The sequence below is a fragment of the Ranitomeya imitator genome, chromosome 1 (genome assembly GCF_032444005.1).
Source record: "Ranitomeya imitator isolate aRanImi1 chromosome 1, aRanImi1.pri, whole genome shotgun sequence".
In the NCBI taxonomy this organism is placed as follows: Eukaryota; Metazoa; Chordata; class Amphibia; order Anura; family Dendrobatidae; genus Ranitomeya; species Ranitomeya imitator.
The window spans coordinates 85,506,267-85,578,355 of NC_091282.1; the positions used below are offsets into that span (position 1 = coordinate 85,506,267).

Below are 72,089 nucleotides of genomic sequence, written 5' to 3' on the forward strand. Positions count from 1 at the left end.
GCATAGGGTATGATGGATTCAACATTATCAATCCTTTGTTTTCCTAAGATTTAAGCAGCTCTTCCCATTGAAAACACTTGTACCTCTAAGGTCCCCATACACATCACAACAAAGTCGGCCAGACCCACTGATAACAGCAGGCTTGGTGGACAGCAATCTAATGTCTATGGTGGCCTCCAGACTTTGACAGCTGATCCTTTCATTCCCTGGCAGATAAACCTTGGGCAGAGCTGTCCGACAGCGGCTCTCTCATTGAGAATACAATAGAGTTTGGCCGAGCCAAGAGTTACTGTGTGTGGAGAAGTCGGGAGAGAACAAAAGCTGTATAGCATAAGTATAGCATAATATATCACAAGACAAAGTCTACCAAAGTTTTTGTAAGTTTCCAGTTCTCAGTTGTGTTAAACGTTCGGCTTAGGCCTAGAACAAGGGTAATTCCATGTGAGAATCTCTCATAGATGAATTATCAGGATTATTTCAACTGATGGATTGTGTATACCTCACATGTAAAGCGCCATGGAATAAATGGCGCTATAACAATAAATAATAATAATAATAATAATAATAAAACTAAGGCAATAAATACATCACCCTCGCTCAGACCTCAGGATGAGATCAACTAATATTGGTAGGTTGTCACCGCTTTGCTTGCAAGAACAAAACCCAATGTTTAGCCGTGTTCTCCCGGAAAATGAGATACCGTAGTGTAAAGCGAGAGAGAATGACTGATGGAAAAATGAGAGACACAGAGGGGGCAGGGGGTTTCCAAAGACAGAGCGAGCGGACAGTGATATGTGTAAATGTGTGCACACAGCAAGAGTGAAACTACAGCCATATCGATGGGAATCAGCGGCAGAGGGGGCTGCTCCTATATGATATATGCAGCAATGTATGGAGCCGAGCAGTGCAGCCTCCTCCTGTAATATAATATGTCATTGTATAGCACATGTGATATACCGTAACACAGTGGGATACAACTGCATAAAACAACACATACATCATAACATAGTTCAGTACAGTAGCATAATACAGTATAAGAAAGTTTAGGATAAATAGAAACTATAAAAAGACAGAAAATACTGTACTGTAGTAATGTGCTATAGAAGTACAATAATACACTGTAATAATAATAATATTAATATTATATAATAATTTTAAAGTATATAACATAATAATGTAATATAATAATAATATAAGAGTATACAATATAGTGTGATGTTACAGAAAATACAAAAGTGAAGCATAATATAATAATAAAGTAAAATGTAGTCAAAAGTATAATAGTGTATGTAGTAAGTCAGGGTATAATACAATGTAATAAATTCTAGCATTTTAGCTGGGTGCTGTGGCGCACACCTGTAACCCTAGCTACTATGGGAGGCTTGGGCTGTGGGATCACTGGAGCCTGTAAGTTCTGGTCTATTCTGTCCTATGTGGATCAGGGGTCTTCTCTGAGCCAGCTGCTTGGCGACACTACGCTGGTGGAGGATGGGGATGTCCTTGGTCAAAAAAAATAAATAAAAAATTCCCATAATGGATGATAAAAGCACTTTATTTATTTTTTTATCTTTATTTTTTTTTTTATATAGCGCTAACATATTCCGCAGCACTTTACAGTTTGCACACATTATCATCTTAATAGAAATATAGTTTAGATATAGGGCACTGTTCCAAAACAGTGTTATATACCAAATTGTATAATAAGGCTACGCTCACACGCCACGTTACTGCAATGTGTTATTATGCAAACAAAAATGTGGATTTTAAAGTACCAGCAAAAGCTATGGGATATCAAAACGATCACACACACGTTTGTTTGTTTTTTCCTGAGTTTGAAATCTGCAGCATGTTAATTGTTTCAGCGTTTTTACAGCTTTTTTTGCAGCTTTTTTTTCTCCCGATAAGAAAGTTTTGATAAATTTAAGAACTAATGGGTTAAGGAGTAAAATAATAATAATAATAATAATAATAAAAAATAATAAGTGATTATAATAATTAAAAGAAAGGATGTAGTAATTAATGATTAATAGAATAAAATCTGTGATAAGGTGTATTATAGTATAGTATTATAGTTAAATAGGACAGTTTTCTACTATTTTCTTAGACTAACCACCAAGAAGCTCCAGGATATAACTGGCTGCAATCAGCTCTTTTTGCCTGACAGTGTTTTGTTACATGAACCCCTAAGTGTTAAGTAGACCTGAACGCATCTATACAGAACAGTAGAGAATGATGTAGCATAAAACAAGATAAAATGGCAGAATATAATACCGTATAGACTTGACCTTATGTGACCGTATAGGACAGTTTAGTATATTACAGAATAAAGGTTGTGATCGTACAGAAACACCACGAATTATAAAATACGATATAAATGTGAGAGATTTGTTTTATTTGCTCAGTCACGTATGGCAGGACATAAACGGTTCACCTTGTGCGAGTTCAGCTCTCTTTGGTGTGAAGGCTATGATGGCACTACAAATCCCAGCCAGATGAGACTGACAGCAGGAGCAGTGTAGACGCCGAAGAAGTGAGGGCTGATGAACACAATTTTTTTTTTACGTGTTTCCAAAATGTTATTATAAATTTTAAAAATGTTCTAAATTAATAACAGATCCAAAAACACCTACGCGTTTGTAGCCTTCACCCGCTTACCTGGATTGATCGTCTCCACCGAAGCCGATCAGGGTGCAAACATTTTAGCTTGAAGACGACTGAAGATAAAGAGTAGGATAAAACAAAGGCATATTTTTTTTATTTTTCAATTTTTTTATGTCTGTTTATTTTTTTTTTTTGTTTCCGTAGATTCAAAATGCACTGTCATCAAGAACTGGAAAGCGAGGAGGAAAGACACACAGGAGAGAGAAGTACAAACTGTTAAGGTCATTGAGAAGCCTGTCTAGTAATTCCAGGAATAAAAAAATCTAAAAGCAAATATAAAGTTGGCATTATCTTTGTGAGCTAGACCCAGTGTCACAATTTTTTTATGGAATTTTATAGTATTTTTATTATTATTATTATTATTATTATTATTATTATATCACAAATGTTCTATTTTCAGACCCTTTTTAACTAGAGTCTGGTTTATGGGCTTGTTAGATTTTTTTTTTCACTTTGTTATGTCGTGATGCTTTAGGTTAATATAGTGTAAAACTGTGAAAGCGGAAAATCGAATGACAATTAAAAAATATTATAATATATAATATATATATAACAACATATATAATATGTTCTATTTTATTTAAAGTGCTTCTAAAAGTTTGTGGCAACGTCTTAGATGCACATTGGCAAAAAGTTTTTTTTCTCTAATTATTAGCAGTATATCAACCATTTTTGCTTCACTTTCATTTAAGCGCTTCTGCTATGATTTTGTTATGGTATTAGTCAAAAATGTTTTGATTTATTTGTAAAATGTCATACTGTAGACAGTTCAATATGATGGTGCGATGCTTCAGATGTACATCTATTCAGAATGGAAACATACATAGATTCTGAGATTTTATGCTACAATAAGAGTAAATCTGTTCTTTGTAATCTCCTTCCCTAATTTCTGATCTAATGTCCTGTGTGTCTGAGTATACAGTATACAACATTCCCAGCAGTGACTTCCAGTGAGAACTACCTGGAAGTATTAGGTGACAGAGAGTATGCTCTCTCCGTCGGGAGGGTAGGGCTGTTACTGAGGAAGGGACAATGTTTCTTTATATGCCAGGCCCATGCGTACAGCGTTGAAAAAATGACATTTACAGTTTGTAAAGCACCGTGGAAACCTTTTCTTTTTTTAACTTGAAAGCGAATATAAATAGCACATGCACACGTCGCATATATACACCAAACATGCACACCAGAAATATATGTCACACATATACACATACCACGTAAGCATTATATTAAGAGCATTCATGTATGCACCATACATACACAAAATACACTATATACGCCAAACATGGACACAACAGACATGCATTACACAAACACACACACAAATGCACCATACATGCTCACTACACATGCACACATTACACATATGTACACACAAACGCACCACACATATTTGCAAAAAAAGCACACATTACACATACATATACACAAATGCAACATACCGTACATATATTACCCACATGTACACATTACACAGACATTTTCACAAATGCATTACACACATGTACAACAAATGCACACATTACACATACATATATACACATGCATCATACATATACACTACAAATGAACCCATTGCACTCACATATACAGAAATCTAATATATAAAGCTGAGTGTGTGTGTGTGTGTGTGTGTGTGTGTGTGTGTGTGTGTGTGTGTGTGTGTGTGTGTGTGTGTGTGTGTGTGTGTGTGTGTGTATGTCCGGGATTGGCATCTGCACCGTCGCAGCTACAGCCAAAAAATTTTGCACAGTCACACGTCTGGACCCCGAGAGCGTCATAGGCTATGTTGTGAGGCGAAATTTTAACCCCGCACGTTCCAATTCACCAAACAATTTTGCCCCTATCTACATAATGGGAAAAAAGTGAAAGGAAAAGTGTTGGAGGCGTCGCAGCTACAGCCACAAAATTTTGCACAGTCACATGTCTGGACCCGAGAGCGTCATAGGCTATGTTGTGAGGTGAAATTTTAACCCCGCGCTTTCCAATTCACCAAACAATTTTGCCCCTATCTACATAATGGGGAAAAAAGTGAAAGGAAAAGTGTTGGAGGCGTCGCAGCTACAGCCACAAAATTTTGCAGTCACACGTCTGGACCCTGAGAGTGTCATAGGCTATGTTGTGAGGTGAAATTTTAATCCCGAGCTTTCCAATTCACCAAACAATTTTGCCCCTATCTACATAATGGGGAAAAGTGAAAGGAAAAGTGTTGGAGGCAAATTGACAGCTGCCAGATGTGAACAAGGGGGACTTAAAGAATGAGAGCGATGGCGCCAAAGAGCATATACCGTACAGTTGCTAAGGTGGGGCCCCGACATGGGATACTCACCACACATGGGGATATGAACACACACAAAATGCGCCACACACTACCACGTGCTTGAACACATATCACCCTCAGCACACATTTCACCACACATGCACCAACCTCGCCACATAAAAGTCGAAACACAAAAGTCGTCACTCAAAACTCGCCATGCGCAAAACTCGCCACATGCAAAAACTAGGCTCACGCAAAACTCGCCACAAGTGCAAAACTCACCTCATGGAAAACTCGCCACACGCAAAACTTGCACACGTGCAAAAATTGCCACATGCACAAAAGTTGCAACACATGCAAAAGTTGCCTCACACAAAACTTGCACATACTCAAAAGGCACCACACATAAAACTCGCCACGCGCAAAACTCGCCATGCGCAAAACTTGCTGCACACAACTTGCTACACTAACCTGTCACATGCAACTCGACACAGAAAAAGTTGCTACACGCATGTCGCCATACAAAACTCATCTCACAAAAGTCGCTACATGCATGTCGCCACACGCAACTCAACACACACAACTTGACAAACGAAACTCGCCCTAAAACACAAACAAGTCTGGTATTATCCTTCAAAAATAAAAATCTGATTAATAAGCAGACAAACTACAAGAGCAACAAATGTACCATATAGGAAATATGGCAGCTGTCAGTCACATGACCTGTCTATTATGTGTATGTGTGAGCTAATATATACTGCCAGGGGGGAGGGCTTCCTGTTGGCTGGGGATTTATCAGGCTGCCAATTTAGCTTACAAATACTGAGGTAAAAATACTGAGCAAATAACGTGTGAACGAGGTCTAACACAGGAGGAGATGACACACAGGTATATACTATATACAGGGGAGATGACACACAGGTATATACTATATAGAGGAGGAGATGACATACAGGTACATACTAAATATAGGAGGATATGACATATAGGTATATACTATATACAGGAGGAGATGACACACAGGTATATACTATATACAGGAGCAGATGACTTACAGCTATATACTATATACAGGAGGAGATGACATACAGGTATATGCTATATATAGATGACATACAGGTATATACTATATACAGGAGATTACACACAGATATATACTATATACAGGGGAGATGACACACAGGTATATACTATATACAGGAGGAGATGACATACAGGTATATACTATATATAGAAGGAGATGACATACAGGTATATACTATATATAGGAGGAGATGACATACAGGTATATACTATATAAAGGAGATGACATACAGGTGTATACTATATATAAGGGAGATGACAAACATGTATATACTGAGGTGAAAATGAGAGGTGTGAGGTGAAAATGAAAAGGTGTGAGTGCAAAATGAGAGGAGTGAGGGAAAATAGTGGAGTGATCGGAAAATGACAGATGTGAGGTCGAAATGACAAGTTTTAGGGGGGAATGAGAGGAGTGAGGGAGAAAATGAGAGGTGTGAGGGAGAAAATGAGAGATGTGAGGGGGAAAATGAAAGATGTGATTGGGAAAATGAGAGGCGTGATGGGAAAATAAGAGAAGTGAGGTGCTATAACTAACCACAGATATTTACTATGCCCAGGCAACGCCAGGCTCTTCAGCTAGTTCATTATAAATGTACAGTATACATTGCATGCATTAGACATACATATACACAAGTGCACCACACATTGCACCGCAAATGCTCTCATTACACATAGATATGAACAAATGAACCATACATACACTACACATGCACACATTACACACACATACAAATGCACCATACATAAACACCACACATTATACATACTTATGCACAAATGTGCAATACATACACTCTACAGATACACACATTAATCATATACACAAATGCACCATACCTATACACTATACATGCACACATTACACATACATATAAATAAATGAACCATACATATATACCACATATGCATACATTACACATACATATACACAAATGTACCACACATGCACATTGCAGATACCGACATTACATATATGCACATATGCACATGCACATATTACACATGCATATACACCACACATTCAAACTATCACATAATTTACATGCATACACAACATACAGTTAGGTCCATATATACTGTATTTGGACAGAGACAACATTTTTCTAATTTTGGTTATAGACATTACCACAATAAATTTTAAACAAAACAATTCAGATGCAGTTGAAGTTCAGACATTCAGCTTTCATTTGAGGGTATCCACATTAAAATTGGATAAAGGGTTTAGGAGTTTCAGCTCCTTAACATGTGCCACCCTGTTTTTAAAGGGACCAAAAGTAATTGGACATATTCAATAATTTTAAATAAAATGTTCATTTTTAGTACTTGGTTGAAAACCCTTTGTTGGCAATGACTGCCTGAAGTCTTGAACTCATGGACATCACCAGACGCTGTGTTTCCTCCTTTTTGGTGCTCTGCCAGGCCTTCACTGCGGTGGTTTTCAGTTGCTGTTTGTTTGTGGGCCTTTCTGTCTGAAGTTTAGTCTTTAACAAGTGAAATGCTGCTCAATTGGGTTGAGATCAGGTGACTGACTTGGTCATTCAAGAATATTCCACTTCTTTGCTTTAATAATCTCTTGGGTTGCTTTGGCTTTATGTTTTGGGTCATTGGTCGTCGTTTCATACTACAGATGGACAATTAGTTTGGCTGCATTTGGCTGGATCTGAGCACACAGTATGGCTCTGAATACCTCAGAATTCATTCGGCTGCTTCTGTCCTGTGTCACATCATCAATAAACACTAGTGACCCAGTGCCACTGGCAGCCATGCATGCCCAAGCCATCACACTGCCTCTGCCGTGTTTTACAGATGATGTGGTATGCTTTGGATCATGAGCTGTACCACGCCTTCGCCATACTTTCCTCTTTCCATCATTCTGGTAGAGGTTGACCTTGGTTTCATCTGTCCAAAGAATGTTCTTCCAGAACTGTGCTGGCTTTTTTAGATGTTTTTTAGCAAAGTCCAGTCTAGCCTTTTTATTCTTGATGCTTATGAGTGGCTTGCACCGTGCAGTGAACCCTCTGTATTTACTTTCATGCAGTCTTCTCTTTATGGTAGATTTGGATATTGATACGCCGACCTCCTGGAGAGTGTTGTTCACTTGGTTGGCTGTTGTGAAGGGGTTTCTCTTCACCATGGAGATTATTCTCCGATCATCCATCACTGTTGTCTTCCGTGGGCGCCCAGGTCTTTTTGCATTGATGAGTTCACCAGTGCTTTCTTTTTTTCTCAGGATGTACCAAACTATAGATTTTGCCACTCCTAATATTGTAGCAATTTCTCGGATGGGTTTTTTTTGTTTTCGCAGCTTAAAGGGAACCTGTCACCCCGAAAATCGCGGGTAAGGTAAGCCCACCGGCATCAGGGGCTTATCTGCAGCATTCTGTAATGCTGTAGATAAGCCCACGATGTTACCTGAAAAAGGAGAAAAAGACGTTATATTATACTCACCCAGGGGCGGTCCCGCTGCTGGTCAGGTCAGATGGGCGTCTCCGGTCCGCTCCGGCACCTCCTATCTTCTTTCCATGACGTCGTCTTCTGATCTTCAGCCACGGCTCCGGCGCAGGCGTACTTTGCTCTGCCCTGTTGAGGGCAGACAAAGTACTGCAGTGCGCAGGCGCCGGGCCTCTGACCTTTCCGGCGCCTGCGCACTGCAGTACTATCTTCTGCCCTCAAGAGGGCAGAGCAAAGTACGCCTGCGCCGGAGCCGTGGCTGAAGATCAGAAGAGGACATCATGGAAAGAAGATAGGAGGCGCCGCAGCGGACCAGAGACGCCCATCCGACCTGACCAGCAGCGGGACCGCCCCTGGGTGAGTATAATCTAACGTCTTTTTCTCCTTTTTCAGGTAACATCGGGGGCTTATCTACAGCATTACAGAATGCTGCCGATAAGCCCCTGATGCCGGTGGGATTACCTCACCCGTGATTTTCGGGGTGACAGGTTCCCTTTAAGGATGGCTTGTTTCACCTACATGGAGAGCTCCTTTGACCGCATGTTTACTTCACAGCAAAACCTTCCAAATGCAAGCACCACACCTCAAATCAACTCCAGGCCTTTTATCTGCTGAATTGAGAATGACATAACGAAGGGATTGCCCACACCTGTCCATGAAATAGTCTTGGAGTCAATTGCCCAATTAGTTTTGGTCCCTTTAAAAACAGGGTGGCACATGTAAAGGAGCTGAAACTCCCAAACCCTTCATCCAATTTTAATGAGGATACCCTCAAATGAAAGCTGAAAGTCTGAACTTCAACTGCATCTGAATTGTTTTGTTTAAAATTCATTGTGGTAATGTCTATAAGCAAAATTAGAAAAATGTTGTCTCTGTCCAAATATATATGGACCTAACTGTATATCCACATCATACATATATTCCAAAATGATATATAGCAACTGTACACAGCACACATATATGTACACCTAGGCATCATATATATACCACATATAATTACACTATACATATATATTCCTCATACTTACTGCACCCAGCACACATACATGTACACATAGGCATCATACATATGCCACATATAAGTACACTATACATACATACTCACCATACTTATTGCACAGAGGCATAAATATAAACAGACCATACATATACACTACACATACACAAACCTTCCACACATGCACACTGTCATGCACAGACATACAGACTATGCATACACACTACACATGCACATCTACAAATACCCAATGGAAACCCAATATAAACACTTTCATAAACACCAACTTCTTATTCAAACGCTACACATACAACAACCACCGCACACAGACAGTTATCAGAACCTGCCCAGTTATGGAGGTAAGGACAGACATGAAGACTTTTATACAATCACAATGATTTATTCACAACAAAACTTTATGTAACATATTTATGAAACAATTTTTATTTGAGATTTTCTCTTGTGTCCATTTTCACCTTTCCATCCACAGCTGTGAAGACACCATCCAGCATCAGTAGAATGATCTTTGCATCTGGAATCACTAAAACGAAACAAGGATGTAATTTCCCACTAAAAGCAACATATCCATAGTACGTCCTCAATCTACTCGTGTGTTATTACAAATTCTGCACAGCCCTTCTAAAAAACCAATATGGTTGTCACTGTATCTCCAACAGGGACGGGCACTCTGCTTTCTCATGATATTTAAAGGGATTGTGCCTTCAGGAAATGACCTGCTGTTTCACTCCATTTTTTTCTGTTATTCCTTTTTTTTAAGAATGCTTGGTATTTTTTACATTTTTTTAACTTGATATTTTGAAGTTTTCACATCGATTACTGAAACTTATAATAACCTGACGCTTCCTATTCTGTACAGGTCACTTTTCAGTAGTCACCTCAATATCATAGGCAGCATTAAATTGGTCGCATCTAAGTATAGGATCCACAATATGGTATAACCACAGCTCGCCTCCTCCACCTCCCTGCACAGTAACCTCTGTACAGATCATAGAGCATGCCCACAACACTCACTCGTAGAAATCAATGAGTCCTTGAAGTCTACAGGTTTCTTTAGACCATGGGGCTGCTGAAAACCATCTCTTTAAATGCCAAGGCAGTCAGCTGATTGTCAGGGGTCTTGCATCTGCTATTCCATTCACCTTCAGGCAACCATGCAATTGGAGGAGCTGCTCGTACTCTAACTCAAAGAAGAGGTGCTCAGTGTCAGACTCCGCCCTAGGACAACTATATAAAGTGGGGAAAATAAGTATTTGTTACACTGCTGGTTTTGCAAGTTTTCCCACCTACAAAGAATGGAGAGGTCTGTAATTTTTATCGTAGTTACACTTCGCCTGTGAGAGACAAAATCTACAAAAAAATCCAGAAAATCACATTGTATGATTTTTACATAATTAATTTGCATTTATTGCATGAAATATGTATTTGATACAATAGAAAAATAGAACTTAATAATTGGTGCAGAAACCTTTGTTTGCAGTTACAGAGGTCAGACGTTTCCTGTAGTTCTTGACCAAGTTTGCACACACTGCAGCAGGGATTTTGGCACACTCCTCCATACAGATCTTCTCCAGATCTTTCAGGCTTCGGGGCTGTCGCTAGGCAACACTGAGTTTCAGCTCCCCCCAAAGATTTTCTATTGGGTTCAGATCTGGAGACTGGCTAGGCGAGTCCAGGACCTTGAAATGCTTCTTACAGAGCTACTCCTTAGTTGCCTGGCTGTGTTTCAGGTCACTGTCATTCTGGAAGACCCAGCCACGACCCATCTTCAATTCTCTAACTGAGGGAAAGAGGTTGTTGGCCAAAATATTGCGATACATGACTCCCTTCATCCTCCCTTCAATACGATGCAGTTGTCCTGCCCCCTATGCAGAAAAGCAGCCCCAAAGTATGATATTTCCCCCACCATGCTTAACGGTTGAGATGGTGTCCTTGGGGTTGTACTCATCCTTCTTCTTCCCCCAAAGATGATGAGTTTTGTTGATTCCAAAAAGTTTAATTTTGGTCTCATCTGACTACATGGCCTTCTTCCATGCCTCATTTGGATCATTCAGATGGTCATTGGCAAATGTCAAAACGGCTTGGACATGTGCGCGCGTGAGCAGGGGCACCTTGCATGCCATGCAGAAATTTAATGCATGACCATGTAGTGTGTTACTAAAAGTAATGTTTGAGATTGTGGTCACAGCTCTCTTCAGGTCATTGAACAAGTCCTCCTGTGTAGTTCTGGGCTGATTCCTGACCTTTCTCTGAATCATCCATACCCCACGGGGCGAGATCCCGCATGGAGCCCCAGATGGAGGAAGATTGACAGTCATCTTATGTTTCTCCATTTTCTAATAATTGTGCCAACAGTTGTTGCCTTCTCATGAAGATGCTTGCTTATTGTCCTGTAGCCCATCCTAGTCTTGTGCAGGTCTACAATTTTGTCCCTGGTGTCCTTAGACAGATCTTTGGTCTTGGCTATGGTGGAGAGGTTGGAGTGTGATTGGTTGAGTGTGTGAACATGTGTCTTTTATACAGGTTATGATTTCAAACAGGTGCAATTAATACAAAAAAGAAAAACTAACATGTCTGTGAGAGACAGAATTCTTGCTGGTCGGTAGGTGATCAAATACTTATTTAATGCAATAAAATGCAGTTTAATTATTTAAAAGTCATACAATATGATCTTCTACCTTTTTATTTTTAGATTCTGTCCCTCAGAGTTGAAGTTTACCTACAATAAAAATTACAGACCAATCCGTTCTTTGTAGGTGGTAAAACTTACAAAATTGGTGCTGTCATACTGATTAAAATGATACGTTAAGTTTCCTTGTATTCATATCTGTATGCATTAGGGCAGACCTGTGGGCAGGATGGTTGGCATGCCTGTTCAGACCTGTGGGCAGGATGGTGGGCAGGCCTGTGGGCAGGATGGTGGGCAGGCCTGTGGGCAGGATGGGGGGCAGGCCTGTGAGCAGGAAGGTGGGCAGGCCTGTGGGTGGGATGGTGGGCAGGCCTGTGGGTAGTGTCTTCAGCTTTGTTCCTTCCCCTCTGCTGTATCTGGATGTTTTATCTTCTTTAATAAAAATTTGGTGCCAACGTCATCCCACCCATTGGGTGGCGCTTGTGCAGATTAAGCTCTTGGAAGTCTTCAGGAAAATAGAGGCGGCGGCTGCGCATGTGTAAATTGCTCAGTGCCACCATTCGCCATTTTACTGAATCCCACCATTAGATCAATCTGTGCAAGCCACCCATGGCTAGAACTAATGGAGGGTTTCAGTAAAATGACGACAGTTGCACTGAACAATCTACACATGCGCAACCTCCAGCGCCATTTTCCTGAAGACCTCCACGAGCTCAATCTGTGCAAACGCTGCCTGCGGCTAGGACAGCGCCAGTGCAAAATGTTAAATAGAGAAGAAAAGACACCTAGACACAGCGGAGGGGACTGAGCAAAGCTAAAGACCCTTTACACTGTCCCGCCCACGGGTGATCCCTAGTGTCATGTGCAACGTAAGGAGCTGGGTGAGCACCTAAGAGCAGTCTGTTATTATTTTAACCTCTCTGTAAAAATGGTGGCCAGCTAGACACTATTTTGATGGGTTTATGCAATTTGAATACTGGGCATTTTTGCATTCACCAGAATGCAACATTTTTGGAAAATTTGTAACGAATTTAATTTGTTTTGAATCACTTTGTTCATCTCTTCTTCTTATTGCTTCATGACCAGAGGTCGAATGGGTAACATCTTTCTTTGTGGAGAGTGACATGCCAGTGTAAGGAGACTTATAGGCCATGCATTTCTCCTCTGGAAAAATAAATATGCAAATTGCCTTTTCAGAGATGAAGAGGACTAGAACTTCAGTGCCTAGGCACGTAAAAGGGTCAATATTGACTTTAAATTACCATTAGGGAGCACAAGAATTCTAGTCCTTTTCCTCTCTGCAGTGGCAATTTGCATACTCATAAGTAGACAAACGGACCATTCAAGCCTTCTAGTGAAGTTTTTGGTGACGATGGGGTGTCGTCTTCCCCCCCCCCCCGCCATGATAGGTGTCTCCCAATTTAAAGCAACATATCACCCAAAATGATATAATTTATATGTGAAATGCCCACTTAAAGGGAAGGTGCCGCAATTTTGTTTTTGTATTAAAAATAATTGTTTATATAAACAATTATTTTTAATACAAAATTATTTTTTTTAACTTTAATATATTTTTTATTATTAATTATTTTTGCAGCCACTGGGCGCCGCCATTTTGCTTTGCAGCAGTGTAAGAGTCCCAGCACGACACTTACACTGTGCAAAATACGGCAGCCCTGGACATAGGAGGCTGCGGTCGGGAGGCGACCCAGCAGCTATAAGCTTCTCTCTGCTCTGATGTGGCCACGCTCCCTGGGCTGTCTCCACATCACAGCAGAGGCAGGAGGTCGGCGCCATCTTGCTTCAGCCTACAGTGGAGTGTACCTGTGAGCTCCACTGTGACTGAGCTGTGCTGTTAGAGGGGCAGCTCCATCTGTCTCCCCTCACTCAGCGGCGTTCCCTGTCCTCTGGTGTGTGGCTGTAATCCCTAGAGAGGGTGAAGGAATGCTGCCGTCTGATGTCCTCTATCTGGAGCTGCAGAGAGGTAACAGACGGGGATGGGGAGGCTCTGTGCTGCTCCGACCTCACTGCAGCTCCTCACAGGACATCAGACCGTGCATCTCTCACTATACTGTGCTGAGCCATGTATCTAATCCTCTCCTGTGTAATACTGTCTGCTGGCCCCTGTATCTAATCCTCTCCTGTATGATACTGTCTGCTGGCCCCTGTATCTAATCATCTCCTGTGTGATACTATGCTGAGCCGTGTATCTAATCCTATACTGTGTGATATTATACTGAGCCGTGTATCTAATCCTCTCCTGTGTGATACTATGCTGAGACATGCATCTAATCCTCTCCTGTGTGATACTGTCTGCTGAGCCATGCATCTAATCCTCTCCTGTGTGATACTATGCTGAGCCATGTATCTAATCCTATACTGTGTGATATTATACTGAGCCGTGTATCTAATCCTCTCCTGTGTGATACTATGCTGAGCCATGCATCTAATCCTCTCCTGTGTAATACTGTCTGCTGAGCCATGCATCTAATCCTCTCCTGTGTGATACTATGCTGAGCCATGCATCTAATCCTATACTGTGTGATATTATACTGAGCCATATATCTAATCCTCTCCTGTGTGATACTATGCTGAGCCATGCATCTAATCCTCTCCTGTGTGATACTGTCTGCTGAGCCATGCATCTAATCCTATACTGTGTGATATTATGCTGAGCCATGCATCTAATCCTCTCCTGTGTGATACTATGCTGAGCCATGCATCTAATCCTATACTGTGTGATATTATACTGAGCCGTGTATCTAATCCTCTCTGTGTGATACTATGCTGAGCCATGCATCTAATCCTCTCCTGTGTGATACTGTCTGCTGAGCCATGCATCTAATCCTATACTGTGTGATATTATACTGAGCCGTGTATCTAATCCTCTCCTGTGTGATACTATGCTGAGCCATGCATCTAATCCTCTCCTGTGTGATACTGTCTGCTGAGCCATGCATCTAATCCTCTCCTGTGTGATACTATGCTGAGCCATGCATCTAATCCTATACTGTGTGATATTATACTGAGCCGTGTATCTAATCCTCTCCTGTGTGATACTATGCTGAGCCATGCATCTAATCCTCTCCTGTGTGATACTGTCTGCTGAGCCATGCATCTAATCCTCTCCTGTGTGATACTATGCTGAGCCGTGTATCTAATCCTATACTGTGTGATATTATACAGAGCCGTGTATCTAATCCTCTCCTGTGTGATACTATGCTGAGCCATGCATCTAATCCTCTCCTGTGTGATACTGTCTGCTGAGCCATGCATCTAATCCTCTCCTGTGTGATACTATGCTGAGCCATGCATCTAATCCTATACTGTGTGATATTATACTGAGCCATGTGTTGTGAATTCTGTGGCAGAGCTCCCTCCTGTGGTCACAAGTGGTACTTCGGCTGATTCTCTCTGTGAGCTTCCGTTGGTGGAGGAAAGTGGTACTGCGGCTTCTGAGTTTCCTTCCTCAGGTGATGTGGTGAAGTCGTTAGGTGCTGCTCTATTTAACTCCACCTAGTGCTTTGATCCTGGCCTCCAGTCAATGTTCTAGTATTGGACCTGTTTCCTCCTGGATCGTTCCTGTGGCCTGCTGCTCTACATAGCTAAGTTCTGCTTTGCTATTTTGTTTGCTGTATTTTTCTGTCCAGCTTGTCTATTTGTTTTTTTCCTGCTTGCTGGAAGCTCTGGGACGCAGAGGGTGTACCTCCGTGCCGTTAGTTCGGTACGGAGGGTCTTTTTGCCCCCTTTGCGTGGTTTTTGTAGGGTTTTGTGTTGACCGCAAAGTTACCTTTCCTATCCTCGCTCTGTTCAGAAAGTCGGGCCTCACTTTGCTAAATCTATTTCATCTCTACGTTTGTCTTTTCATCTTAACTCACAGTCATTATATGTGGGGGCTGCCTTTTCCTTTGGGGTATTTCTCTGAGGCAAGGTAGGCTTATTTTCTATCTTCAGGCTAGCTAGTTTCTCAGGCTGTGCCGAGTTGCATAGGGAGCGTTAGGCGCAATCCACGGCTGCCTTTAGTGTGGTTGGAGAGGATTAGGGATTGCGGTCAGCAGAGTTCCCACGTCTCAGAGCTCGTTGTTTGTTTTTGGGTTATTGTCAGGTCACTGTATGTGCTCTGACCTCTATGTCCATTGTGGTACTGAATTACCTTATCATAACAGTACTGGAGGCCCAAAGTACTAATGATTCTCAATAGAGGGAAAAAAGAAGTTCTGAGACCATTTTTTTTTCTCTGCACTGTGTTTTGCCTTTTTTTTTCCCCTAGACATTTGGGTGGTTCAGGACACAGGTGTAGCAATGGACATTAAAGGTCTGTCTTCATGTGTGGATCAGCTCACGGCAAGAGTACAAAATATTCAAGACTTTGTGGTTCAGAATTCTATGTTAGAACCGAGAATTCCTATTCCTGATTTATTTTTTGGAGATAGAACTAAATTTCTGAGTTTCAAAAATAATTGTAAACTATTTCTGGCTTTGAAACCTCGCTCCTCTGGTGACCCAGTTCAACAAGTTAGGATCATTATTTGTTTTTTACGTGGCGACCCTCAGGACTGGGCATTTTCTCTTGCGTCAGGAGATCCTGCATTAAGTAATATCGATGCGTTTTTCCTGGCGCTCGGATTGCTGTACGATGAACCTAATTCAGTGGATCAGGCAGAGAAGAATTTGCTGGCTCTGTGTCAGGGTCAGGATGAGATAGAGGTATATTGTCAGAAATTTAGAAAGTGGTCCGTACTCACTCAATGGAATGAAGGTGCGCTCGCAGCTATTTTCAGAAAAGGTCTCTCTGAAGCCCTTAAGGATGTCATGGTGGGATTTCCTATGCCTGCTGGTCTGAATGAGTCTATGTCTTTGGCCATTCAGATCGCTCGACGCTTGCGTGAGCGTAAATCTGTGCACCATTTGGCGGTATTACCTGAGCTTAAACCTGAGCCTATGCAGTGCGATAGGACTTTGACCAGAGTTGAACGGCAAGAACACAGACGTCTGAATGGGCTGTGTTTCTACTGTGGTGATTCCACTCATGCTATCTCTGATTGTCCTAAGCGCACTAAGCGGTTCGCTAGGTCTGCCACCATTGGTACGGTACAGTCAAAATTTCTTCTGTCCGTTACCTTGATCTGCTCTTTGTCATCGTATTCTGTCATGGCATTTGTGGATTCAGGCGCTGCCCTGAATTTGATGGACTTGGAGTATGCTAGGCGTTGTGGGTTTTTCTTGGAGCCCTTGCAGTGTCCTATTCCATTGAGAGGAATTGATGCTACGCCTTTGGCCAAGAATAAGCCTCAGTACTGGACCCAGCTGACCATGTGCATGGCTCCTGCACATCAGGAGGTTATTCGCTTTCTGGTGTTGCATAATCTGCATGATGTGGTCGTGTTGGGGTTGCCATGGCTACAAGTCCATAATCCAGTATTAGATTGGAAATCCATGTCTGTGTCCAGCTGGGGTTGTCAGGGGGTACATGGTGATGTCCCATTTCTGACTATTTCGTCATCCACCCCTTCTGAGGTTCCAGAGTTCTTGTCTGATTACCGGGATGTATTTGATGAGCCCAAGTCCGATACCCTACCTCCGCATAGGGATTGTGATTGTGCTATCGATTTGATTCCTGGTAGTAAATTCCCAAAAGGTCGACTGTTTAATTTATCTGTGCCTGAGCACGCCGCTATGCGGAGTTATGTGAAGGAGTCCTTGGAGAAGGGGCATATTCGCCCGTCATCGTCGCCATTAGGAGCAGGGTTCTTTTTTGTAGCCAAGAAGGATGGTTCACTGAGACCTTGTATAGATTACCGCCTTCTAAATAAGATCACGGTTAAATTTCAGTACCCCTTGCCGTTATCTGATTTGTTTGCTCGGATTAAGGGGGCTAGTTGGTTCACCAAGATAGATCTTCGTGGTGCGTATAATCTTGGGCGTATTAAGCGAGGCGATGAATGGAAAACTGCATTTAATATGCCCGAGGGCCATTTTGAGTATCTAGTAATGCCATTCGGACTTGCCAATGCTCCATCAGTGTTTCAGTCCTTTATGCATGACATCTTCCGAGAGTACCTGGATAAATTCCTGATTGTGTACTTGGATGACATTTTGATCTTCTCGGATGATTGGGAGTCTCATGTGAAGCAGGTAAGAACGGTGTTTCAGGTCCTGCATGCTAATTCTTTGTTTGTGAAGGGATCAAAGTGTCTCTTTGGTGTTCAGAAGGTTTCATTTTTGGGGTTCATCTTTTCCCCTTCTACTATCAAGATGGACCCTGTTAAGGTCCAAGCCATCCATGATTGGACTCAGCCGACATCTCTGAAAAGTCTGCAAAAGTTCCTGGGCTTTGCTAATTTTTATCGTCGCTCCATCTGCAATTTTTCTAGTATTGCTAAACCATTGACCGATTTGACCAAGAAGGGTGCTGATGTGGTCAATTGGTCTTCTGCTGCTGTGGAAGCTTTTCAAGAGTTGAAGCGTCGTTTTTCTTCTGCCCCTGTGTTGTGTCAACCAGATGTTTCGCTTCTGTTCCAGGTCGAGGTTGATGCTTCTGAGATTGGAGCAGGGGCTGTTTTGTCGCAGAGAAGTTCTGATTGCTCGGTGATGAAACCATGCGCCTTCTTTTCCAGGAAGTTTTCGCCTGCTGAGGGAAATTATGATGTGGGCAATCGAGAGTTGCTGGCCATGAAGTGGGCATTTGAGGAGTGGCGTCATTGGCTTGAAGGAGCTAAGCATCGCGTGGTGGTCTTGACTGATCATAAGAACTTGACTTATCTCGAGTCTGCCAAGCGGTTGAATCCTAGACAGGCTCGTTGGTCGCTGTTTTTTGCCCGTTTTGACTTTGTGATTTCGTACCTTCCGGGCTCTAAAAATGTGAAGGCGGATGCTCTGTCTAGGAGTTTTGTGCCCGACTCTCCGGGTTTATCTGAGCCGGCGGGTATCCTCAAAGAGGGAGTAATTGTGTCTGCCATCTCCCCTGATTTGCGGCGGGTGCTGCAAAAATTTCAGGCTAATAAACCTGATCGTTGCCCAGCGGAGAAACTGTTTGTCCCTGATAGGTGGACGAAAAAAGTTGTCTCTGAGGTTCATTGTTCGGTGTTGGCTGGTCATCCTGGAATCTTTGGTACCAGAGAGTTAGTGGCTAGATCCTTTTGGTGGCCATCTCTGTCGCGGGATGTGCGTACTTTTGTGCAGTCCTGTGGGATTTGTGCTCGGGCTAAGCCCTGCTGTTCTCGTGCCAGTGGGTTGCTTTTGCCCTTGCCGGTCCCGAAGAGGCCTTGGACACATATCTCTATGGATTTTATTTCAGATCTTCCCGTCTCTCAAAAGATGTCAGTCATTTGGGTGGTCTGTGATCGCTTCTCTAAGATGGTCCATTTGGTACCCTTGTCTAAATTACCTTCCTCCTCTGATTTGGTGCCATTGTTCTTCCAGCATGTGGTTTGTTTACATGGCATTCCAGAGAATATCGTTTCTGACAGAGGTTCCCAGTTTGTTTCGAGGTTTTGGCGAGCCTTTTGTGGCAGGATGGGCATTGACTTGTCTTTTTCCTCGGCTTTCCATCCTCAGACTAATGGCCAGACCGAACGAACCAATCAGACCTTGGAAACATATCTGAGATGCTTTGTTTCTGCTGATCAGGATGACTGGGTGTCCTTTTTGCCTTTGGCTGAGTTCGCCCTTAATAATCGGGCCAGCTCGGCTACCTTGGTTTCGCCGTTTTTCTGCAATTCTGGGTTCCATCCTCGTTTCTCTTCAGGGCAGGTTGAGTCTTCGGACTGTCCTGGTGTAGATACTGTGGTGGATAGGTTGCAGCAGATTTGGACTCATGTAGTGGACAATTTGACCTTGTCCCAGGAGAAGGCTCAACGTTTCGCTAATCGCAGACGCTGTGTGGGTCCCCGACTTCGTGTTGGGGATTTGGTTTGGTTATCTTCTCGTCATATTCCTATGAAGGTTTCCTCTCCTAAGTTTAAACCTCGTTTCATTGGTCCGTATAGGATTTCTGAGGTTCTTAATCCTGTGTCTTTTCATCTGACCCTTCCAGATTCTTTTTCCATACATAACGTATTCCATAGGTCATTGTTGCGGAGATACGTGGCACCTATGGTTCCATCTGTTGATCCTCCTGCCCCGGTTTTGGTGGAGGGGGAGTTGGAGTATATTGTGGAGAAGATTTTGGATTCTCGTGTTTCAAGACGGAAACTCCAGTATTTGGTTAAGTGGAAGGGTTATGCTCAGGAAGATAATTCCTGGGACTTTGCCTCTGATGTCCATGCTCCCGATCTTGTTCGTGCCTTTCATATGGCTCATCCTGGTCATCCTGGGGGCTCTGGTGAGGGTTCGGTGACCCCTCCTCAAGGGGGGGGTACTGTTGTGAATTCTGTGGCAGAGCTCCCTCCTGTGGTCACAAGTGGTACTTCGGCTGATTCTCTCTGTGAGCTTCCGTTGGTGGAGGAAAGTGGTACTGCGGCTTCTGAGTTTCCTTCCTCAGGTGATGTGGTGAAGTCGTTAGGTGCTGCTCTATTTAACTCCACCTAGTGCTTTGATCCTGGCCTCCAGTCAATGTTCTAGTATTGGACCTGTTTCCTCCTGGATCGTTCCTGTGGCCTGCTGCTCTGCATAGCTAAGTTCTGCTTTGCTATTTTGTTTGCTGTATTTTTCTGTCCAGCTTGTCTATTTGTTTTTTTCCTGCTTGCTGGAAGCTCTGGGACGCAGAGGGTGTACCTCCGTGCCGTTAGTTCGGTACGGAGGGTCTTTTTGCCCCCTTTGCGTGGTTTTTGTAAGGTTTTGTGTTGACCGCAAAGTTACCTTTCCTATCCTCGCTCTGTTCAGAAAGTCGGGCCTCACTTTGCTAAATCTATTTCATCTCTACGTTTGTCTTTTCATCTTAACTCACAGTCATTATATGTGGGGGCTGCCTTTTCCTTTGGGGTATTTCTCTGAGGCAAGGTAGGCTTATTTTCTATCTTCAGGCTAGCTAGTTTCTCAGGCTGTGCCGAGTTGCATAGGGAGCGTTAGGCGCAATCCACGGCTGCCTCTAGTGTGGTTGGAGAGGATTAGGGATTGCGGTCAGCAGAGTTCCCACGTCTCAGAGCTCGTTGTTTGTTTTTGGGTTATTGTCAGGTCACTGTATGTGCTCTGACCTCTATGTCCATTGTGGTACTGAATTACCTTATCATAACAGCCGTGTATCTAAACCTCTCCTGTGTGATACTATGCTGAGCCATGCATCTAATCCTCTCCTGTGTGATACTATGCTGAGCCATGCATCTAATCCTATACTGTGTGATATTATACTGAGCCGTGTATCTAATCCTCTCCTGTGTGATACTATGCTGAGCCATGCATCTAATCCTCTCCTGTGTGATACTGTCTGCTGAGCCATGCATCTAATCCTCTCCTGTGTGATACTATGCTGAGCCATGCATCTAATCCTATACTGTGTGATATTATACTGAGCCGTGTATCTAATCCTCTCCTGTGTGATACTATGCTGAGCCATGCATCTAATCCTCTCCTGTGTGATACTATGCTGAGCCATGCATCTAATCCTCTCCTGTGTGATACTGACGGCTGAGCCGTGTATCTAATCCTCTCCTATGCACTCCTCTCCCCCTGCATATCTTTCCCCATTGCACACACAACTCAATGCGTGCGATAACAGGAGCTGCGGGCGTCATGCTGTATTATGGCATTACGTGAGATCTATATGACGGTATTATTTGATCTGTATGGTGGTATTATGCTTGATCAGTATTGTGAGAATTATATGGTGGTATTGTGTGTGATCTATATGGCGGTATTGTGAAAACACTGGCAGTATTATGTGTGATCTATATGGCGGTATGTGAACACTGGTGGTATTATGTGTGATCTATATGGCGGTATGTGAGAACACTGGTGGTATTGTGTGATCTATATGGCGGTATTATGTGAGAACACTGGCAGTATTATGTGTGATCTATATGGCGGTATTATGTGAGAACACTGGCAGTATTATGTGTGATCTATATGGCGGCATGTGAGAACACTGGTGGTATTATGTGTGATCTATATGGCGGTATGTGAGAACACTGGTGGTATTGTGTGATCTATATGGCGGCATTATGTGAGAACACTATGGCAGTATTATGTGTGATCTATCTGGCGGTATTATGTGAGAACACTGGCAGTATTATGTGTGATCTATATGGCGGTATTATGTGAGAACACTATAGCAGTATTATCTTCTGAAAGCGGACCCATTCTATGGTGGTTCTGGCTGTGCACCTGCATGCGGGTCTGGGGTAATAGAGGGGATAGCATGACCTCCAGTTAGGTGTAGTCAGGGGAAGGCTGGTGAGGTAGCTGAAGAGAGGGGTCTCATTTTTATCGTTACTATATGGCAACATTTCCTTCCCAGCGTCACCCCAGACTGCGCCTGTCGCCTCGCTTTCACACATCGCCAGGACAGGATGGAGAAGACAGGATCTGAGGAGGGGAATGGGGTCTGGATCAGACCAGGCCATCAATCCGCAGAAATGTTTCCTGGATTTCTGTGGAGCAGACGGTCCATCCATGAGTATAAAAGACAGCGCTCTATGTACAATCCCTGGCTGCTCCGCACACCGAACAGGGGGCCCCTATAGACCAGCACACTGCTCTCCTGAAATACTCTGTGCTGCTGTCACCCTGCTCCCTCCACCACATATCTCCCAGAATCCTTGCTGCCTGCCATCCTCGGTGACTGTCTACTTGTCAGTATAAGGCTGCTTTCACACTAGCGTCGATACGGGCCCGTCGCAGTGTTGGGCCGATGTACCGACGCATGCTGTGAAAGAAATGTCCGATGTGGGCAGCGGAAGCAATCTTACGACGCTTCCGCTGCCCCATTGTAAGGTCTGGGGAGGATGAGGCGGAGTTTCTGCCGTGCATGCGCGGTCGAAAATGGTGGACTCGACGCACAAACAAACATTACATGTAACTTTTTTTGTGGCGGCGGTCCACCAAAACATGGCGCAACCGTCGCACGACAGTTGCGACGTGTGGCAATACGTCGATAATGTTAGTCTATGGGGAAAAAACGCATCCTGCAGACAACTTTGCAGGATGCGTTTTTTCTCCTGAACGACGCATTGCAACGTACAGCCAACAACGCTAGTGTGAAAGTAGCCTAAGGCTGCCGTCACACTATCAGTATTTGGTCAGTATTTTACCTCAGTATTTGTAGCTAAAACCAGGAGTGGGTGATAAATGCAGAAGTGGTGACATGTTTCTATTATACTTTTCCTCTAATTGTTCCACTCCTGGTTTTGGCTTACAAATACTGAGGTAAAATACTGACCACATACTGCTAGTGTGACGGCAGCCATACTCTGCAGTCACCAACAAAATGGCTGCTCATTTGGTTCCTGAATCTCATCCTCTCTAATCCCTTAGCAAACACCCAGAAGGAGAGGAGAGGAGACATCACACAGGTCAGCAAACTCCGCCCATAATTACTGCAGTGCAGTAATGTGAGCTAGTTGTACACTAGGTTTTTCTGAAATTTCAGCAGCTGCTCCCCCTAGTGTTTAAAAGTGGAAATTCCAAAACTTTTCAAATTATTTTTCATATTTTACTAAATTATAAACAAATGATAATATCTTTTAAGAAAATGTAATCATTAATTCTTTACATTTTTACAATTTCTGAAAAAAAAATTTTTTTGATGGCACCTTCCCTTTAAGGCTTCTCTGGTAACAACTACACAGTAATGGAAGTGATCTATAGACTTTCTTGCAGCGCCCCAGGGTCCTGGTCGTTGCAATAATGTCACTCTTTCACCAGGGGGAGTGATGTTACGTCTGAAGGCAATAAAGGAGATCACCTTACCAGGTATCACAAACCACACGTCACACTTCACACTCCAGGCCGCCAGGGGGAGCCATGCTTCTATCTATTAAGGCACTCCTCACAATTAGGTAAAACTGGTAGTCTGGATAGAAAGTGAGGCAGAACGAGGGAGAAGCTGGCTGGAGAGAGAGGGAGCCAGATGCAGACTGAGGTCTGCGGAGGACGAGTGTCCACGGAGCTGCGCCTGCCCCACGTGCGGCAGCATCCTAAGAAAGAGACATCAGAAGGGAATTGTCTTGTAGTGAGTGAGAAACAAAGTCATAGCAAAGGAGAGGAAACCAGAAGGCATTCTTCCCTGTAAAGGCTGCCTGCTTCTGAGGCGCAGAAGCTGGTAGCCAGAACACCGAGGGAGTAAGGATCTCTATGCTTTACTTCAGAGACTGGCAGGACAGTTAATTCCACGTTGGCTGCCCGACCTTATACCCAGGAGGCACGGTGGCAACTTGTGGGGGCCGGGGCATGATAGAGTCCCTGTAAAAAGCCTCAGGCCATCAGTCATACGGGTTTGTCCTATCCTATACATCAGGGGGACAGAGAGAAAGAGACGTTACATCTACAATAGTTGTGAGGACCTCACCGAGAAGCTCAGCAGGGAGGGACTACAAAACACAGGCGCTAGAGGAAGGCTATAGAATTCCACCTGGATAAGGGGAACTCTGGATTTGCCTTTGAACCAGCCGGACTCTACCTGCCCTGTGATCCGGTGCTCTGGACTGTGGACACTGAAGCTTCCAGTAAAGGTAAAGAGACTGCAACCTTGTGTCCTCGTTCTTTACTGTGCCTCTCACCATCCACCATCTATACACTGGGAAGCCCTTGGGACATACTTCACCTGTGGGAAGGTATACCATCTAGCTGCCATAACATCACCCCAGCGGACCCCTAAGCAGCGTCGGTCACCCTGACCGAATACCACACGTGGCGTCATGAACACTATTCTCATAGAAGCTCTTCATTTCATTGGACGCCCCTCGAAGGGCCACGGGCCAGGTCGGGCCACCATGACATCCCCATCGAGAACTGAAGGACCTGGTACCGAGTACCCCATTGCCCTAACGTGGGGGCGCTCCATTCTCATCACAGACTATATGTGTGTTAGGGGCCGCAAAACATTATATAATCTTCCATGAACCTGTCCATGTTGGGGCTGTTCTCAGTCACATACATCTGAATGGTCCATTTCAGCCTCACAGTGGAGGTCAGCTTGTTAAACTGTGAGAGATATTGGGAGATCTATAGCTCCATGCTGCCCATCACCTGCTCCAGTGACCAGAAAAACACTGGCTGCTACAGGAGCTTCTTCCTGTGATGTAATAAAGGATCGATAGATAGAGAGACAGATAGATAATAGATAGATAGATAGATAATAGATAGATGATAGATAGATAGATAGATAATAGATAGATAGATAGATAGATAGATAGATAGATAGATAGATAGATAGATAGATAGATAATAGATAGATAGATATTAGATAGATAGATGATAGATAATAGATAGATGATAGATAGATAGATAGATAGATAGATAATAGATAGATAGATAGATATTAGATAGATAGATGATAGATAATAGATAGATGATAGATATAATGATAATAGATAGATAGATAGATAGATAGATAGATAGATAGATAGATGATAGATAGATAGATAGATAGATAGATAGATAGATAGATAGATAGATAGATGCTCTATATAGGTGTGAGCAGAGGCTTATAGTGAAGGAGTTAAGCAGTGACACATCCCCCATTGCTCCACACTTATTATCTTGCTGCTCTGTGACTGGCAGAAGAGGAGCAGTTTCTAATCGGATTGTGTCTGCCCTTGTAATCCCAGCTCACAGAGCTCCAAGCTCCCTCTCTTCAATATCACTAATGTCATTTGTATTGGCTGCATTAGACAGATGTTCAGAGTGTCTCTCCTTCCTTCTGGGTCTCTCATTCTGATCCCCCTTAATACTTTCACTGCTATTAAATCCACAATCCTCCCCTTTTACTTTTTCAGCAATCTGGCAGAGTGGCAAGACCATGCTATGCACTTGGCATATGGGACACAAGCAGGATGCCCTTGAAAATATTGCTAAGGAAGCTCCAGTGGTGCATTAGCCAATACTCTGTGTGAGGCCCTTAGTTGTGGCTGGAAAGACATTCATTAAGGAACACAGAAATTAAGCAGAAAACAATGGGAGAGTGAGAGGGAAAAGAGAAAAATAGAGAGAAGAAATGTGAGAGAGAAGGAATGAGAGGACACAAGACACAGGGAAGTAGAGAGGAGTTTAGACAGGGAATGTGAGAGATGAGGGGTGTGGAGAATGATAGTGAGAGAACTGAGAATGGATGAGGAATTAATGAATTAGGAAAATAAAAAAGAAAGAAAGAAAAAGAAAGAAAGAAAGAAAGGAAAGAAAAGGAAAGTAGAAAGGAAGAAAAAGAAAGATTGAAAGAAAGAATGAAGAAAGAATGAAAGAGAGGAAATAAGATAGGAAGAAAAAGGAAAGAAAACGGGTCCGTGAGAAAATAAGTAGAGTGAATGAGAGCGAGCAATAGAGCTAGAGAAAGAAAAAAGAAAAGATAAAGAAAATAAGTAGATAGAAGGAATAATGAGAGCAGCAGAGTATCTAATAATGAGAGTGCGACACAGGTCTGCAGATGACTGGACACATGGAGGCACAGGAGAGGACACGATGAAGGACAGACTATGGAGGAGATACATGCAGAGGCTTTGGTTGCAGCATTTAATCTCTTACCTTCAGGCAGGGTGGATACTCATAGTGCACACTGTCCATACAGATCTTCCACCAGACAGGCTCCTGGTTCTGGACCTACCTGGGGGCTGGTTTTTGCACAGTGTCACTCAGGCTTCCTCTTTAGCGCCCCCTGTAGTCCATCCATTCACAGTTCTGTCTGTAAAGAAAAGCAGCCCTATGAAGTGACCTTCACTCCACCCTGCTATCCTGTCTCCTGCAGGTCTCCTCTCTTGTTGATCCTGCAGTTCTCCTATCTTGTTCTGCCTGCAGGTCTCCTCTCTTGTTCCAGGTCTTCTCTCTTGTTGTGCCTGCAGGTCTCCTCTCTTGTTGTGCCTTCAGGTCTCCTCTCTTGTTCCAGGTCTCCTCTCTTGTTGTCCCTTCAGGTCTCCTCTCTTGTTGTCCCTGCAGGTCTCCTCTCTTGTTGTGCCTGCAGGTCTCCTCTCTTGTTCCAAGTCTCCTCTCTTGTTGTGCCTGCAGGTCTCCTCTCTTGTTGTGCCTTCAGGTCTCCTCTCTTGTTCCAGGTCTCCTCTCTTGTTGTCCCTTCAGGTCTCTCTTGTTGTCCCTTCAGGTCTCCTCTCTTGTTGTCCCTGCAAGTCTCCTCTCTTGTTGTGCCTGCAGGTCTCCTTTCTTGTTCCAGGTCTCCTCTCTTGTTGTGCCTGCAGGTCTCCTCTCTTGTTGTGCCTGCAGGTTTCCTCTCTTGCTGTCCCTGCAGTTCTCCTTTCTTGTTGTCCCTGCAGGTCTCCTCTCTTGTTGTGCCTGCAGGTCTCCTCTTTTGTTCCAGGTCTCCTCTCTTGTTGTGCCTGCAGGTCTCCTCTCTTGTTGTGCCTGCAGGTTTCCTCTCTTGCTGTCCCTGCAGTTCTCCTTTCTTGTTGTCCCTGCAGGTCTCCTCTCTTGTTGTGCCTGCAGGTCTCCTCTCTTGTTCCAGGTCTCCTTTCTTGTTGTCCCTGCAGGTCTCCTCTCTTGTTGGGCCTGCATGTCTCCTCTCTTGTTGTACCTGCAGGTCTCCTCTCTTGTTGTGCCTGCAGTTCTCCTTTCTTGTTGTCCCTTCAGGTCTCCTCTCTAATTGTCCCTGCAGGTCTCCTCTCTTGTTGTGCGTGCAGGTATCCTCTCTTGTTTTGCCTGCAGGTCTCCTCTCTTGTTGTCCCTGCAGTTCTCCTTTCTTGTTGTCCCTTCAGGCCTCCTCTCTTGTTGTCCCTGCAGGTCTCCTTTCTTGTTGTCCCTGCAGGTCTCCTTTCTTGTTGTCCCTGCAGGTCTCCTCTCTTGTTCCAGGTCTCCTTTCTTGTTGTCACTGCAGGTCTCCTCTCTTGTTGTGCCTGCCGGTCTCCTCTCTTGTTGTGCCTGCCGGTCTCCTCTCTTGCTGTGCCTGCAGGTCTCCTCTCTTGTTTTGCCTGCAGGTCTCCTCTCTTGTTGTCCCTGCAGTTCTCCTTTCTTGTTGTCCCTTCAGGCCTCCTCTCTTGTTGTCCCTGCAGGTCTCCTTTCTTGTTGTCCCTGCAGGTCTCCTTTCTTGTTGTCCCTGCAGGTCTCCTCCCTTGTTCCAAGTCTCCTCTCTTGTTGTGCCTGCAGGTCTCCTCTCTTGTTGTGCCTTCAGGTCTCCTCTCTTGTTCCAGGTCTCCTCTCTTGTTGTCCCTTCAGGTCTCTCTTGTTGTCCCTTCAGGTCTCCTCTCTTGTTGTCCCTGCAAGTCTCCTCTCTTGTTGTGCCTGCAGGTCTCCTTTCTTGTTCCAGGTCTCCTCTCTTGTTGTGCCTGCAGGTCTCCTCTCTTGTTGTGCCTGCAGGTTTCCTCTCTTGCTGTCCCTGCAGTTCTCCTTTCTTGTTGTCCCTGCAGGTCTCCTCTCTTGTTGTGCCTGCAGGTCTCCTCTCTTGTTCCAGGTCTCCTCTCTTGTTGTGCCTGCAGGTCTCCTCTCTTGTTGTGCCTGCAGGTTTCCTCTCTTGCTGTCCCTGCAGTTCTCCTTTCTTGTTGTCCCTGCAGGTCTCCTCTCTTGTTGTGCCTGCAGGTCTCCTCTCTTGTTCCAGGTCTCCTTTCTTGTTGTCCCTGCAGGTCTCCTCTCTTGTTGGGCCTGCATGTCTCCTCTCTTGTTGTACCTGCAGGTCTCCTCTCTTGTTGTGCCTGCAGTTCTCCTTTCTTGTTGTCCCTTCAGGTCTCCTCTCTAATTGTCCCTGCAGGTCTCCTCTCTTGTTGTGCGTGCAGGTATCCTCTCTTGTTTTGCCTGCAGGTCTCCTCTCTTGTTGTCCCTGCAGTTCTCCTTTCTTGTTGTCCCTTCAGGCCTCCTCTCTTGTTGTCCCTGCAGGTCTCCTTTCTTGTTGTCCCTGCAGGTCTCCTTTCTTGTTGTCCCTGCAGGTCTCCTCTCTTGTTCCAGGTCTCCTTTCTTGTTGTCACTGCAGGTCTCCTCTCTTGTTGTGCCTGCCGGTCTCCTCTCTTGTTGTGCCTGCCGGTCTCCTCTCTTGCTGTGCCTGCAGGTCTCCTCTCTTGTTTTGCCTGCAGGTCTCCTCTCTTGTTGTCCCTGCAGTTCTCCTTTCTTGTTGTCCCTTCAGGCCTCCTCTCTTGTTGTCCCTGCAGGTCTCCTTTCTTGTTGTCCCTGCAGGTCTCCTTTCTTGTTGTCCCTGCAGGTCTCCTCCTTTGTTCCAGGTCTCCTTTCTTGTTGTCACTGCAGGTCTCCTCTCTTGTTGTGCCTGCCGGTCTCCTCTCTTGTTGTGCCTGCAGGTCTCCTCTCTTGTTTTGCCTGCAGGTCTCCTCTCTTGTTGTCCCTGCAATTCTTCTTTCTTGTTGTCCCTTCAGGCCTCCTCTCTTGTTGTCCCTGCAGGTCTCCTTTCTTGTTGTCTCTGCAGTTCTTCTTTCTTGTTGTCCATTCTGGTCTCTTCTTTTGTTGTCCCTTCAGGTCTCCTTTCTTGTTGTTCCTGTGGGTCTCCTCTCTTGTTGTCCCTTCAGGTATCCTCTCTTGTTGTCCCTTCAGGTCTCCTCTCTTGTTGTCCCTGCAGGTGTCCTCTCTTGTTGTCCCTGCAGGTCTCCTCTCTTGTTGTCCCTGCAGGTCTCCTCTCTTGTTGTGCCTGCATGTCTCCTCTCTTGTTGTGCCTGCAGGTCTCCTCTCTTGTTGTGCCTGCAGTTCTCCTTTCTTGTTGTCCCTTCAGGTCTCCTCTCTAGTTGTCCCTGCAGGTCTCCTCTCTTGTTGTGCCTGCAGGTCTCCTCTCTTGTTTTGCCTGCAGGTCTCCTCTCTTGTTGTCCCTGCAGTTGTCCTTTCTTGTTGTCCCTTCAGGACTCCTCTCTTGTTGTCCCTGCAGGTCTCCTTTCTTGTTGTCCCTGCAGATCTCCTCCCTTGTTCCAGGTCTCCTTTCTTGTTGTCACTGCAGGTCTCCTCTCTTGTTGTGCCTGCCGGTCTCCTCTCTTGTTGTGCCTGCAAGTCTCCTCTCTTGTTTTGCCTGCAGGTCTCCTCTCTTGTTGTCCCTGCAATTCTTCTTTGTTGTTGTCCCTTCAGGCCTCCTCTCTTGTTGTCTCTGCAGGTCTCCTTTCTTGTTGTCTCTGCAGTTCTTCTTTCTTGTTGTCCATTCTGGTCTCTTCTTTTGTTGTCCCTTCAAGTCTCCTTTCTTGTTGTTCCTGTGGGTCTCCTCTCTTGTTGTCCCTTCAGGTCTCCTCTCTTGTTGTCCCTTCAGGTCTCCTCTCTTGTTGTCCCTGCAGGTGTCCTCTCTTGTTGTCCCTGCAGGTCTCCTCTCTTGTTGTCCTTGCAGATCTCATCTCTTGTCCTTGCAGGTCTCCTCTCTTGTCTCTGCAGGTCTCCTTTCTTGTTGTCCCTGGGGGTCTACTCGCTTGTTGTCCCTTCAGGTCTCCTCTCTACTTGTCCCTGCAGGTCTCCTTTCTTGTTGTTCCTGTGGGTCTCCTCTCTTGTTGCCCCTTCATGTTTCCTCTCTTGTTGCACCTGCAGGTCTCCTCTCTGGTGTCCCTTCAGGTCTCCTCTCTTGTTGTCCCTGCAGGTCTCTTCTCTTGTTGTCCCTGCAGGTCTCCTCTCTTGTTGTCCCTGCAGGTCTTCTCTCTTGTTGTTCCTTCAGGTCTCCTCTCTTGTTGTCCCTGCAGGTCTCTTCTCTTGTTGTTCCTTCAGGTTTCCTCTCTTGTTTCCCCTGCAGGTCTCCTCTCTTGTTGTCCCTGCAGGTCTTCTCTCTTGTTGTTCCTTCAGGTCTCCTCTCTTGTTGTCCCTGCAGGTCTTCTCTCTTGTTGTTCCTTCAGGTTTCCTCTCTTGTTTCCCCTGCAGGTCTCCTCTCTTGTTGTGCCTGCAGGTCTCCTCTCTACTTGTGCCTGCAGGTCTCCTCTCTTGTTTCCCCAGCAGGTCTCCTCTCTTGTTGTCCCTGCAGGTCTCCTCTCTACTTGTGCCTGCAGGTCTCCTCTCTTGTTTTCCCTGCAGGTCTCCTCTCTTGTTTTCCCTGCAGGTCTCCTCTCTTGTTGTCCCTTCAGGTCTCCTCTCTTGTTGTCCCTGCAGGTCTCCTCTCTACTTGTGCCTGCAGGTCTCCTCTCTTGTTTTCCCTGCAGGTCTGCTCTCTTGTTTTCCCTGTAGGTCTCCTCTCTTGTTGTCCCTGCAGGTCTCCTCTCTTGTTGTCCCTTCAGGTCTCCTCTCTTGTTGTCCCTTCAGGTCTCCTCTCTTGTTGTCCCTGCAGGTCTCCCCTCTTGTTTTCCCTGCAGGTTTCCTCTCTTGTTGTCCCTTCAGGTCTCCTCTCTTGTTGTCCCATCAGGTCTCCTCTCTTGTTGTGCCTGCAGGTCTCCTCTCTTGTTGTCCCTTCAGGTCTCCTTAATTGTTTTCCCTGCAGGTATCCCCTCTTGTTTTCCCTGCAGGTTTCCTCTCTTGTTGTCCCTTCAGGTCTCCTCTCTTGTTTTCCCTGCAGGTCTCCTCTCTTGTTGTCCCTTCAGGTATCCCCTCTTGTTTTCCCTGCAGGTCTCCTCTCTTGTTGTCCCTTCAGGTATCCCCTCTTGTTTTCCCTGTAGGTCTCCTCTCTTGTTGTGCCTGCAGGTCTCCTGTCTTGTTGTGCCTGCAGGACTCCTTTCTTGTTTTCCCTTCAGGTATCCCCTCTTGTTTTCCCTGCAGGTCTCCTCTCTTGTTTTCCCTGCAGGTCTCCTCTCTTGTTGTCCCTGCAAGTCTCCTCTCTTGTTGTCCCTTCAGGTATCCCCTCTTGTTTTCCCTGCAGGTCTCCTCTCTTGTTGTCCCTTCAGGTCTCCTCTCTTGTTGGCCCTGCAGGTCTCCTCTCTTGTTGTCCCTTCAGGTCTCCTCTCTTGTTGTCCCTGCAGGTCTCCTCTCTTGTTTTCCCTGCAGGTCTCCTCTCTTGTTTTCCCTGCAGGTCTCCTCTCTTGTTGTCCCTGCAGGTCTCCTCTCTTGTTGTCCCTTCAGGTATCCCCTCTTGTTTTCCCTGCAGGTCTCCTCTCTTGTTGTCCCTTCAGGTCTCCTCTCTTGTTGTCCCTGCAGGTCTCCTCTCTTGTTTTCCCTGCAGGTCTCCTCTCTTGTTGTGCCTGCAGGTCTCCTCTCTTGTTTTCCCTGCAGGTCTCCTTTCTTGTTGTCCCTGCAGGTCTCCTCTCTTGTTTTCCCTGCAGGTCTCCTCTCTTGTTGTGCCTGCAGGTCTCCTCTCTTGTTTTCCCTGCAGGTCTCCTTTCTTGTTTTCCCTGCAGGTCTCCTCTCTTGTTGTCTCTGCAGGTTTCCTCTCTTGTTTCCCCTGCAGGTCTCCTCTCTTGTTGTGCCTGCAGGTCTCCTCTCTACTTGTGCCTGCAGGTCTCCTCTCTTGTTTCCCCAGCAGGTCTCCTCTCTTGTTGTCCCTGCAGGTCTCCTCTCTTGTTTTCCCTGCAGGTCTCCTCTCTTGTTGTCCCTGCAGGTCTCTTCTCTTGTTGTCCCTGCAGGTCTCCTCTCTTGTTGTCCCTGCAGGTCTCCTCTCTTGTTGTCCCTGCAGGTCTCCTCTCGTTTTCCCTGCAGGTCTCCCCTCTTGTTTTCCCTGCAGGTCTCCTCTCTTGTTTTCCCTGCAGGTCTCCTCTCTTGTTGTGCCTGCAGGTCTTCTCTCTTCTTCCCCTTCTCTGTGTAACACACAAGAAATGAAACACATATGCTCCTCCGTCTCCTTCTATTTCCCATTGTTTCTGGCACTATTGTCTGCTGCAGTTTCTCCAATGTGTAAAGTGGAAACACATGCACCCTGAGCCCCATCCCGGCGCACGATCCTGCAGGAGCCGCATGGCAGCACTTGTTACCATGAAACCTCTTTATTTGCCTTCTAACGTGGATCCAGCATTCTTCATTAACACGAGAGAAATTCTATCATTTCCATGTGGCTGGACACCAGGCGAGATCAATGCGGAGGAGATCTAGAAGTCAACCATTATGTCAGAACAAATCAAAATAATGCGTCTATTATTTCAATCGATGCGCCTTTTTTATGCGCACAGCGTCTGATGCCGCACAATGTGTCCTGTGTATTGTGCTGTGTGCAGCCCTTATCCGTCTGTAAAGAAAACATTAATATGCTTGTCAATAGCTGCAAATTAATGACAACATTCCTGCAACTCAGCAGCCTGACCAAACCAAACACATCGCAGTCTGGTGATGTCATAGGGGAGTGACGTCACTACGCTATAGTTTTATATATGCACACATTCATACATACACATTTATCCATGCATATGCACATACATCTGTGTGTGTGTATATATATATATATACACATTATATATATATATATATATATATATATATATATATATATATATATATATATATATATATATATTTATATATATATTCAGGCCAGACACCTCTATCGATATAGTTATACATATCCTGATATACACTGAGCATATACATACACACACATCTGTTAATATAGATGTTCATAGGTTGATATATATTGATACACACACATATATATGGAGGTAGGTATATTTATATACATATATGTCTGTATATATTACACTTGCAAATACATATATATATATATATATATATATATATATATAATCGAAATATTTGCAAATCCCTAGCAATTTTTGGATTCACCACTGAGCAGACACATTTCACCTGGATTCATATTTTACTAATTTATTCCTTTTTTTTAAATTATTTCCACTGCAGCATTTTTAAGTTACAAACTAAACTAAAAATAAATAGATTAAAATCAACAAGACAGAAAGTGTGTTGTATTTTTACAGTAGAGCTCCATCTGCCAGACATAAATAATAATCCTTCATAACATTCCTAATCTATTTCTTTTTTTTTTTCTCAATGGAATAAAGAAGAGATTAATAATCTATGTCTAACACAATCCAACCACAGACAAAGATCCGGCGACTTTACTGGCAGAATTAATTTAAGGAAAAAGTAAATCGTCCCATTTTTTAAAAAAAGAAAAAATAATAATAATATTCCAGTAAAATTCTTAAAAGCTTAGAGATTTTATTGTAAAAAAAAAAAAAAAAAAAAAAAAAGCATTAAATATTGGAAAAAAAAAAAATCATTTGTCTGGTAATGAGTGATATCACTGAAAAGCTTCAACGTTCTTATTGGTGGGAAATGAACGCTCTTTTTTTTTTATGAACACTCCACGTTTTATGGTTTGGTGACATTCTAGTCATTCATATGTGCTGATAATATACAGCCAAGGGTTAATTTACTGCCTCTGTTCAGGGGCGCTGAGTGGTGTTAAGGGTCGCTAAAGGGAGTTTACAGGAAGCCTGTGTTTTACATAAAAGACCCAAAGATTGTAATTTTGTTTTCATTCCATACTGTACAGTGTGTTTAACATGTCAATTAAGGATTTATTCCTGATACTTTATAACAGCCTTTTTTTATTCTTCTTTTTTTTTTTTTTTTTTTTTTTAATAAATAGCAGGTCCTTTCAATTGAGATCTTTGTGTGTCACCAATCACCAATGCCAGGGGTTTTACCTTGCCTTACCTTGCTTTTCCAAGAAAAGGAAAAAAAAACACGTGATAAAATGGCAAATCCATTGTATGGGTAGAAATATAAAAATAAATAAAATAACAACAGGTAAGTAATCTGAATGAGTGCATGGAAGCCATTTGCTCTCTCTCTCTCTCTGTATATCAGGGGACACAGGCAATGTTTTGGATTATTTAGATGATTGATAAATATTTATATTTATATAAACATATTTATTACAATCATTTGAATAATGAACTATATATATATATATACATATACATATATATATATATACATATATATGTATGTGTCTATATATATATGTGTATCTATCTATCTATCTATCTATCTATCTATCTATCTATCTATCTATATATAAATAATAATAAAAAGAATAAATAATAAACATATATATAAATATATAGATATAGATATATGTAGATATAGATATATTTAAGCTTTATATTACTCAAATCTGTATAATACATATATAGTCTCTCTATACACACACACACACACACACACACACACACACACACACACACATATATATATATATATTAATAAAACAATAACTAATCATATACCATTGTAATAGAAAACCGACATATAAAATAATTTTTAAAAAAACATATATTTTTTCTTGACCCCCGCGCTCTGTCGAGTTGTCCTCGTGTCCTTCTTTAGCTGTAAATAATAGATCTGAGATGAGCTAATTAGCGCCATTAATCACTGATAAACCCGGCGCTCGGTCCCGGCCACAGACACCGCTCAGTACCGCCATCCGCCTCAGCTCCAGATACACCGATACCTCTGTGTACAGGAGGACATTTCTTTTTAAGTGCTTTTCTTAATTACAGAAAAAAATCGCATCATTAATAACATCCTCACAAAAAAAAAAACCATCTTACAAATATATTTCCATTTTTTTCAGCCTCTTTAGGCTAGTTTTTAAAACCGATTTATTTGCCGTGAAATGAATGCTTGGAGGAATGATAATAAACAATAATAAATACAATGCAAGGAAAAGAAAATACACAATAGAACAAATGTGGTGAATTGGGTTATATACAATGGAAATAAAATAAACATGACACGTTAACGGAAAAAAAATGAATAAAGCAAAGTGTCAAATATTTAGGAGGATTTGCTAAAGTAAACACTTACATATTGTGTGTTTCAAAAAAAAAACTGTAAAAAATGCAGAGAATAATGGCGATGTTTATAGTGGTGCCCATGGTTTTTTTTTTTTTTTAACGTGTTCAGCATATTAGAATCTATCTATGTACAGTATATATATATTATCTCTCTCTATTATCTATTGACACAGACGCACACAGACATATATATATATTTCTAAGTATTTATATATAATTTTATACATGTCAATATTTGAATCAATCTATCCATTCTATCTATCTATCTATCATCTATATTTTATCTATTTTTTTATTATCTATTATCTATTTTTCTATTCTCTATCTATCTATCTATTATCTATCTATTATCTATCTATCTATCTATCTAACTATTATCTATCCCATATCTATTATCTATCTATTATCTATTATCTATCTATTATCTATCTATCTATTATTTATCTATCTATCTATCTATCTATCTAACTATTATCTATCCCATATCTATTATCTATCTATTATCTATTATCTATCTATTATCTATCTATCTAACTATTATCTATCTATTATCTATTATCTATCTATTATCTATCTATTATCTATCTATCTATTATTTATCTATCTATCTATCTATCTAACTATTATCTATCCCATATCTATTATCTATCTATTATCTATTATCTATATATTATCTATCTATCTAACTATTATCTATCTATTATCTATTATCTATCTATTATCTATCTATTATCTATCTATTATTTATCTATCTATCTATCTATTATCTATCCCATATCTATTATCTATCTATTATCTATCTATCTAACTATTATCTATCTATTATCTATTATCTATCTATTATCTATCTATCTATTATCTATCTATCTATTATCTATCTATCTATCTATTATTTATCTATCTATCTATCTATCAATGATCTATCTTTTATCTATCTATTATTTATTATCTATCTATCTATCATCTTTACAAATATTACAGAAAATGCTTTTTTACTAGGTAGTTTATAAGTCTAAAATATTTAGGACTAAAATTGCTTTATTGATATTATTATTATATTAAAATTGTAAAATGAAGCAGAGAACAAGTGATGTATCCTCCTCCTTGCCCTTGTCCTGGTGTCAGCATACGATACCTGCCAGCAGCTCCTCTCGGTCTGTCCCGGGTCTCCTCCATGGCAGGTAGGCCGGTGGTCCCAGGTCCTCCTCCAGCCTCTGCCATCGCCTCCTGCCCATGACTGAGGGCTGGTGCCAGGCGCAGGTGCTTCTCGGATCCTCGCCACCCTTAATAGCGCTGCCTCCCCCATATTAGTCAAGAACCTTGTAATTAATTTGAAGTTACCCATTGCACCATATCATTAAAATAAAAAATACAAACCTACCCGAGTCCAAACAGCCTGACAAAGACAGGAGCTGTGAAGGGGCCATTTGCATACAGCTTCCCTGTATAGTGAGTGCTGGAGTGCCCAGTGTTAGATCCCTAATTACACTCTCGAATGCTTATTAACATTTATTTAAACACTGCTTTTTAGCCTTTGTGCATAGCAAAAAAAAAAAAAAAAGATCGATTGAATGTGAGTGCAAAGTCTTCCAGATCTGTCAGTAGATGCAATGTATTTCTATATAAACTGGAGGGAAGGGGGCAATGCAGCAATGATGCTGGGGGTCTGCAAGCTTCTATGTAGCACTGTAGATCAGGTGTCATTTGTCAGGAGCTTATTCTAGAAATTGCATGCATCTTCTTTATGGAGCTCCTCTTGTGGGAATTATAAGGTTCTGCTTAAAAACAAAATACAAGTTGCCTGGAAATGTAGAAGATCTGAGCAGCAATCAGCCAGGGGTGTATTAGTTTAGATACTCTACCCCTGTAGTATATGGGGTTTAAATATAGCACAGCCAGAATTTAATTATGCAAAAGGAAACCTGGAGCTGGGCGTCAAGCTTCTATTGTTTTTCTTTTCTTTGCCATTTATTAAAATGTTCATTGCAAAATGCAAATCTAGGAATTGTCCAACTGGGGGGAAAACTCAATATGCGAGCGCCACCTAGTGGTCAAAGTCTGGGATTGCTCTGTGTTTCTTAGCGCTTTTGTCACGGTCTCATGCTGTCCCTTGGTGGAGCTGCGGTGGAAAAACACTTTTTTTTGTTTTCCCTCAGCCTTTTCATTTTAATTAAATGAAACAAACATTTAATTTTGCATTTCAAAGGTTCTTTTTTTTTTTTAAGCATCGCCCATATATTTAATGCCACTTAGATAGGTTTGTATGCTTTTTATGCTCAACAGCCATTGAAAGGTGGTTTTAATGTCTGCCAGTAAAGCAATGATGACTGGTTCACTACCCTTAGAAAAAGAAAAAAAAAATCTGCATAAGTATAAACTGCTGAATGCAAAAAAAGAAAAAAAAAGCACTCACCATTATCTTTATTGTCTGTCCCCAGTTCTGATAGTTAAATATTTACAATAATTAGAGATATGCTGAATTACATGCTATGAAAGACCTTTGAAAAAAACAGATTCGCACTTGGCAGTGAAAGCTTTGTTTTACTGTACTGGTGAGTGAGAATGTAGAAAGCTAAGACGTGTTTATCTTACAATATCAGCCAGATGTCTCCAGCACAAATAGAACATGCAACATTGCACTGATGTAACCTTCATCCTGGCCATTATGTGACATTCCAAAATGTCCAGGAACAGATAGACGAGGGAGCATTAACACGGCGAGGCGCAAGCAGAAACTACTGGCAGACAGGAATTTCCCATGTAGGCAAAACTGGCAGATGGATAGGGCCACACAAGACAGGGGGCAGTATAAATACTTTCTTCTATGCAACCACTTATACTCAACTTGGGCTCACTAAGGCTTCATTGTCACGATGAGCTTTGGCTGAATTTTTTGATATTGCAGATTTTCTGCAGTATTTATTATTATTATTATTATTTATTATTATAGAGCCATTTATTCCATGGCGCTTTACATGTGAGGAGGGGTATACATAATAAAAACAAGTACAATAATCTTGAACAATACAAGTCATAACTGGTACAGGTGGAGAGAGGACCCTGCCCGCAAAGGCTCACAATCTACAAGGGATGGGTGAGGATAGAGCTGGTCATGCAGTGGTTTGGTCGATCGGTTGTTACTGCAGGTTGTAGGCTTGTCGGAAGAGGTGGATCTTCAGGTTCTTTTTGAAGGTTTCGATGGTAGGCGAGAGTCTGATGTGTTGTGGTAGAGGGTTCCAGAGTAGGGGTGATACGCGAGAGAAATCTTGTATATGATTGTGGGAAGAGGAGATAAGAGGGGAGTAGAGAAGGAGATCTTGTGAGGATCGGAGGTTGCGTGTAGGTAAGTACCGGGAGACGAGGTCACAGATATATGGAGGAGACAGGTTGTGGATGGCTTTGTAGGTCATGGTTAGGGTTTTGTAGTGGAGTCTCTGGGCAAAGGGGAGCCAGTGAAGGGATTGACAGAGGGGAGAGGCCGGGGAATAGCGGGGGGACAGGTGGATTAGTTGGGCAGCAGAGTTTAGAATAGATTGGATAGATTGGAGGGGTGCGAGAGTGTTAGAGGGGAGGCCACAGAGCAGGAGGTTGCAGTAGTCAAGGCGAGAGATGATGAGGGCATGGACTAGGGTTTTTGCAGATTCTTGATTGAGGAATGAACGGATCCAGGAAATATTTTTGAGTTGAAGTCGGCAGGAAGTGGAAAGGGCTTAGATATGTGGTTTGAAGGAGAGATCAGCATCAAGGATTACCCCGAGGCAGCGAGCTTGAGGGACTGGGGAGAGTGGGCAACCATGCACTTTAATGGATAGGTCTGTTGGGGGAGTCAAGTGAGATGGGTGAGAGATGATGAATTCTGTTTTGTCCATGTTAAGTTTTCGAAATCTAGTGGAGAAGAAGGATGACATAGCAGACAGACATTGTGGGATTCTCGTTAGTAGGGTGGTGATATCTGGTCCAGAGATGTAGATCTGTGTGTCATCAGCATAGAGGTGATACTGAAAGCCGTGAGATTCTATGAGATTTGATATGTGTGAGAGAGGCAACCAATTCCAGAGCTACAGCTATTGTAGTGTTATATAGAGCGGCATCGGCATCCGCATTGTGTAGCGAACTTATGCCTGTAAGAGGGAGAAGGGACAGTGAGTGTTAAGATTTCTGTGAGGGTGTGAGTAGGTTGTGGTCCGAAAGAGGGAGTGGTGAGTTAGAGAGGTTAGATAGGGAGCAGAGGCGGGTGAAAATGAGGTCCAGTGTGTGACCATCTTTGTGAGTGACTGCAGAAGATCATTGAGTGAGGCCGAAGGAGGAAGTGAGAGATAGAAGTTTAGTGGTAGCTGAGAGGGAAGTGTCAATGGGGATGTTGAAGTCGCCCATGATGATAGTGGGGATGTCTGCGGAAAGGAAATATAGTAGCCAGGTGGTAAAGTGGTCAAAGAAGGTGGTGGCTGGCCCTGGGGGGCGGTAAATGACAACCAGTTGGAGGTTGGAGGGGGAATAGATGCGCACAGAGTGCACCTCAAAGGAAGGGAGGGTAATAGAGGGTGGCAGTGGGATGTGGGTGAAGGAGCAGTTTTTTGACAGGAGAAAACCAACTCCTCCACCATGCTTTCTGCTGGGGCAGGGTGTGTGGGAAAGGTGGAATCCACCATACGAGAGTGCAGCAGCAGAGGCTGTGTCAGAGGGGGTGAGCCAGGTTTCGATGATGGCGAGGAAGGAAAGTTTGTGAGTAATGAAAAGATCAAGGATGTAGGAAAGCTTGTTGCAGACAGACCGAGCGTTCCACAGAGATCTTGTTAGTGGGACTAGCGAAGGGAGGGCCGGGCAAATGGGTATAAGGTTAGAGAGGTTACGGAAATTTGTGGTAGAGCGTGTATGGGAGGTAGAAATGACTGTGGGAATGTGGTGAGGAGGACCAGGATTTGGAGCAATATCACCGGCAGTGAGGAGGAACAGAGAAAGTGTTAGCAGGTGGGAGCAGGAGAGGGCATGAGGGGACTGTCTGTGTTTGGAGACAGAGCATTGTATGTTGAGGAACAGTTCAGAGGAGGAGGTGAGATGGATGGGGAGGATTGAAGAAGAGATGACCAGTTCTTTACTAGGTGTATAGATTAAGGGGGTTAGTAGAAAGTGAAGGATTACAGGGGTGAGAGTGAAAACAAACAGAATCATTGTTTACAGTGACTGTATCCAGTTACCTTCTGGTTCAATACTAGTTTTAATTCTGATCTTCACACTTCTATGATACACTTATGTGATACACGGGGCAGACTAATGTCTTGGCAGACTTATGCTATACAATATACAGTATGTGCAACAAAGTGCATTCAGGTGTGAAGCAGAGGGGAGTGGTCTGTGCTCCTCTTGGTCAGATAATTAAGAGAGCCACATGTATATGATCAAGGCAGAGTAAACAAGGTCATAAATAACATTGGGGATATTGCAGGGTTCAGTTGAAAAGCATACCAAGTTTTGTTACAGGCTGAGATAGGAGAGTTCAGTGGAAAAGCTGGATGATATACCTGCAGAGAGGATAGATAAATAATATACATGCTGATTAGAGTCCGATGATGTCAGATGGCAGGGTGCAACTCTATACATCATTCTGGAAATAATTCTGAGCACTGCACTTCTATGATACACTTATGTGATACACTGGGAAGACATTTTTGCACCTATTGAGAAAATTAGGTTACTTGTATTTTTTTCATTGTGTTTTTCTGTGTTTTTTTCTGTGTGTGTTTGATGCAGCAGTTTTTGTCTCTTGGTGATATAAATTAATTCTGAAAAAAAATTTCTCAAAATGGCAACGCCACTGCTGCGTAGTAGCATCTAACGGCAATCTGATAAATGCTACTGCACCTGCGCCATTTTACTAGAGGAAAAAAAAACGTTTCCCACAAGATGAACGTGTGAACGCAGCCTTGGAGTGCTGATTACTATTAGATACAAAGAAGCCCACTACTATCACACTTCATTTATTTTAAAGGGAACCTGTAGATAGGGGGTTAATCTGCAGATTAATAGCGTTCTGACACCGTGTGAAACGGGTCCTCTTTAAAGTTGTCAGAGGTACTATTTAATCCTTGTGGTTTATCCTCAGGCAGCGTAAAATCCCTGTGCGATCCCTTATTACAGGCTTGATTTACTAGAATATTTTATAGAAATCATAGTGCTAAAAAAGAGACATCATGGGGAGAATTGTCTGCTGGGTGGAGAGAGACTTGTCAATCAATAAGAGAATGGCAGCAAGAAGCCAGAGGGGGCATCCCACGCCAATGAATGGCAGCGAGAAGCCAGAGGGAGGCAGTCCAGGCCAATGAATGGCAGCGAGAAGCCAGAGGGAGGCAGCCCACGCCAATGAATGGCAGCGAGAAGCCAGAGGGAGGCAGCCCAGGCCAATGAATGGCAGCGAGAAGCCAGAGGGGGCATCCCACGCCAATGAATGGCAGCGAGAAGCCAGAGGGAGGCAGCCCAGGCCAATGAATGGCAGCGAGAAGCCATAGGGAGGCAGCCCAGGCCAATGAATGGCAGCGAGAAGACAGAGGGGGCATCCCACTCCAATGAATGGCAGCGAGAAGCCAGAGGGGGCATCCCACTCCAATGAATGGCAGCGAGAAGCCAGAGGGAGGCAGCCCAGGCCAATGAATGGCAGCGAGAAGCCAGAGGGAGGCAGCCCAGGCCAATGAATGGCAGCGAGAAGCCAGAGGGAGGCAGCCCAGGCTGATTTTTAAAACTATTTTTTTCTCTGAAGATGTTGCCCTCGCAGCCCTCTATGATGAGGGACATTGCTGGGATGATTTCATGCTGCTGCTGTTTGGCTGACAAGTTCCTGCTAAGATGTTGAGAAATGCTGGAGACAGATGTAGATTTAGTAGTTTGTCCTATAAGGCCATGTTCACACGTTGCGTTTTTGACGCTGCAGATCTGCAGCAGTTTTCCATGCAGTCTACAGTACCATGTAAACCTATGGAAAACCAAATCCGCTGTGCACATGCTGCGGAAAAAAACGAGCGGAAACGCAGCGTTGTTTTTACCACAGCATGTCAATACTTTGTGTGGAACTGCAGCGTTTCTACACCCATTGACTTGTATTGAGTCGGGCACTTCCACAGCAAATCCGCAGATGTAAAAAAGATCTGCGGTTTAGCTGAGGAGGAAACGCTGCAGTTCGGGAGGGGGAAAGAGTGTGGGCGGAGTGTGGGCGGAGTGTGGGCGGTGACTGTGTGCGTGTGTGTGCGGGTGGGGTCTGCGAGCTCTCTGTGCCAAGTCTGTGGGCTGTCTGGGTGGTCTGCGGGCTGTCCAGGGGTCTGCGGGTTCTCTGTGCTGGGTCTGCGGCCTGTCTGGGTGGTCTGCGGGCTGTACGGGTGGTCTGCATGCTGTCCGGGAGGTCTGCTGGCTGTCCGGGTGTGTGTGGCACTGTGTGTGTGTGTGCATATGCGTTTGCATGTGTGTGCAGGCATCGTCCAATGGGACTACAAGTCCTATCGGGCTATGCCTGCTACAGTGACAGTGAGTCACACATTAGCCAATGATGGGACAGTAGTAGTCCCATCATCCGGCTAATGTGTTTAATGTATAAAAAAACACAAACATACAACATACATACAACATATTACATACAACATACATACATACAACACACATACATACAACATGTATACTACATACATACTACATACATAAAACATGCAGCATAATACATACATGCAACATACTACATACATGCATCATACATACAAAATACTACATACATACAACATACTACATACATGCAACATACATACAGCATGCAACATACTACATACATGAAACATACATACTACATACAAAATACTACATACATACAACATGCAACATACAACATACACGCAACATACATACTACATGCAACATACTACATACATGCAACATACAAAAGGCATGCAACATACATACATGCAACATACATGCAACATACTACATACACACAACATACTACATACATGCAACATGCTACATACATGCAACATACTTACAACATGCAACATACTACATACATGCAACATACTACATGCATGCAACATATTACATACATGCAACATACATACTACGCACAACATACTACACACATACAACATACTACATGCATGCAACATACTACATATTGTACATACAACATGCAACATACATGCAGCATACATACTACATGCAACATACTACATACATGCAACATACTACATACATGCAACATACATACTACATGCAACATACTACATACATGCAACATGCTGCATACATGCAACATACTACATACATGCAACATACTACATACATGCAACATACATGCAACATACTCCATACATGCAACATACTCCATACATGCAACATACATACAACATACTACATACATGCAACATACTACATGCATGAAGCATATTACATACAACATACTACATACATACAACATATAGACATACAGTACTTTCAATATAGAGAACATACTCACCATCACTTGTCACTTTGATCCCCGAAGCCAGTGTCACCTGTAAAAAATATTAAAATAATAAACACTATACTCCCTGATCCGCAGAAATCAAATTAAAACGAGTGTCCCACGATGATCTCCCGTGGAGAGCAGCAGCATCGGCTGATACGACCGCTCTCCAGGGGCTCCAGGAATACAATGACGGAAGGTATCCTTCTGCACTGTATTCCTCTGCCACTGTAAAAAACAGTCCCTAGTCTCACTTGTGGCACTGCTGTGTGAGAAAGTTCCCACGGAGCAATGCCATAAAGTGAGACCAATGACCTCAGGTAATCTCAGTGATGCACTGCAGGAGCTATTGTCTCCTGTCAGTGTGTCACTGGAGGTCTATAGAGCAGTGACATCACCCGATGTCAGTGTTCTTTAGGAGAGATCATCGTGGGACACTCGTTATTAATTGGACTACGATGGACAGGTAGTATATGGTTGATTTATTATTTTTAATTTTTTGCAGGTGATCGAGTATGGTAAGTATTGTTAAATTAAGATTATTAAAATACTTTTTTCTGGCTGTGTCTTTATTTTTTAACTCTTTCACTACTATAGGATTAATAATGGATAGGCGTCTTATTGATGCCTCTCCATTATTAACCCACCTTAATGTCACCTTACAATAGCAAAGTGACATTAAACCCTTATTACTAATGTTGAGCGATACCTTCCGATATCCGGAAATATCGGATCGGATTGGATCGGACTGATACCCCAAAAATATCGGGTATCGCCGATTCCGATACCGGAAACCAATGCAAGTCAATGGGACACAAATATCGGAATGAAAATAAACCCCTCTTGGGGGTCTGTGCGGGCCTGCTGGGGTTTGTACGGGCCTCTCAGGGGCTGTTCAGGCCTGCCGGGGGTCTGTACGGGCCTCTCGGGGTCTGTGCGGGGCTGCCGGGGGTCTGTACGGGCCTTTCGGGGGTCTGTGCGGGCCTGCTGGGGCCTTACGGGCCTCTCCGGGGTCTGTGCGGGCCTGCCTGTGGTCTGTACGGGCCTCTTGGAGTCTGTGCGGGCCTGCCGGGGGGTCTGTACGGGCCTCATGGGGGTCTGTGCGGGCCTGCCAGGGCCTGTACTGGCCTCTTGGGGGTCTGTGCGGGCCTGCCGGGGTCTGTACGAGCCTCTCGGGGGTCTGTGCAGGCCTGCCGGGGGTCTGTGTGGGCCTCTCAGGGGGTCTTTGTGTCTGTGTGCAGGCATCGTTCGATGGGACTGCAAGTCCCATCGGGCTATGCCTGCTGCAATGACAGTGATTGACACATTAGCCAATGATGGGACAGTAGTAGTCCCATCATCCGGCTAATGTAACATAGTAACATAGTAACATAGTAACATAGTTAGTAAGGCCGAAAAAAGACATTTGTCCATCCAGTTCAGCCTATATTCCATCATAATAAATACCCAGATCTACGTCCTTCTACAGAACCTAATAATTGTATGATACAATATTGTTCTGCTCCAGGAAGACATCCAGGCCTCTCTTGAACCCCTCGACTGAGTTCGCCATCACCACCTCCTCAGGCAAGCAATTCCAGATTCTCACTGCCCTAACAGTAAAGAATCCTCTTCTATGTTGGTGGAAAAACCTTCTCTCCTCCAGACGCAAAGAATGCCCCCTTGTGCCCGTCACCTTCCTTGGTATAAACAGATCCTCAGCGAGATATTTGTATTGTCCCCTTATATACTTATGTGTTGAATGTAAAAAAACAAAAACACAAACATACATACTACATACTACATATTACATACATACATACATACTACATACATACATACATACAACAAACATACAACATACTACATACAACATACATACAACATACATACTACATATATATAACATACATACTACATACATACTACATACATACAACATGCATAATACATACTATATACACTTCAGAATTATTAGGCAAGTTGTATTTTGATCACATGATACTTTTTATACATGTTGTCCTACTCCAAGCTGTTCAAGCTTGAGAGCCAACTACCAATTAAGTAAATCAGGTGATGTGCATCTCTGTAATGAGGAGGGGTGTTGTCTAATGACACCAAAACCCTATATAAGGTGTACTTAATTATTAGGCAAATTCCTTTCCTTTGGCAAAATGGGTCAGAAGAGAGATTTGACAGGCTCTGAAGAGTCCAAAATTGTGATATGTCTTGCAGAGGGATGCAGCAGTCTTGAAATTGCCAAACGTTTGAAGCGTGATCACCGAACAATCAAACGTTTCATGGCAAATTGCCAACAGGGTCGCAAGAAGCATATTAGTCAAAAAAGGCGCAAAGTAACTGCCCATGAATTGAGGAAAATCAAGCGTGAAGCTGCCAAGATGCCATTTGCCACCAGTTTTGCCATATTTCAGAGCTGCAACGTTACTGGAGTAACAAAAAGCACAAGGTGTGCGATACTCAGGGACATGGCCAAGGTAAGGAAGGCTGAAAACTGACCACCTTTGAACAAGAAACATAAGATAAAACGTCAAGACTGGGCCAAGAAATATCTTAAGACTGACTTTTCAAAGTTTTTATGGACTGATGAAATGAGAGTGACTCTTGATGGGCCAGATGGATGGACCCGAGGCTGGATCAGTAAAGGGCAGAGAGCTCCACTCCGACTCAGACGCCAGCAAGGTGGAGGTGGGGGACTGGTATGGGCTGGTATCATCAAAGATGAACTTGTGGGACCTTTTCGGGTTAAGGATGGAGTGAAGCTCAACTCCCAGACCTACTGCCAGTTTCTGGAAGACAACTTCTTCAAGCAGTGGTACAGGAAGAAGTCGGTATCGTTCAAGAAAACATGATTTTCATGCAGGACAATGCTCCATCACATGTCTCCAACTACTCCACAGCGTGGCTGGCCAGTAAAGGTCTCAAAGAAGAAAAAATAATGACATGGCCCCCTTGTTCATCTGATCTGAACCCCATAGAGAATCTGTGGTCCCTCATAAAATGTGAGATGTACAGGGAGGGAAAACAGTGCACCTCTCGGAACAGTGTCTGGGAGGCTGTGGTGGCTGCTGCACGCAATGTTGATCGTAAACAGATACAGCAACTGACAGAATCTATGGATGGAAGGCTGGTGAGTGTCATCATAAAGAAATGTGGCTATATTGGCCACTAATTTTAGGGGGTTTGTTTTTGCATATCAGAAATGTTTATTTCTAAATTTTGTGCAGTGATATTGGTTTACCTGGTGAAAATAAACAAGTGAGAGGGGAATATATTTAATTTTTTTTTAAGTTGCCTAATAATTCTGCACAGTAATAGTTACCTGCACAAACAGATATCCTCCTAAGATAGCCAAATCTAAAAAAAAAAACACTCCAACTTCCAAAAATATTAAGCTTTGTTATTTATGAGTCTTTTGGGTTGATTGAGAACATAGTTAATAATCTTTATTTTTATATAGCGCTAACATATTCCGCAGCGCTTTACAGTTTTGCACACATTACCATCACTGTTCCCAATGGGGCTCACAATCTATAATCCCTATCAGTATTGTCTTTGGAATGTGGGAGGAAACTGGAGTGCCCGGAGGAAACCCACGCAAACACGGAGAGAACATACAAACTCTTTGCAGATGTTGTCCTGGGTAGGATTAGAACCCAGGACTCCAGCGCTGCAAGGCTGCAGTGCTAACCACTGCGCCACCGTGCTGCCCACAAGCATAGTTGTTGATCAATAATAAAAATAGTCCTCTAAAATACAACTTGCCTAATAATTCTGCACACAGTGTAAATACTACATACATACATACATACAACATACTACATACATGCTACATACATACTGCATACATACTACATACACACATTCAACATACATACAACATATTACTTACATACAGCATACATACAACATACTACATACATACTACATACATAAAACATACATACATACAACATACTACATACATACAACATACATACAACATACATGCAACATACATACATACTACATACATACTACATACAATACAATCATACATTACATACATATAGACATACAGTACATATAACATAGAGTACATACTAACCATCACTTGTCACTTTGTTCCCCGAAGCCAGTGTCATCTGTAAAAAATATTAAAATAACAAGCAAACAATATACTCCCTGATCCGCAGAAATCCACGAGTGTACCACGACGATCTCCCGTGGAGAACAGCAGCATCAGCTGATGCGACCGCTCTCTAGGGGCTCCAGGAATACAATGACAGGAGGGAGATATCCTTCCGCACTGTATTCCACCGCCACTGTAAAAAAATAGTCCCTAGTCTCACTTTTGGCACTGCTGTGTGAGAAAGTTCCCACGCAGCTTTTGCCATAAAGTGAGACCAGTGAACTAAGGTAACCTCTCAGTGATGCACTGCAGGAGCCATTGTCTCCTGTCAGTGTGTCACTGAAGGTCCTATAGAGCAGTGACATCACCCGATGTCACTGTTCTATAGGGGAGATCGTCGTGGGACACTCGTTATTAATTGGCACTCACAGATTCTTTTGCAAGATGAAATTGAACATTTCATTTATTTGTGCATCCAGTTCAAAGATTTAAAACGTTTTCGGTCTAATCACAAGACCTTCATCAGAAACATCTTTAACAAAACTGGAAGCAAGTAGCACGGTATACTGGCCCAGAAGGCCTGTGCATAAATGTACCCGGGAAATTACACCTCTAGGTTCCTGGAGAATATACTTAAGGTAAGGCACAGAAGCAGGGTGAAGAATCGCAGGGAGAGATGGCACTGATATCTCCAGGTCCGTGGCGCTGAGCTGCAGAGGAGACGGTGATCCCGGGGGCCTTACCTCAAGTATATTCTCCAGGACCCTAGAGGTGTAATTTCCCAGGTACATTTATGCGCAAAAGAACCTCTGAGTGTCAATTGATTTGTTATTATCTATTGACGGGCTGGAAACCTGACTTGTGCACCACTAAGGAGCCTGGAGTGCTGTGTGTACTTCCTTCATCTCGTTATTAATTGGACTGCGTCGGACAGGGAGTATACGGTTTATTATTTTACAGTTTTTGCAGGTGCTGAAGTATGGTAAGTATGGTTAAACTAAGAACATTAATATACGCCTTATTGACGCCTCTCCATTATTAACCCGGCTTAATGTCACCTTACAATAGCAAGGTGACATAAACCCTTTATTACCCCAAATCCCAATGCTACACAGGAGTGGGAAGAGAGGGGCTAATTGCCGGAATTGGCGCATCTTACAGAGGCGCCATTTCTGAGGCGGCTGCGGACTGGTATTTGTAGCCGGGGGGGCCAATATCCATGGCCCCTCTCTAGGCTATGAAAATCAGCCCGCAGCTGTCTGCATAGCCTTTGTGGCTATAAAACATAGGGGGACCCCATGTCATTTTTTGGCGGGTTCCCCCTATTTTAATAGCCAGTAAAGGCTACACAGACAGCTGTGGTTTGATATTTATAGCCTGGGAGGGGCCATGGGTATTACCCCCTTCCCAGGCTACAAATATTGGCCCCCAGCTGTCGGCTTTCCCCCTCTGGCGCAGAAAATTGCGTGGGAGCCCACGTCGTTTTCCAGTTTTTTTCTTTATGTTCATTTATCAACATCGGCCTATCTATGGATATATCTATCAATAGATATATCTATAGATACATAGATGTTTCTATCCATATATCTATCTGGCGAATTTCACACATCAGGTTTTTGCCGTCAGGCACAATGCGGCGAGTTTTGAAAAAAACATCCGTTTTTTTTCTGCTGGATCTGTTTTTTCTCATAGAGTTGTATTAGCGCCGGATTGCGCCTGATGGCCACACATTTCATCCGTTTTTTGCCAGATCCATCAAAAAAGCTGTTTCCGCCGGTTGGAAAACACATACATACTACATACATACAACATACATACAACATACCACATACATACAACATACATACAACATACTACATACATACAACATACATACAACATACAATACTTTCATACATTACATACAATGCTTACATACAGACATACAGTACATATAACATAGAGAACATACTCACCATCACTTGTCACTTTGTTCCCCGAAGCCAGTGTCATCTGTAAAAATTATTAAAATAACAAACAATATACTCCTATACTCCCTGATCCACAGAAATCCACGAGTGTCCCACAACGATCTCCCCTGAAGAACAGCAGCATCAGCTGATGCAACGGCTCTCTAGGGGCTGCAGGAATACAATGACGGGTGGGAGGTATCCTTCCACACTGTATTCCTCCGCCACTATGAAAAATAGTCCCAAGTCTCACTTTTGGCATTGCTGTGTGAGAAAGTTCCCACACAGCTTTTCCATAAAGTGAGACCAGTGAACTAAGGTAACCTCTCAGTGATGCACTGCAGGAGCCATTTTCTCCTGTCAGTGTGTCACTGAGGGTCCTATAGAGCAGTGACATCACTCGTTGTCACTGTTCTATAGAGGAGATCATCGTGAGACCCTCGTTATTAATTGGACTGCGTCGGACAGGGAGTATACGGTTTATTATTTTAAGTTTTTTGCAGGCGCTGAAGTATGTTAAGTATGGTTAAATCAAGAATATTAAAATACTTTTTTCTGGCTGTGTCTTTATTTTTTTTAACTCTTTCACTACTGTAGGATTAATAATGGATAGGCGTCTTATTGACGCCTCTCATTATTAACCCGGCTTAATGTCACCTTACAATAGCAAGGTGACATTAACCCCTTATTACTCCATATCCCACCGCTACACGGGAGTGGGAAGAGAGGGGCTAAGTGCCAGAATTGGCGCATCTTACAGATGCACCATTTCTGGGGCGGCTGCGGACAGGTATTTGTAGCCGGGGGGGGGGCAATATCCATGGCCCCTCTCTAGGCTATGAAGATCAGCCCACAGCTGTCTGCGTCGCCTTTCTGGCTATAAAGTGTAGGGGAACCCCACGTCATTTTTTTAGGCGTCCCCCTATTTTAATAGCCAGTGAAGGCTACACAGACAGCTGCGGGCTAATATTCATAGCCTGGCAGGGGCCATGGGTATTACCCCCTTCCCAGGCTACAAATATTGGGCTCCGGCCGTCGGCTTTCCCCCTTTGGCGCAGAAAATTGTGCGGTAGCCCACGATGTTTTTTTTCCAGTTTTTTTCTTTATGTTCATTTATCAACATCGGTCTATCTATGGATATATCTATCTATAGGTATATCTCTAGATACATAGATGTTTCTATCCATATATCTATCTGGCTAATTTCACACATCAGGTTTTTGCCGTCAGGCACAATCTGGCGAGTTTTGAAAAAAAAACAATCAGTTTTTTTTCTGCTGGATCCGTTTTTTTCATAGAGTTGTATTAGCGCCGGATTGCGCCTGATGGCCACACGTTTCATCCGTTTTTTGCCGGATCCTTCAAAAAAGCTGTTTCTGCCAGATGGAAAACACATACAGAGGAACGTTTTTTCTGTCCGGCGAAAAAACGCACAGCGATGGATCCGGCAAAGAACGGATGAAACGTGTGGCCATCAGATGCAATCTGGCGAGTTTTGAAAAAAACGGATCCGTGTTTTTTTTCTGCCGGATCCGTTTTTTCTCATACAGTTGTATTAGCGCCGGATTGCGCCTGATGGCTACACCTTTCATCCATTTTTTGCCGGATCCATCAGAAAAGCTGTTTCCAGCAGACGAAGAAAACATACAGAAGAACGTTTTTTTTTGTCCGGCGAAAAAACGTGCAGCGACAGATCCGGCGAAAAACGTATGAAACTGAGATGTGAAATGATGAGTCCGGCCTCCGAATCTGGTTTTTCATGCATTTTTCCATTGAAATCATGTACATTTTCCGTTCTCTCTCTCTCAAAAAAACTGATCAGTTGCATCAGTTTTTCACTACTTGCAACGGATCCGTTTTTTCATAAATTCACCATATCCTGCCTGATAGATAGATGTAGATGGATATATGGATAGTTAGGCTACTTTCACACATCAGTTTGTTTCCGTCAGGCAGGATCAGGCAAATTTTTTAAAAAACGGATCCGTTGCAAATAGTGAAAATCTGATGCAACTGATCCGTTTGTTTTTTTACAGAGAGAGCGAGAGAGAGAATGGAAAATGTGCATGAAAAAATGCCTGAAAAACTGGATTCGGAGGCTGGATTCATCATGTCACATCTCAGTTTCATACGTTTTCGCCGGATCCGTTGCTGTGCATTTTTTCGCAGGACAGAAAAAACTTTCCTCTGTACATTTTCTCCGTCCACTGGAAACAGTTTTTTTTTACAGATCCAGCAAAAAATGGATGAAACGTTTGGCCATCAGGCGCAATCCGGCGCTAATGCAACTCTATGAAAAAAAAAAGGATCCGGCGAAAAAAAAACGGATCCCTTTTTTTCAAAACTCGACGGATTATTCCTGACGACAAAAACCTGATGTGCGAAAGTAGCCTAACTATCCATATATCTATCTACATCTATCTATCTCATTCCATCTATCTATCTATCTATCTATCTATCTGTCTATGTGTGTAATGGAGTGTGGTTTGGACAAATGTAAAAGAGGAGGTTGGACAAGACATGACATCACAAATCTTTTTTTTTTGTTCAATCAGGCCTGTCTCACACGTCCAGATAATTCCGGTACTGGAAAAATCGCTACCAGAGTTATCCGTGTCCGTGTGTCCATGTGCTCACGTGGCACATCAGTGTGGCACACGTGCGGCAGCCGTGTGCCGTCCGTGTGCCGACTCGGTGCCACACAGACCGTGCAGGAGACAGCGCTACAGTAAGCGCTGTCCCCTGCTTTGGGTGCTGAATCCAGAATTCACTCCTTCTTCCCAGCAGCGTTCGCTGGAGAGAAGGAATGAAAAATCAGGGTTTTCTTTTTTGTGTGTGTTTAAAATAAAGTTCCCGGTCAGCTCCCGCCTCCCTCTCCCTGTGCGCCCGCCCGCTGGCATTAAAATACTTACCCAGCTCCCTCGATGTTTCCTCTCAGCGTCGCAGCTTGTCCTGTATGAGCGGTCACGTGGTGCCGCACATTACAGTGATGAATATGCGGCTCCACCCCTATGGGAGGTTTTCATTATCCTAACGACTGCTGGGATAGCCTGAGATCAGCTGTAATCTCTGGGGGAAACCCACACCAACAGTTCATTTTTTGTTCAGTGTCACCGCAGGGAAAAAAAGTGTTAAACATTGAGGATTAAAATCAATGTATTGTCTGTTCATGTATTTGTGTGGCAAAGCTTATGGAATCCAGAAGATGATTTCTGTTTCCAGAACCCCTAATGGGCCACTAATTGGTTTTATTTTGGGTGTGTAAAGCTACCACTTTATATGCCTCCAATACTGTTCAATAGTCCACAATGTCTGGCACAATTATAAAAGCTCATGTTCTGTCTTTGCCAGAAATTACTATAATTAATATGCAAAGATGTTTGATCCCCTAATCCAAATCTCAGCTACCACAAGGATTAAGGCTATGTTCACGTGTTGCGTTTTTGCACCGATTTTTAATGCAAATATTAAGTTGCGTTTTACAGTGCCAGAAAAGTCTATGACATTTCAGAAACCTCACGCACACACATTGGTTTTATTTTCCTGATGGATTTTGGAAAACTGCTGCGTTTTTGAAAACTGCATCATGTCACTTCTTTCAGCATTTTTGCAGATTTTTTTTCACCCAATGGAAACAAAGGGTAAGTGCAAAAACACAGGTATCAGTTTTTGATGCGTTTTTGGTGCAAAAACATTGCTTTTTTGGGTGCCACTAAACTTTATTAACATGCACAAGAGACAGCAAAAACGCTGTAGCAAAAACTAAGCAAATCATGCTTTTTGTCAGCAGCTTAAAATTTGCATAGCCTAAATGTATCTACAAGGGAATTCCTACATTATAGGCATACCTCCCAACCGTCTCGGATCCAGCGGGACTGTCCCAATTTTAACAGTCAGCTCCGCGATCCCGGGCAGGACATTAGTTGTCCCGCAGTGGTTGGGAGGTGTGCTGCAATATCAGGTGGTCAGCCTCAGCCTCGCACCCGCAGAGCAGTCTGAGCACAGCACACCACATATTGGCTGCTCCGTGCGCACAGGACCTGTGATTAGGTCACAGGAGGAGAGGAGTCAGAGGTCACGTGATCGGGACCTCCGTGTATTGCAGGACTCGGCTGTGCTGGTTGCCAACTTCCTTGCCATGGTGCTGCTGGATGAGGTAAGTAAGCTGCCTGTTATGTGTGGGGTCAGGAGGTGTTTACAGTGTGGATGTAGCTGGACCATATGTGTACGAGGTGTACAGAGCGGAGCTGTGTGTGTATGAGGTGTATGGAGCGGAGCTAAATGTGTACGAGGTGTATGGAGCGGAGCTGAATGTGTAAGAGGTGTATGGAGCGGAGCCGTGTGTGTATGAGTTGTATGGAGCAGAGCTGAATGTCTACGAGGTGTACGGAGCGGAGCCGTGTGTGTATGAGGTGTATGGAGCGGAGCTGAATGTGTACGAGGTGTATGGAGCAGGGCCGTGTGTGTACGAGGTGTATGGAGCAGAGTTGAATGTGTACGAGGTGTACAGAGCGGAGCCGCGTGTGTACGAGGTGTATGGAGCAGAGCGTGTGTGTACGGAGCGGAGCCGTGTGTGCAAAGTGTACAGAGCACAGCCGCATGTGTAGGAGTAGCTATGTGTGGCCATTATACGGTATGAAGTATCATGTGCAGCCAATATACAGTATGGAGCATCATGTGTGGTCATTATACAGTATGGAGCATCATGTGTGGCCATTATACAGTATGGAGAATCATGTGTGGCCATTATACAGTATGGAGCATCATGTGCAGTCATTATACAGTATGGAGCATCATGTGCAGTCATTATACAGTATGGAGCATCATGTGTGGCCATTATACAGTATGGAGCATCATGTGCAGTCATTATACAGTATGGAGCATCATGTGTGGCCATTATACAGTATGGAGCATCATGTGTGGCCATTATACAGTATGGAGCATCATGTGCAGTCATTATACAGTATGGAGCATCATGTGCAGTCATTATACAGTATGGAGCATCATGTGTGGCCATTATACAGTATGGAGAATCATGTGTGGCCATTATACAGTATGGAGTATCATGTGTGGCCATTATACAGTATGGAGCATCATGTGCAGTCATTATACAGTATGGAGCATCATGTGCAGTCATTATACAGTATGGAGCATCATGTGTGGCCATTATACAGTATGGAGCATCATGTGCAGTCATTATACAGTATGGAGCATCATGTGCAGTCATTATACAGTATGGAGCATCATGTGCAGTCATTATACAGTATGGAGCATCATGTGCAGTCATTATACAGTATGGAGCATCATGTGTGGCCATTATACAGTATGGAGAATCATGTGTGGCCATTATACAGTATGGAGTATCATGTGTGGCCATTATACAGTATGGAGCATCATGTGCAGTCATTATACAGTATGGAGCATCATGTGTGGCCATTATACAGTATGGAGCATCATGTGTGGCCATTATACAGTATGGAGCATCATGTGTGGCCATTATACAGTATGGAGCATCATGTGTGGCCATTATACAGTATGGAGCATCATGTGCAGTCATTATACAGTATGGAGCATCATGTGTGGCCATTATACAGTATGGAGAATCATGTGTGGCCATTATACAGTATGGAGTATCATGTGTGGCCATTGTACAGTATGGAGCATCATGTGCAGTCATTATACAGTATGGAGCATCATGTGTGGCCATTATACAGTATGGAGCATCATGTGCAGTCATTATACAGTATGGAGCATCATGTGTGGCCATTATACAGTATGGAGCATCATGTGCAGTCATTATACAGTATGGAGCATCATGTGCAGTCATTATACAGTATGGAGCATCATGTGTGGCCATTATACAGTATGGAGCATCATGTGCAGTCATTATACAGTATGGAGCATCATGTGTGGCCATTATACAGTATGGAGCACTGTGTGGCCATATTTTTTTGTTTATAATTATCTTTATGAAACAGTGTGTCAGCAGTGCTAAATGGGTGTGGTTGGGACGTGGATATGGGTGTGACTAGTTATGAATGGATGTGGTCAGAGGCGTGGCCTAAAATTTGCAGACTTTGTCCCTCTTTCCTATCTTCAAAAGTGGGGAGCTATGTTATAGGTGTTACTATGTGCACAATTTCCATGTGGCTATAGCAAAACACAAATAGAGTAGCCAACTAAACATATTACAATGTGCCAAACATGAATGAGAAATACGTCTAGACTCCGGATATAGATACATTTATTTATTGCATGTCAAAGAAAGACTTTTCTAAAGAGAGGGGATTTTATAGGCATTGCTTACTTTGGACAAATATCTGTCAAAAAGGCTGTTGTCCCTTTTTCATGTGATCTTCACAGCTGGATGTAATGTTTCTCAGGGTAGTTTGCTGCCAGTGTATTTCTTAGGCATCTTGTTGGCACCAGGGACAATATACAAGCTTTGTACCAACATTTCCATAGTGTAAGATGTGGGACATTAAGACTATGTGCACACATATTCTGGTCTAGTGCAGATTTTTCCGCAGCAGATTTGATAAATCCACAGTGTAAAACCGCTGTGGATTTATCGCGGATTTCCCGTGGTTTTTCTGCAGATTTCACTGCAGTTTTACAACTGCGGATTTCTGTTGGAGCACTTGTAAAATCGCTGCGGAATCCACAGAAAGAAGTGACATGCTGCAGAATGTAAACCGCCGCGTTTCCGCATGTTTTTTTCCGCAGCATGTGCACAGCGTTTTTGGTTTCCCATAGGTTTACATTGAACTGTAAACTCATGGGAAACTGCTGCGGATCCGCAGCAAAATCTGCATTGTGTGCACATACCCTAATGGGGTTTTCCACTACCCTGACTGATTTACTGGTTTCACCATAAATACATAACCCTGATTCAGGGACAGCTCACATACTGTATTTTTGTTTCCCCCTCCTCTGCAAGGCGCCAGGGGATCCTACCCCTCCCAGTACCTTCCTATCTTTAGGTCCTGCTTGAAACACCCAACTCAGCTTTACCGCCGCTCTTCCGAGAGCAGGTGTGGCCTCCATAGCTTTTCAGTCTCATTGCACCTGAAAGTTCTCACTTTTGAAGTTTCATCACAACTGTTTTGCTCATTTTATGAATGAATAATGCAAAGTTTGTGGATATCTCATATAAATAAGTACGGTTTCCTTACAAATAGCAGGGTTTTCTTAGGCTAAGTTCATGCCAAATGCCAAAATGCATTTAAACGCATGCTTACACTAAATTTTCTATCCACATCAGCTTATGCATGGCGCAAAAAAAAATGTTGCGCGTGCATGCGTTTGTATGCGTTTTTGCATGCGTTTGCGTTTTTTCTGCACTTCGAATTTTCAATGAATTTTGTTATACGGCAAATGCTGTTCCAGGAGAATTTCCTTGACAAAGCCACACCCAATGAGCATGTCTCATGGGGAATCTGTATATATAGACCCTACACAGATGAAATCCTCATCTTTTCCTGCTGTATCCAGCTGCAAGATGGATCTTGGCATGGAGAGCTTCTATTGTAATCTGATTTTGGAATTTAAATTGGCTTTTGCCTTTGCTGTGGCTTGTGAAGAAGAAATAAGAAGAGCAAGATGGAGAAGACGTTGTTGTCGCTTCTGGCAACACCCCATCGTTGAAGTACGAGAGAGCCGTGGAGCCTAACACTCGTTGTACAATGAGCTACATGAAAACCTGGATGGGTTTTTCGAATACACAAGGATGTCGGAACAGAGCTTCGATAAATTGCTACAACATGATCCATCACCAGGCAGGACACACAACTACATCGAGCAATTTCTGCTGAGGAACATCTGTTGGTGACCCTGAGGTACGTAATTTTGAAAAAGAAACATGTCGCTTGTATTATACAGCCATGTACTGAATTTTTTTCCACTTTCATTTTGGCAGATTCCTAGCTAACGGAGAGACCTTAAGATCTCTACATTTTCAATTCCAGATTAGTGTCCACCCTTTCTGCGATAGTTGGAGACACCTGCCATGCTTTACGTCACGTTCTGTGTGCAGAATTCCCTGCTCAATGAATTTGAAAAAGAAAGCACATGCTAAAGAATCCTTAAGCTCAGAGTTTGAGTTTATAACTGCTTAAGGAGTCACTCTATCTGGACCAGAAACCACTTATACTTCATGAACACAGCAGATGAGTATCTGATTGCATTGGATCTATAGGGGCATAATGTGCATTTCTTTGTCTGCTGTTTATAGTGGATGGTTATAGTGACGCATCAAGATATATTTTTGGGGGGTGTTTACCTATATATATATATGTTATTGTCAAACATGTTTCTATATTGTGATACTAGTCTGGTTATCATGAATATATGTCCTTTAGTACTATGCTAATCTAGGTTACTGCAAAAAAATTGGGACCTTTTTATTTAGGTTACGCCTGTTAAATATCTATCCCTTTGTTCTTACATCACACTGGAAAGGGAGGAGGGCCCGTTATTGTACTATACAATATCACGTACCATCACATGTTATTACAGCCATCTGGCCTTCTGTTTCTACCTTGTCCTTATAGGGTTCAGGAAGGAGAATAGGGACAGCCATCGCACGAGCGGGGGTGCCATTCTCGTTACCTCTCAGGGTGCCAAACTCCGCATCTAGGTAGGCAGACAGATTTAGGTCTTTTTTGCAGTATATAGGGATATCTCACATATATCTGCACATCTGCATATACTAAGTATAAGGCATCACGTGTGTATCACTGGTATCAGTAAATAGTTACATATTTCAATATTTAGGTTATCCTGGATTTCCTCAGTCCAGTTTTTTCAGGGATTTTTATCTCCTGTCAATGTTTGACTTTTTTGAGGATATTTTCTTTGGGTATATAATTCTATTGTCATTTATTAAAGTATACAATTTTATGGGGGGTTTTCTTTTGTAAATCTGGCATCTAAATGGCACATTTTGGGAACACCAATCAATCTAAAAACTGAGACAATTGATGATGTTGACAAAGCGTGTTTTATTATGCACAATTACATCCTGGCAAAAGAGAGAGAACAAATAGAACTTGACGAGTCTGTTGCACTTTGCAGGATTACCATGATCACCCTCTGAGGACTACAGTGGAAGTTGCCCAGATGAGGGATAAGTTTGCTGCTTACTTTGCTTTGGATATTGTACATCTTGCATGGCAAGACAATATGGTTTTATACACTTTAAGTAAATGTTATATGTTTGCTGACTTTACTACTAATAAAACACCTCCAGTTAATCACCCGTTACAACTTGACTCAACAATACAATACACACATGTGTGTGTTTTCACATAAATAGACAAAGAAAACACAGGGCTTGTGCAAACAAAATAAAAATTTAATTTAACAACAGCCATAACCATCTGTTTATTTTGCATTAAACAACAATTGGTTTTATGTATGAAGGTGAGATATTGTGGACCTTGGGGGTGTGGAGCTGTGATGATTGGATAACATTTGATGATGAATGGGTTGTAGGGGAAGGGGCAATAAATTGAAGGATTGGCTCCTGGATGGGACTGGACACATTGGGAGTAGATGACATATTAGGAGTTAAACTGTCAGAAGGGATAAATTGAAAGGGATAGAACCAAGGGAAGGTAGTGACATATTAGACAACATAGACACATTGGGAGGTGAGGGTGGAGGTGGTAGGACCATTTTGGGCCAATATTTCTTGCTCCGGTTATTCATTTTACAGTGCGGCGCTGAGTCACTAGTGGGAGTCTTTCTGAGTTTCTTTGTTAGATGAGTGGGAGTTTTGGCCTCTGTAGCAGCGCGTGATGATGGACTGTGCAGCATGGTGGATACTGCTTGCTGCAGGGGTGCTTCACCATGGAGCATGGTGGATGCTGCTTGCTGCAGGGGTGCTGCACTCAGGAGCATGGTGGATGCTGCTTGCTGCAGGGGTGCTGCACTCTGGAGGGTGGTGAATGCTGCTTGCTGCAGGGATGCTTCACTATGGAGCATGGTGGATGCTGCTTGCTGCAGGGGTGCTGCACTCAGGAGCATGGTGGATGCTGCTTGCTGCAGGGGTGCTGTACTCTGGAGCGTGGTGGATGCTGCTTGCTGCAGGGGTGCTGCACTCTGGAGCATGGTGGATGCTGCTTTCTGCAGGGGTGCTGCACTCTGGCGCGTGGTGGATGCTGCTTGCTGCAGGGGTGCTGCACTCTGGAGTATGGTGAATGCTGCTTGCTGCAGGGCTGCTGCACTCTGGAGCATGGTGTAGCTGTGAACTGGGGGAACTGGTGTCGCCCACCAGGGCAATGTGGATACTCGGTACGGGTCCAGTTGCTCTTAAAGGGGCTGCGACCCAGTCCATGGCCCTGGGACTCAATTAAAGGGGAACTGTCCTTAAAGGGGTTTTTGTATAACGTTTGTCGTGACGCCACCTGTGGTGTTCGGTCAGTGGTCTATGCTGGTGAATGAGTAACGGTCACAGCGTTGCAGTCTTTACCTGGTTTACTGGAGCTGTAATAGGCCTCAGTCCATGGTACTGGCAACAGGTGCATAAGGAGTCCAGGAAGCCCAGAAACAAGTAAAATCCCTTAGGCAAGTCAGGTTGGGAGCCTTCCACTTTGCGCTCGCTATAAGTCACTTGCTGCCTGAAGTTTCTTAACAAGGTCCTGATCCTTTTTCTGTCCTGGTACAGTGCCTGTATGATAGGCAGCTTGAGCCGCTCTTTCTGGAGTCTCTGTACGGTGACTCTAGGCTCCAAAATCCCTCTTATTTCCAGGCATAGCACTACCCTCCCCGAGAGGAAGGCAGCACTACTGTGGTACCCAAACTCCTGGGGTGCCACACAGGCCAGTGATGCTGTGCTTGTTGATGCTGGTAAAATCCGGCCTGCAGCTGATAGCTTCGGGACTGCTGCTGTAATGCCTGGCTGTAAGCAGCCTGGCAGGCCTGCATGATGTTCAGTTGAAGCTAAAGGTGTAAGGTTTTCCGACATGCCCTGCTCAATTGCTGAAAAAAAATATTGCGCCTGTCTCTGAAGGTCGGATTCCAGGTGGTCAAGGCGTTTGTGGACATCCTGGAAAAGTGTGTTCACCTGAGTGAACCCACTGCCAGTCTATCTCCAATCACCTTCATCCCATCCTGGAAGACCGAGCTTAAGCGAATAAACTCGGAAATGACTGACCTCTCCCAGGTCCTCTGCCGCTGACGAGAAGTCCAACAAAAGCAGTGGAAGAGGGCTGAGAGAGGGAAAAACATGATGGACCGGCTGCCTGTTCCCCAGCCTGTGAAGCTTGCCTGGTTGCTACATTGCTGGTGGATGATTGGGACAGTTTGTTGGCTGGTCTATGAGGGGCCGGTCCAACAGAGGAAGATCCAGGTTCTATAGTGCTGTTCCTGGTTCTGTGTGGAAAGTAAAAGATAAAGATTACTAAAAATAGTTATAGTTTATATAAGACAACAGAAAAGATAAGTTTGATGAGCAACCACAGGCCTCAGAAAAAAGCGTATGGTTGTATTTATATTTCGAGAGCTTTGTAGCAGCACCACTTTTAACCCGAATCTCCTGTCTGATATCCCATTGAAGCGATCCTTCATCTAATGCCAACAAACATTCATTCTCTTCACTGTGAAGGGGGAAAAAAATATATTAATTGTAAAAAAAGACAACAACATTTACAGCAAAACAGAGACCACATTGCAGTACATACGAAAATCGTTTCTGACTTGTGGCCTTGCATGGTCCCAATCATCCCACAGCGATCTGGTCACTTCTTCCCAGAGTCATCGAATCAATACTGAGTCGGAATGATTATGATCACGGGGGTCCCACAACGCTACACGTTCTTGAACCAGTGGAATGAGTAGGTCATTGTCAATGACATGTTGACCTTCCTCACGTTGTTGAACCTATAGATCAAATAAAATAAGAAAAAAAAATAAGTTATACAGTTTTAAATATACAAAACTGAAAAAAAAATCAAATTACCAGTCTGATAATGAAAAGAACACTTACACCCCATCTTACCGCCTCAGGAATTTGAACCCGACAACCCTGGGACGATTCATTTCCACTTGACTGCTCCTGCTCTTCTGTACTGGAAGGTTCCTGTAAAGAAAATACATGATTTACCACATGTGTAGTATTGCTAGTCAATACATACCAATCAGTATATCAAATGTGATTACATAATCAGTGCCATGTCCACTCTAGAAAGCAGTCAAGTCTTCACTGGAGGATATATTTGAAGAGCAGGCAGCAGTCAAGTGAAACACAGATAAGAAAAATTGAACTTGTTAAAGAGCCAAACACAATATAGCCAAAGCCAAAAAAAACAAAGAAAAAAAATTTGATGGCCAACACTTACATTACAGGCAGTAGTCCACCAGCACAGCAGGCAGCACAGCATCGGAACAGCAGCACAATACGGGGACAGCAGCACTGCACCAGAAAAGCAGCACAACACAGGGAAGACAGCACCGCAGTCTACAAGGAAAAAAAAGGAAAACATAAGACACAAAGTGACGAAGGTTGTGAAACTGGGCACAGTGTGAGGCTGGGTAGAGCAACATAGTAATTGAAAAGTACACACACTCATACTTACACAGGGCCACAGGAGCAATCCACAAAGCTAATCCCGGACATTAAGGAGCAATCCAGACAAGGAGTCCAGGACAGGAAAACCACAAAGTCTAGAAGGAACAGAAAAAAACCCTAAGTACAGAGTACAGAATGCAGTGAGAGACAGACACAGACATTTTAAAAGCTTAAATACTTACATTCAGAATCTTGTGCTCGCATCCAGAGTCTTGAGAGTAGTTGACTTCCTGTCTCCAGACCCTCTTTTATACTGCAGGGATTTTGCAAGTGGTGAAATCATTTCCTGGACATGATTATGATTAGTGTGAAGTACTCATGTGTATCGAACACATACGTACCCATGTCCTTGCATCCCATAGCCAGTAATGCGTTATTTTGATGCACTCATCCGCATGCGTATGTCTGCGCTATATTGACTCCTCAAAAAATGCAACATGTTGCGTTGGCTGCACACCGCGAAACAAAGCATGTGTACGCATCTACAGGTCAACTGATGCTAACGCATGTCCCTGCGTACACAATGTTAAATATATGTACGCAAGGTGCATGCGGATCGGTACGCAGGTATCCGCTGCACACACATACGCAAATGTGGACCTGGCCTTAGACATGGCCTCTCAGAATAATTTTTGTTTTATTATGTTTATGGTTATTAAATGTTGTTGTTACATCTGATTTTGTGTACTTTCTTTTAATACATAGGTCACTGATTATTTTTAGAGGCCAGAAATTGAGAGATAATTAAATATTATATGTGGTTTTCTAACCTGTGCCTGTCAGGGGCACTATGCCTGAACTCGGGAGTTCCAGAGATGCGTTTGACCCAGGGTTAAGGATAACACCACTAAAGATCCCCATATAACTTTTCTGCTTTTGTGCCCTGGCATTAGCTGTGCAGTCGTAGCCATCACTTCCTCTTTAGATTCCTCTGCTCTCTTGGCTGGAAGCCAGCAGTGGGCACAGACCTGTAACTCTGCCTAAACACCTCCCACTCCTCCATCCAGTGGCATACACAGCCCCAACCTCATATCCTGTACGTGTACGGGACACTGCAAGGAATAGAAGTAATGCACAAAGCAGCAGCACTGCCAATAATGATGGATGGATGCTCATATAACATAGAGAATACAGCAGGTTGTAAATAGATTACACAGTGTTTGTGTATATACTGTACTAGCTATTGAACCCGTTCTACGCCCGGGTGGCGAGCATTTATATTGGTACATTTGGAAATGTTTAAGAACATCTTAAATAGGCAGTGTAAGCGGTTTATACCTTGTGGGAATAAAAGGACTAGAAATAGGAAAAACCCAATGTGGCTAAACAAAGAAGTAAGACAGGCAATTAACAGTAAAAAGAAAGCATTTGCACTACTAAAGCAGGATGGCACCATTGAAGCTCTAAAAAACTATAAGGAGAAAAATACTATATCTAAAAAACTAATTAAAGCTGCCAAAAAGGAAACAGAGAAGCACATTGCTAAGGAGAGTAAAACTAATCCCAAACTGTTCTTCAACTATATCAATAGTAAAAGAATAAAAACTGAAAATGTAGGCCCCTTAAAAAATAGTGAGGAAAGAATGGTTGTAGATGACGAGGAAAAAGCTAACATATTAAACACCTTCTTCTCCACGGTATTCACGGTGGAAAATGAAATGCTAGGTGAAATCCCAAGAAACAATGAAAACCCTATATTAAGGGTCACCAATCTAACACAAGAAGAGGTGCGAAACCGGCTAAATAAGATTAAAATAGATAAATCTCCGGGTCCGGATGGCATACACCCACGAGTACTAAGAGAACTAAGTAATGTAATAGATAAACCATTATTTCTTATTTTTAGTGACTCTATAGCGACAGGGTCTGTTTCGCAGGATTGGCGCATAGCAAATGTGGTGCCAATATTCAAAAAGGGCTCTAAAAGTGAACCTGGAAATTATAGGCCAGTAAGTCTAACCTCTATTGTTGGTAAAATATTTGAAGGGTTTCTGAGGGATGTTATTCTGGATTATCTCAATGAGAATAACTGTTTAACTCCATATCAGCATGGGTTTATGAGAAATCGCTCCTGTCAAACCAATCTAATCAGTTTTTATGAAGAGGTAAGCTATAGGCTGGACCACGGTGAGTCATTGGACGTGGTATATCTCGATTTTTCCAAAGCGTTTGATACCGTGCCGCACAAGAGGTTGGTACACAAAATGAGAATGCTTGGTCTGGGGGAAAATGTGTGTAAATGGGTTAGTAACTGGCTAAGTGATAGAAAGCAGAGGGTGGTTATAAATGGTATAGTCTCTAACTGGGTCGCTGTGACCAGTGGGGTACCGCAGGGGTCAGTATTGGGACCTGTTCTCTTCAACATATTCATGAATGATCTGGTAGAAGGTTTACACAGTAAAATATCGATATTTGCAGATGATACAAAACTATGTAAAGCAGTTAATACAAGAGAAGATAGTATTCTGCTACAGATGGATCTGGATAAGTTGGAAACTTGGGCTGAAAGGTGGCAGATGAGGTTTAACAATGATAAATGTAAGGTTATACACATGGGAAGAAGGAATCAATATCACCATTACACACTGAATGGGAAACCACTGGGTAAATCTGACAGGGAGAAGGACTTGGGGATCCTAGTTAATGATAAACTTACCTGGAGCAGCCAGTGCCAGGCAGCAGCTGCCAAGGCAAACAGGATCATGGGGTGCATTAAAAGAGGTCTGGATACACATGATGAGAGCATTATACTGCCTCTGTACAAATCCCTAGTTAGACCGCACATGGAGTACTGTGTCCAGTTTTGGGCACCGGTGCTCAGGAAGGATATAATGGAACTAGAGAGAGTACAAAGGAGGGCAACAAAATTAATAAAGGGGATGGGAGAACCACAATACCCAGATAGATTAGCGAAATTAGGATTATTTAGTCTAGAAAAAAGATGACTGAGGGGCGATCTAATAACCATGTATAAGTATATAAGGGGACAATACAAATATCTCGCTGAGGATCTGTTTATACCAAGGAAGGTGACGGGCACAAGGGGGCATTCTTTGCGTCTGGAGGAGAGAAGGTTTTTCCACCAACATAGAAGAGGATTCTTTACTGTTAGGGCAGTGAGAATCTGGAATTGCTTGCCTGAGGAGGTGGTGATGGCGAACTCAGTCGAGGGGTTCAAGAGAGGCCTGGATGTCTTTCTGGAGCAGAACAATATTGTATCATACAATTAGGTTCTGTAGAAGGACGTAGATCTGGGGATTTATTATGATGGAATATAGGCTGAACTGGATGGACAAATGTCTTTTTTAGGCCTTACTAACTATGTTACTATGTTACTATGTTACTATGGTCTCCATCCTGCCATGTGCTGCTCACATCCTGCACCCCCATCCTGTCATGTGCTGCTCCCATCCTGCGCCCCCATCCTGTCATGTGCTGCTACATCCTGTCATGTGCTGCTCCCATCCTGCTCCCCCGTTCTGTCATGTGCTGCTCCCATCCTGCACCCCCGTTCTGTCATGTGCTGCTCCCATCCTGCGCCACCGTTCTGTAATTTGCTGCTCCCATCCATATGCCCCATACGCTGCTCCATAAAGGTTTATGGCCCCCATAAGATGCTCCATATTATATGCCCCATACACTGCTCCATAAAGGTTTATGGCCCCCATAAGATGCTCCATAGTATATGCCCCCGTACACTGCTCCATTATGGTTTATGGCCCCATAAGATGCTCCATAGTATATGCCCCCGTACACTGCTCCATTATGGTTGATGGCCCCCATAAGATGCTCCATAACAGTTCAAAACATGGTTGCCCTTCTGCTCTTCAGTGTAAACCAGGTTGGGACCAGGATAAGGGACACAAATACCATTATGGAGGACATATATACTAGGATGGGCCCAGGATGAGGGACATATACAGTATATCAGGAAGGGTCCCAGGATGGGGGACATTACTACATAATGAATAGGGGGGGGGGAAACACATATGTCCTTAAAGGATTTAGAACGCTACAAGGACCCATTCATCTAACTAACATGGTGGGGAAGGCCCGAGTCCAATTCTTGCACCGGGGTCCACAGGGCTCTAGTTACACCATGGCATGTGGTGGTGGCCATTGAAGCTACCGTCACTTCTCGATCACACCCCTTGAAATAGGACATCATCAGGGTACGACATTGCCAGAATCTGTAGTAAGCGACTGCAACATGCCCCCTTGATGATGTCATGTTTCAGGGGAGTGATAGAAGCTGCAGCGCAGTGATTGCAGGGCCATTCTGTTATATGACATCCTGTTTCAGACTCTCTTCAAAATAAGTGTCAGAGGAAATAAAATAAAAAAACACATATAGAAATTAGCTGTATAGGGAGAATGGTAGGGAATGTAATAATAAAAGCAAATTACAAAAATGATTAGAACTTAAAGATAGAGAGCATTATAGGTAACGGTCCACCTTACGCATTCTTATGATAAAGACACATTCAAGTCTTTGTATTACACTAGCTGAGATCAGGCGTATATAAGAGAATAAAAAGGTTTTGATTGAATGTGAATACTTTCAAAATGTTAATAAAAGTCATAAAGATCATATTGTCTGGATCAAGACATTCCTGACAGATTTGCACTCCAATTCCCACCAAAATGTCTGCATCCACTTGCTGAGGTCTGTTCACACTGACCAGATATCATTACAATTCAGTAGAGTTGAGCGACCTTGACCTTTTTAGAGTCGAGCCGGGTTTTGCGAAACCCGACTATGTCCAAAGTCGGGTCGAGTGAAATCGGCCGATTATGACGTAAAGTCGGGATCGACCGAAACACGAAACCCAATGCAAGTCAATGGGGCAGCATAGTCGGCAGTGAGTGGGGGCCAGGAAAACACCTAGAGTACCCATTTTAATGTCAATATCATCCATTCTTCTTAATGAAGCTTGTCAAGCGTAATTTACCTTATAATAATTGGAAGGCATTTGAAATTGGGGGTCATTTGGCTAAAGTTGTGGGGGGTAGGGCTGGTTCAAGTAATTAGTGGGCCCAGGAAATCTGGACCACGTCACGGCAGTGGAGCAGGGAGAGGTAAGTATTTCAACTTTGCAAGTGCTGTGAACCTGAGCAAGCAGGGGGGGCCCACTCGTTGGCATTGGCACTGGCACAGGGCCCCTCAAAGTACAGCGGTGTGTTTGCACGGCGGGGGCGCCTCCCACCGGCAGCAACACTTTTGCGTACTATGAGAGGCCCTGTGCCAGTGACGTCGCCAACTAGTATTCCTCCCCCCACCTGATGAAGGAACCTGCACTTTCATCTGCACCTTCCTCTTTGTCCCCGTGTAAGGTGGTATGGTATGCGGGAAGAGCAACCTGACTTTCAGCAGGGTCACAATGTTGTTGTGTAGCGTGCACGGGGAATGTTGCGTTATGGGTCAATGTACCAGCAGACTCATCTATCACTGGCTGGGCAATGGGCACGATGAAGTGGAAACACAGATATAGGCCCAAAGAAGAAAGTGGGCTAAATGCAGTTAAAAATTGGTAACACAGGAATAACCAGGGGGCATTGCAGTGGAGGACAACTGGAATGAGAGGCTGACACAGAGAGTAGGGCCAAATCAGTAAGTAGTCGAAATGCAGTTCAAAATTGGCAACCGTAGTAAACAGGCGGCACAGCTTTGTTCAGTGGAGGAGAACAGCAAGGAGTGGCAGACACCGATAGTAGGCCCCAACCCAACTAGTAGGCCAAATGCAGTCTAACATTAACAACTACTTAACGAGAGCCTGAAAATGGAATTTCAGGACAGGAAACCAGGAGAACAGCAAGGAGTGGCAGACACCGATAGTAGGCCCCAAACCAACTAGTACGCCAAATGCAGTTGTTCCATTTAACCACAATTTAATGAGAGCCTGAAGATAGAAGCTCAGGAAAGGCAACCTGGGGAACACCTTGGAGTGTAACACACCATCTCTCTCCACCCCATACCCAATTTGTAGGCCTAATGCAGCCTACTTTCCGACACCTACTAAACGAGAGCATGAAGATCGAAGCTCAGGAAAGGCAACCTGGGGAACACCTTGGAGTGTAACACACCATCTCTCTCCACCCCATACCCATTTTTTAGGCCTAATGCAGTGTACTTTTCTACAACTACTAAACGAGAGTCGGAAGACCGAAGCAATGGCAAGGAAACCTGGGGAACACCTTGGAGTGTAACACACCATCTCTCTCCACCCCATTCCCCATTTTTTAGGCCTAATGCAGCCTACTTTCCGACACCTACTAAACGAGAGCATGAAGATCGAAGCTCAGGAAAGGCAACCTGGGGAACACCTTGGAGTGTAACACACCATCTCTCTCCACCCCATACCCATTTTGTAGGCCTAATGCAGCGTACTTTTCTACAACTACTAAACGAGAGCATGAAGATCGAAGCTCAGGAAAGGCAACCTGGTGAAAACCTTGGAGTGTAACACAACCTGTCTCTACACCCCATACCAAATTTGTAGGCCTAATGCAGCGTAGTTTCCACCAACTACTAAACGAGAGCCGGAAGATCGAAGCTCAGGAAAGGCAACCCGGGGAACACCTTAGTGTAACACAACCTCTCTCTACACCACGAAAGGGCTGATTCTTAGGAAGGAAGGCTGTTGTAAATAAGCATTGCGCGTCCGAGGGTGATTATATTCTTATTCGGTATCTACTCACCCTCGGACGCGCCATGCTTCTTGATTTGTAATTAATGTTTATTTGCAATGTGCTTTTGACTTACTCAATTAATTTTTTAATTATTGATTTTATTAAATTAATAGTTTAACATCTTATTGGAAATAATTTAAAGGAGACGCGACAGGACAACACTCGGTGGATGCCATATCTGTGTTAACAACTCCAAAAAACTTTCAGTTAACTTCTTGCAGGAGAAAGAAATTGTAGCTGTTGGACCTTTGTAGTACAGTTCCAGATATTTGTTGTGTGTTTGTTTTGATTGTTAAAATGTCTGCATTTGAGATCTCAACACGATCTTATTTTTTATAATCAAATTAATTTTTAAAATATTTTATTAGGTTGGTTCAAGGGGTACACGGGCCGCAGTAGACAGGTCAGTGGAGGCCTAGTGGAAGGAGGGACCGCAGATGCGCCACTGTTTCACCCATACACAATTAGTAGGCCTAATGCAGCGTAGTTTCCAACAGCTACTAAACGAGAGCCGGAAGATCGAAGCTCAGGAAAGGCAACCTGGGGAACACCTTGGAGTGTAACACAACCTCTCTCTACACCACGGAAGGGCTGATTCTTAGGAAGGAAGGCTGTTGTAAATAAGCATTGCGCGTCCGAGGGTGATTATATTCTTATTCGGTATCTACTCACCCTCGGACGCGCCATGCTTCTTGATTTGTAATTAATGTTTATTTGCAATGTGCTTTTGACTTACTCAATTAATTTTTTAATTATTGATTTTATTAAATTAATAGTTTAACATCTTATTGGAAATAATTTAAAGGAGACGCGACAGGACAACACTCGGTGGATGCCATATCTGTGTTAACAACTCCAAAAAACTTTCAGTTAACTTCTTGCAGGAGAAAGAAATTGTAGCTGTTGGACCTTTGTAGTACAGTTCCAGATATTTGATGTGTGTTTGTTTTGATTGTTAAAATGTCTGCATTTGAGATCTCAACACGATCTTATTTTTTATAATCAAATTAATTTTTAAAATATTTTATTAGGTTGGTTCAAGGGGTACACGGGCCGCAGTAGACAGGTCAGTGGAGGCCTAGTGGAAGGAGGGACCGCAGATGCGCCACTGTTTCACCCATACACAATTAGTAGGCCTAATGCAGCGTAGTTTCCAACAGCTACTAAACGAGAGCCGGAAGATCGAAGCTCAGGAAAGGCAACCTGGGGAACACCTTGGAGTGTAACACAACCTCTCTCTACACCACGGAAGGGCTGATTCTTAGGAAGGAAGGCTGTTTTAAATAAGCATTGCGCGTCCGAGGGTGATTATATTCTTATTCGGTATCTACTCACCCTCGGACGCGCCATGCTTCTTGATTTGTAATTAATGTTTATTTGCAATGTGCTTTTGACTTACTCAATTAATTTTTTAATTATTGATTTTATTAAATTAATAGTTTAACATCTTATTGGAAATAATTTAAAGGAGACGCGACAGGACAACACTCGGTGGATGCCATATCTGTGTTAACAACTCCAAAAAACTTTCAGTTAACTTCTTGCAGGAGAAAGAAATTGTAGCTGTTGGACCTTTGTAGTACAGTTCCAGATATTTGATGTGTGTTTGTTTTGATTGTTAAAATGTCTGCATTTGAGATCTCAACACGATCTTATTTTTTATAATCAAATTAATTTTTAAAATATTTTATTAGGTTGGTTCAAGGGGTACACGGGCCGCAGTAGACAGGTCAGTGGAGGCCTAGTGGAAGGAGGGACCGCAGATGCGCCACTGTTTCACCCATACACAATTAGTAGGCCTAATGCAGCGTAGTTTCCAACAGCTACTAAACGAGAGCCGGAAGATCGAAGCTCAGGAAAGGCAACCTGGGGAACACCTTGGAGTGTAACACAACCTCTCTCTACACCACGGAAGGGCTGATTCTTAGGAAGGAAGGCTGTTTTAAATAAGCATTGCGCGTCCGAGGGTGATTATATTCTTATTCGGTATCTACTCACCCTCGGACGCGCCATGCTTCTTGATTTGTAATTAATGTTTATTTGCAATGTGCTTTTGACTTACTCAATTAATTTTTTAATTATTGATTTTATTAAATTAATAGTTTAACATCTTATTGGAAATAATTTAAAGGAGACGCGACAGGACAACACTCGGTGGATGCCATATCTGTGTTAACAACTCCAAAAAACTTTCAGTTAACTTCTTGCAGGAGAAAGAAATTGTAGCTGTTGGACCTTTGTAGTACAGTTCCAGATATTTGATGTGTGTTTGTTTTGATTGTTAAAATGTCTGCATTTGAGATCTCAACACGATCTTATTTTTTATAATCAAATTAATTTTTTAAATATTTTATTAGGTTGGTTCAAGGGGTACACGGGCAGCAATAGACAGGTCAGTGGAGGCCTAGTGGAAGGAGTGACGGCAGACAGGCATCAAAGGCCTAACATTGGGCTGGCTGTAGGCAAGTTAAAAGTGGTTCCAGGGGAACACGGCCATCAGTGGCCTGGTCAGTGTAGTTGTAGTTGAAAGAACGGG

At 43.3% G+C, this 72,089-nt stretch overlaps 1 protein-coding gene across 1 annotated transcript; it reads right to left on the reverse strand.

Moving 5' to 3' along the window:
• Positions 1-32,119: 32,119 nt before the first annotated feature.
• Positions 32,120-36,983, reverse strand: LOC138643482 (octapeptide-repeat protein T2-like). The gene is made up of 2 exons (XM_069732513.1): positions 36,898-36,983; positions 32,120-32,744 (listed from the first exon to the last, which is right to left on the reverse strand). Exons 1-2 carry the CDS (start codon positions 36,981-36,983, stop codon positions 32,120-32,122), a joined length of 711 nt encoding a protein of 236 aa, XP_069588614.1.
• Positions 36,984-72,089: the final 35,106 nt, after the last annotated feature.

What these genes read in the sequence shown, in the direction of transcription:
- LOC138643482 (XM_069732513.1), bottom strand. Translation starts at nt 36,983, where the DNA reads ATGGCAGAGGCTGGAGGAGGACCTGGGACCACCGGCCTACCTGCCATG. An exon ending in CCGAGAGGAGCTGCTGGCAG is followed by an intron (nt 32,745 to 36,897) that starts GTATCGTATGCT and finishes TGTGTTACACAG; the next exon opens with AGAAGGGGAAGAAGAGAGAA.